General features: G+C 38.8%; 1 long non-coding RNA gene across 12 annotated transcripts; it reads right to left on the bottom strand.

Annotated features, from left to right (window-relative positions):
* Positions 1-38,921: 38,921 nt before the first annotated feature.
* Positions 38,922-70,034, bottom strand: LOC132513945 (uncharacterized). 12 transcript variants are annotated; one of them, XR_009538602.1, is made up of 9 exons: positions 69,412-70,034; positions 51,968-52,055; positions 49,711-49,807; positions 49,474-49,611; positions 48,228-48,437; positions 47,633-47,955; positions 47,111-47,242; positions 44,393-45,988; positions 38,922-39,284 (listed from the first exon to the last, which is right to left on the bottom strand). It is a non-coding gene; the product is annotated as an uncharacterized LOC132513945 (long non-coding RNA). The 12 variants fall into 12 exon arrangements; XR_009538601.1 differs by lacking the exon at positions 69,412-70,034 and adding an exon at positions 68,064-69,268; XR_009538599.1 differs by lacking the exon at positions 69,412-70,034 and adding an exon at positions 53,510-56,093.
* Between the last annotated feature and the right edge of the window lie 2,055 nt (positions 70,035-72,089).

Here is a 72,089-nt window from a genome sequence, read left to right as displayed (position 1 = left end):
CCTTAAATGTAAATGGGCTAAATGCTCCCAGCAAAAGATACAGATTGGCTGAATGGATACAAAAACAAGACCCATATATATTATGTCTACAAGGGGATGGAAAAAGATATTCCATGCAAATGGAAACCAAAAGAAAGCTGGAGTAGCAATTCTCATATCAGACAAAATAGACTTTAAAATAAAGACTATTACAAGAGACAAAGAAGGACACTAGATAATGATCAAGGGATCGATCCAAGAAGAAGATACAACAATTGTAAATATTTATGCACCCAACATAGGAGCACCTCAATACATAAGGCAAATACTAACAGCCATAAAAGGGGAAATTGACAGTAACACATTCAGAGTAGGGTACTTTAACACCCCACTTTCACCAATAGATAGATCATCCAAGATGAAAATAAATAAGGAAACACAAGCTTTAAATGATACATTAAACAAGATGGACTTAATTGATATTTATAGTACATTCCATCCAAAAACCACAGAATAAATATTTTTCTCAAGTGCTCATGGAACATTCTCTAGGATAGATCATATCTCGGGTCACAAATCAAGCCTTGGCAAATTTAAGAAAATTGAAATTGTATCAAGTATCATTTCCAACCCCAACGCCATAAGACTAGATATCAATTACAGGAAAAATCTGTACAAAATACAAACACATGGAGGCTAAACAATACACTACTTAATAATGAAGTGATCACTGAAGAAATCAAAGAGGAAATAAAAAAATACCTAGGAACAAATGACAATGGAGACACAACGACCCACAACCTATGGGATGCAGCAAAAGCAGTTTTAAGAGGGAAGTTTATAGCAATACAAGCCCACCTTAAGAAACAGGAAGCATCTCGAGTAAACAACCTAACCTTTCACCTAATGCAATTAGAGAAACAAGAACAAGAAAACTCTAAAGATAGCAGAAGGAAAGATTATCATAAAAATCAGATCAGAAAAAAATGAAAAAGAAATGAAGGAAACAATAATAAAGATCAATAAAACTAAAAACTGGTTCTTTGAGAAGATAAACAAAATTGATAAACCACTAGCCAGACTCATCAATAAAAAAAGGCAGAAGACTCAAATCAATAGAATTAGAAATGAAAAAAGAGAAGTAACAACTGACACTGCAGAAATACAAAGGATCATGAGAGATTACTATGAGCAACTCTATGCCAATAAAATGAGCAACTGGGTAGAAATGGACAAATTCTTAGAAATGCACAACCTGCCAAGACTGAATCAGGAAGAAATAGAAAATATGAGCAGACCAATCACAAGCACTGAAATTGAAACTGTGATTAAAAATCTTCCAAAAAGCAAAAGCCCAGGACCAGATGGCTTCACAGGTGAATTCTATCAAACATTTAGAGAAGAGCTACCACCTATCCTTCTCAAACACTTCCAAATTATAGCAGAGGGAGGAACACTCCCAAATTCATTCTACGAGGCCACCATCACCCTGATACCAAAACCAGACAAGGATGTCACAAAGAAAGAAAACTACAGGCCAATATCACTGATGAACATAGATGCAAAAATCCTCAACAAAATACTAGCAAACAGAATCCAACAGCACATTAAAAGGATCATACACCATGATCAAGTGGGGTTTATTCCAGGAATGCAAGGATTCTTCAATATACGCAAATCAATCAATGTGATAAACCATATTAACAAACTGAAGGAGAAAAACCATATGATCATCTCAATAGATGCAGAGAAAGCTTTTGACAAAATTCAACACCGATTTGTAATAAAAACCCTGCAGAAAGTAGGCATAGAGGGAACTTTCCTCAACATAATAAAGGCCATATATGACAAACCCACAGCCAACATCACCCTCAATGGTGAAGAACTGAAAGCATTTCCACTAAGATCAGCAAAAAGACAAGGTTGCCCACTCTCACCACTCTTATTGAATATATTTTTGGAAGTTTTAGCCACAGCAATCAGAGAAGAAAAGTAAATAAAAGGAATCCAAATCGGAAAAGAAGAAGTAAAGTTGTCACTGTTTGCAGATGACATGATACTATACATAGAGAATCCTAAAGATGCTACCAGAAAACTACTAGAGGTAATCAATGAATTTGGTAAAGTTGCAGGATACAAAATTAATGCACAGAAATCTCTTGCATTCCTATACACTAAAGATGAAAAATCTGAAAGTGAAATCAAGAAAACACTCCCATTTACCATTGCAACAAAAAGAATAAAATATCTAGGAAGAAATCTACCTAAGGAGACAAAAGACCTGTATGCAGAAAATTATAAGACACTGATGAAAGAAATTAAAGATGATACAAATAGATGGAGAGATATATCATGTTCTTGGATTGCAAGAATCAATATTGTAAAAATGACTCTACTACCCAAAGCAATCTACAAATTCAATGCAATCCCTATCAAACTACCACTGGCATTTTTCACAGAACTAGAACAAAAAATTTCACAACTTGTATGGAAACAAAAAAGATCCCGAATAGCCAAAGCAATCTTGAGAAAGAAACATGGAGCTGGAAGAATCAGGCTCCCTGACTTCAGACTATACTACAATGCTACAGTAATCAAGACAGTATGCTACTGGCAGAAAAAGAGAAAGATAGATCAATGGAACAGGATACAAAGCCCAGAGATAAACCCATGCACATATGGTCACTTTATCTTTGATAAAGGAGACAGGAATGTACAGTGGAGAAAGGACAGCCTCTTTAATAAGTGGTGCTGGGAAAACTGGACAGGTACATGTAAAAGTATGAGATTAGATCACTCCCTAACACCATACACAAAAATAAGCTCAAAATGGATTAAAGACCTAAATGAAGGCCAGAACCTATCAAACTCTTAGAGGAAAACATAGGCAGAACACTCTATGGCATAAATCACAGCAAGATTCTTTTTGACCCACCTTCTAGAGTAATGGAAATAAAAACAAAAGGGACCTAATGAAACTTCAAAGCTTTTGCACAGCAAAGGAAACCATAAACAAGACCAAAAGACAACCCTCAGAATGGGATAAAATATTTGCAAATGAAGCAACTGGCAAAGAATTAATTTCCAAAATTTACAAGCAGCTCATGTAGCTCAATAACAAAAAGCCAAACAACCCAATCCAAAAATGGGCAGAAGACCTAAATAGACATTTTTCCAAAGAAGATATACAGACTGCCAACAAGCACATGAAAGAATGCTCAACATCATTAATCATTAGGGAAATGCAAATCAAAACTACAATGAGATATCATCTCACACCAGTCAGAATGGCCATCATCAAAAAATCTAGAAACAATAAATGCTGGAGAGGGTGTGGAGAAAAGGGAACCCTCCTGCACTGCTGGTGGCAATGTGAATTGGTACAGCCACTCTGGAGAACAGTATGGAGGTTCCTTTAAAAACTACAAATAGAACTACCATATGACCAAGCAATCCCACTACTGGGCATATACCCTGAGAAAACCAAAATTCAAAAAGAGTCATGTACCAAAATGTTCATTGCAGCTCTATTTACAATAGCCCAGAGATGGAAACAACCTAAGTGCCCATCATCGGATGAATGGATAAAGAAGATTTGGTACATATATACAATGGAATATTACTCAGCCATAGAAAGAAATGAAACTGAGCTATTTGTAATGAGGTGGATGGACCTAGAGTCTGTCATACAGAGTGAAGTAAGTCAGAAAGGAAAAGACAAATACTGTATGCTAACACATATATATGGAATGTAAGAAAAAAAATGTCATGAAGAACCTAGGCGTAATACAGGAATAAAGACACAGACCTACTAGAGAATGGACTTGAGCATATGGGGAGGGGGAAGGGTAAGCTGTGACAAAGCGAGAGAGTGGCATGGACATATACACACTACCAAACGTAAAATAGATAGCTCGTGGGAAGCAGCCGCTTAGCACAGGGAGATCAGCTCGGTGCTTTTTGACCACCTAGAGGGGTGGCATATGGAGTGTGGGAGGGAGGGAGACGCAAGAGGGAAGAGATATGGGAACATATGTATATGTATAACTGATTCACTTTGTTATAAAGCAGAAACTAGCACACCATTTTAAAGCAATTATACTCCAATAAAGATGTAAAAAAAAAAAAGTTCAAAACCAATACTGGGTTAGGGAGATTTACACATGTAGGAAGGACATTAAGAAAAACAAAAGATTTTGTTTAAGACTGTGACCTTTATTGTAAACACCTTTGAATTCAGTGAGTGGAGTGTAGATTTGTGAAGTGGAGTGTAGAGTGGAGTGTAGTGGGGTGTAGTGGAGTGTAGTAGATTTGTGAGTGGAGTGTAGATTTGTGAAGTGGAGTGTAGAGTGGAGTGGAGTGGAGTGTAGTGTAGTGGAGTGGAATGTAGTAGATTTGTGAAGTGGAGTGTAGATTTTGTATCCTTCGTGTTTATTTCAAAAGCATGTGTTTTACTGATTGCTTGGTTTACAGTTGGGGTAAAATCACATAACATACAATGTACCATCTTAACCATTTTTTTTCAGTGTACCATTCCGTAATAAATATATCCACATTGTTGTTAAAAATAAAAAATAAAAACAACCCTGGAACTGACGTTTAACTGTACTTAAAACAATCAAGGGGTGGAGTCAAGATGGTGGAGTAGGAGGACGTGGAGTTCATGTCTCCTCACAGGTACAACAGGGGAGCGTCCGAGCAGTTCTCATGGAGCACCTGCTGGGCGCTAGTTGTGGACCTCAGACACTTAAGTGGACAGGAGGGGTCCCTGTGCCACTGGGTGGGACATGGGAAGGAAGGAGGGCGTGAAGAGGGGTAAAATGGCATAGGACTGGTGCCCCTGGAAAGGGGCTAAGGGAGAGGAGAGGCTCCTGTACTCGGGGGGGGCACTCGCAGCAGTGGGGGGATTGGCAGGGACAGAGGGGAACTTTCTGGGGATTGGAAGGGAATGCGGCTACTGGTCTGTAGGGGGCAGGATGGAGAGGGGCCCGTGGTCAATGCCGCAGCCCTGCACACCCCAGGCTAGGTCGTGTGTCTCCTGGTGGGGAGGAAGGCCTGAGGAAGCATGGCGGAAGGGCTCCACAGCCAGAAAGGGTGGCAGAGGAGGCTGGGGCCACCAGGGAAGTGGGGTGCCATTGTTCAGTGATGTGCAAAGGGCAGAGCCACTATTGTGGTCCCCTTCCCTGCCCTCCAGCCTGGCCTCCTTGTGCAGTGGGAGGGGCACGCACCTGAGCAGGTTCACCTGCCCCTCAAGCCCATTGAGCCTGCTAGGGTTCTGGGCCTGGGCTCTGCCCCCACCAAAACCTCCTAGAGCCACGCAGGTCTTGGAGGCCCACCTGCCACCCCTGACAAAGCCTCTTCCAGCCGCATGGGTCCTGGGCCTCAGCCCCACCCCTACCGAGGCCTCCTCTAGCTGCACAGGTCCAAGTGGACATGAGAACTGCATCCCCCAAAGCCTCTGTAGGCTGCACAGATCCTAGTGTCCTGCATGCCACCACTGACAAAGTCTCCTCTGCCCACATGGGTCCAGGCAGGCCAAGCACTGCCCCCCTCCAAAGCCTCCTCCACCTGTTCCAGCTGCTGTGGACACTCCTGTGGAAGCTTGTGCCCCAGCCAGCCTGCATGGGTATGTGTGCTTCAGGCCAGTTTCAGCAGCAGATGTTGGTGAAAGGAACACATGCAGAGGTGGGGATGACAAAGCAGGGCCAGAGACCTACCTACAGGTCTTGGAGGCCCTCCTGGGGAGGCAGAGGTTGTAAGTAGCTCACTTTGGGGTCAAGGACACTGATAGTGGATGCACCAAGGAATTGTTATTTTTTTAATTTCTTCATTTTTGTTTATTTATGTTTTTTCAATTTTTTTCTTTTTCTGTTGCTGTTGTTTTGTTCTGTTTTTGTTGTTTCAGTTTTATTTTTCTAATATATTTTTATTTTTCTAATTTTATTATTTTTTTTATTTGTTATTGTTCTGCTCTTTTGTTGTAGTTGTTGGGTTTTTGGTTTTGTTTGTTTGTTTCTTTGCCACACCATGCAGCTTGTGGGGTCTTGGTTCCCAGGCCCAGGGTTGGGCCTGAGCCCCTGTGGTGGGAGCACTGAGTCCAAGTTGCTGGACTAACAGAGAACGTCAGGTCCCAGGGAATATTAATTGTTGTGAGCTCTCCTGGGGTTCCTCATCTCAGCACCAAGGCCCAGCTGTACCCAACTGCCTGCAAATCCAGTGTTAGATTCCTCAGGCCAAACAACCAGCAACATAGGAACACAGCCCCACCCATCAATAAAATGAGATGACAGAGAAATATGGTATAGACAAAGGAGCAAGGTAAAACCCCACAAGACCAAATAAATGAAGAGGAAATAGGCAATCTACCTGAAAAAGAATTCACAGAAATGATACTAAAGATGATTCAAACTCTCAGAAATAGAATGGAGGCATGGATTGTGAAAATACAAGAAACGTTTAACACGGAGGTAGAAGAAGTAAAGAACAAACAAACAGTGATGAACAACACAATAATGGAATGAAAACTACACTAGAAGGAATCAATAGCAGAATAACTGATGCAGAAGAAAGTATAAGTGAGCTGGAAGATAGAATGGTGGAAATAATTGCAGAGGAGCAGAATAAAGAAAAAGAATGGAAAGAAATGAGAACAGTTTCAGAGAACTCTGGGACAACATCAAACACAACAATACTTGAATTATAGGGGTCCCAGAAAGAGAAAGAGAAAGGGTCTGAGAAAATATGTGAGTAGATTATAGTTGAAAACTTCCCTAACATGGGAAAGGAAATAGTCACCCAAGTCCAGGAAGTGCAGAGACTCCCATACAGGATAAACCCAAGGATAAACACACCGAGACACATATTAATCAAACTAACAAAAATAAAATTCAAAGAAAAGAATATTAAAAGCAGCAAGGGAAAAGCAACAAATAACATACAAGGGAATACCCATAAGGTTATCATGTGGTTTTTCAGCAGAAACTCTGCAGGCCAGAAGAAAGTGGCAGAATATAGTTGAAGTGATGAAAAGGGAAAACCTACAACCAAGTTCACTCTACCCAGCAAAGATATGATTCAGATGGAATGGAGAAATCAAAAGATTTACAGACAAGCAAAAGCTAAGAGAATTCAGCACCACCAAACCAGCTTTACAACAAATGCTAAAGGAACTTTTCTAAGGGGGAAACACAAGAGAAGAAAAAGACCTACCAAAACAAACACGAAACAATTAAGAAAATGGTGATAGGAACATACATATCAATAATTACCTTAAATGTAAATGGATTAAATGCTCCAACCAAAAGACACAGACTGGCTGAATGGATACAAAAACAAGACCCTCATATATGCTGTCTACAAGAGACCCACTTCAGACCTAGGGACACATATAGAATGAAAGTGAGGGGATGGAAAAAGATATTCCATACAAATAGAAATCAAAAGAAAGCTGGAGTAGCAATACTCATATCAGACAAACTAGACTTTAAAATAAAGACTGTTACAAGAGACAAGGAAGGACACTACATAATGATCAAGGAAGCTATCGAAGAAGAAGATATAACAATTATAACTATTTATGTACCCAACATAGGAGCACTTAAATACATAAGGCAAATGCTAACAGCAATAAAAGTGAAATCAACAGTAACACAATAATTGTGGAGAAATTAAACACATCACTTACACAAATGGACAGATCATCCAGACAGAAAATTAATAAGGAAACACAAGCCTTAAATGACACATTAGACCAGAAAGACTTAATTGATATTAATAGGACATTCCATCCAAAAACAGCAGAATACACTTTGTTCTCAAGTGCACATGGAACAGACTCCAGGATAGAGCACATCTTGGGTCACAAATCAAGCCTCAGTAAATTTAAGAAAATTGAAATTGTATCAAGCATCTTTTCCAACCACAGTGCTATAAAATTAGAAATCAATTACAAGAAAAACAAAACTGTGAAAACAAACACATGAAGGCTAAACAATATGCTACTAAATAACCAAGAGATAACTAAAGAAATAAAGAGGAAATCAAAAAATACCTAGAAACAAATGACAATGAAAACTCAATGACCCAAAACCTATGGATGCAGCAAAAACAGTTCTAAGAGGGAAGTTCGTAGCAATAAAATCCTATCTCAAGAAACAAGAAAAATCTCAAGTACACAACTTAACTTTACACCTAAAGCAACTAGAGAAAGAAAAACCAAAACAACCCAAAGTGAGTAGAAGGAAGGAAATCATAAATATCAGAGCAGAAATAAATGAAATAGAGCAGAAAAAAAACAATACAAAAGATCAATGAAACTACAAGCTGGTTCTTTCAGAAGATAAAATTGATAAACCTTTAGCCAGACTAATCAAGAAAAAAATGGAGAGGACTCAAATCACTAAAACTAAAAATGAAAAAGGAGGAGTTACAACTGACACCACAGAAATACAGAGGATCATAAGAGATTACTACTAGCAACTATATGCCAAAAAAATTGACATCCTAGCAGAAATGGACAAATTGTTAGAAAGGTATAACCTTTCAAGACTGAACAAGGAAGAAATAGAAAATATGAATAGACCAATCACAAGTAATGAAATTGAAACTGTGCTTATATATCTTCCAACAAACAAAAGTCCAGGACCAGATGGCTTCACAGGCCAATTCTATCAAAGAAGAGCTAACACCCGTCCTTCTCAAACTCTTCCAGAAACGTGCAGAGAAGGAACACCACAAACTCATTCTATGAGGCCACCATCACCCTGATACCAAAACCACAGATACCACAGAAAAAGAAAATTACAGGTCAATATCACTGATGAACATAGATGCAAAAATCCTCAACAAAATACTAGCAAACCTAATCCAACAACACATTAAAATTATCATATACCATGATCAAGTGGGATTTATCCCAGGGATGCAAGGATTCTTCAAAATATGCAAATCAATCAATGTAACACACCATATTAACAAACTGAAGAATAAAAAACATATGATCATCTCAATAGATGCAGAAAAGCTTTTGACAAAATTCAACACGCATTTATGATTACAACTCTCCAGAAAGTGAGAATAGAGGGAAACTACCTCAACATGATAAAGGCCATATCTGACAAACCCACAGGAAATATCATTCTCAATGGTGAAAAACTGAAAGCATTTCCCCTGAGATCAGGAAAAAGACAAGGATGTCCACTCTCACCACTATTATTCAATATAGTTTTGGAAGTCCTAGCCAAGGCAATCAGAGAAGGAAAAGAAATAAAAGGAATCCATATTGGAAAAGAAGTAAAACTGTCACTGTTTGCAGATGACATGATACTATATACATAGAAAATCCTAAAGATGGTATCAGAAAACTACTAGTGCTAATCAACTAATTTGGTAAATTTGCAGGATACAAAATTAATGCACAGAAATATCTTGCATTCCTATACACTAGCAATGAAAGATCAGAAAGAGAAATTAAGGAAACACTCCCATTTACCACTTCAACAAAAAGAATAAAACACCGAGGAATAAACCTACCTAGGGAGACAAAAGACCTGTATGCAGAAAACTATAAGACACTGATGAAAGAAATTAAAGATGATACAAACAGATGGAGAGACATGCCATGTTCTTGGATTGGAAGAATCAATACTGTGAAAACAACAATACTACCCAAGGCAATCTACCGATTCAATGCAATCCCTATCAAATTACCAATGGCATTTTTCACAGAATTAGAACAAAAAATATTTACAATATGTATGGAAACAGAAAAGACCCTGAATAGCCAAAACAATCTTGAGAAGAAGAACAGAGTTGAAGGAATCAGGCTCCCTGACTTCAGAGTGTACTACAAAGCTACAGTAATCAAGACAGTATGGTACTGGCACAAAGACAGAAATATAGATCAGTAGAACAGGATAGGAAGCCCAGATATAAACCCACGCACCTACGGTCACCTCATCTATGACAAAGGAGGCAAGAATATACAATGGAGAAAAGACAGTCTCTTCAATAAGTGGTGCTGGGAAAACTGGACAGTTACATGTAAAAGAATGAATTTAGAACACTCCCTAACATCATTCACAAAAATAAACTCAAAATAGACTAAAGACCTAAATGTAGGTCCAGACACTATAAAACTCTTAGAGGAAAACATAGGAAGAACAATCTTTGACATAAATCACAGCAAGATCTTTTTTGACCCACCTCCTAGAGTAAAGAAAATAAAAACATAAATAAACAAATGAGACCTAATTAAACTTAAAAGCTTTTACACAACAAAGGAAACCATAAACAACATGAAAAGACAACCCTCAGAATGGGAGAAAATGTTTGCAAACAATGCAACTGACAAGGGATTAATCTCCAAAATATACAAACAGTTCATGCAGCTCAATATCAAAAAAAAAACCCAATCAAAAAATGGGTGGAAGACCTAAATACACATTTCTCCAAAGGAGACATATAGATGGCCAAGAGGCACATGAAATGTTGCTCAACATCACTAATTACTAGAGAAATGCAATTCAAAATTACAATGAGGTATCACCTCAAACCAGTCAGAATAGCCTTCACCAGAAAATCTACAAACAATAAATGCTGGAGAGGGTGTGGAGAAAAGGGAACCCTCTTACACTCTTAACTGGAATGTAAATTGATACAGCCACTATGGAGAACAGTATGGAGGTTCCTTAAAAAACTAAAAATAGAACTACCATATTACCCAGGAATCCCACTCCTGGGCATACACCTGGAGAAAACCATAATTCCAATAGATATATGCACCCCAATGTTCATTGCAGCACCATTTATAATAGCCAGGATATAAAAGCAACCTAAATGTCCATCAACAGAGGAATGGATAAAGAACATGTGGTACATATGTACAATGGAATATTACTCAACTATAAAAAGGAATGAAACTGTGCCATTTGTAGAGACATGGATGGACCTAGAGACTGTCATACAGAGTGAAGTAAGTCAGAAAGAGAAAGCCAAATATCGTATATTAACACATGCATGTGGAATTTAGAAAAATGGTACAGATGAACCTATTTGCAAAGCAGAAGTAGAGACACAGGTGTAGAGAACAAATGTATGGACACCAGTGGGGGTGGGGGGTGGGATGGATTGGGAGATTGGCATTGACATATGTACACTACTATGTATGAATTAAATGGCTGGTGACAGCCTACTGTATAGCACAGGGGAAAAAACAGAAGGTACAATCTGTTTGCCGGACCTATATTAAGTTAACCTTAAAAATGTATTCCTATATACATTAGGTGCAGACAAATACTGCTTAATTCCACTTATATGAGGTACCTAAAATAGTCACATTCATAGAGTCAGAAAGTACATTGCTAGATGCCAGGGCCTGGGAGGTGGGGATGGTGGAGAGGGGGAATGGGGAGATAGTGTTTAATGGGCACAGCATTTCAGTTTAGGAAGTTGAAAAATTCGGGAAATGGATAGTGGTGAGAGTTACACAACAATGTGAATGTACTTAGTGCCACTGAATTGTACAGTTAAATATGGTTAAAATAGTATCTTTTATATTATGTGACTTTTACCACAATAAAAAAACATTAAAAAAAAACAATCAAGATGACACTGATCAGACCACTGATGACCAATTTCAAGATGACTGTCAGAGCTGACTGTGCTGTTTCTGCATCCAGCCCCCTCCTTTAGCCTATAAAAGCTCTCACCCGCCCTCCCCACATACCCCCAGTTGCCAGCATCCAAAATAAAGCAAACTTTCCTTTCCATCAACTTTGCCTCTTAATTGGCTTTTGAGCAGCAAGCAGCCAGACCCCACTTCTGGTAACAATAAGAATTCATTCTTTTTTATGGCTGAGTAATATATCATTTTATATATATATATATATATATATATATACCACATCTTCTGTATCCATATAGATGAACACTGAGGTTTCTGCCATATCTTGGCTATTGTAAATAATACTGCAATGAAAAAAAATAAAGGTGCTATGATGATCCATGTAAAAAAAATAATAATACTGCAATGAAAATAAGGGTACCTATATTTTTTCAAATTAGCATTTTCATTTTCTTTGGATAAGTATCCAGAAGAGGAATATATGGATCATATGGTGGTTCTATTCTCAACTTTTTTGAGGAACCTCTGTACTGTTTTAGATAGGGGGTTCACCAGTTTACATTCCCACCAACAGTGCATGAAAGTTCCTTTTTCACTGCATACTTGCCAACATTTTTTCTTTCTTGTCTTTGACAATAGCCATTCTGGCAAGTGTGAGGTGGTATCTCATTGTGGTTTTGATTTGCAGTATCCTGATGATTAGTGATGTTGAGCACCCTTCTTATGCCTGTGGGCCATCTGTATGTCTTCTTTGGAGAAATGTCTATTTAGGTCTTATGTTCATTTTTTGATTGGTATGTTTTTTTGATATTGAGTTGTGTGAGCTGTTTGCATATTTTGGATATTAACCCCTTGTTGGTTGCATTGTTTGCAAATATTTTCTCCGTTTCTGTAGGTTGTCTTTTCGCTTTGTTTATGGTTTCCTTTGCTGTGCAGAAGCTTTTATTTTGATGTAGTCTCATGTGTTTATTTTTGCTTTTTTTGCCCTTACCTGGGGAGACATATCCAAAAAATATTGATAAGACCAATGTTAGAAAGCTTACTGCCTATGTTTTCTTCTAGGAGTCTTCTGGTCTTATATTTAAATCTTTAGTTCATTTTCAGTTTATTTTTTTACATAGTGTAAGAAAGTCATTCAGTTTCATTCTTTTGTATGTAGCTGTCCAGTTTTCCCAACACCATATACCACAGAGGCTGTCTTTTTATCATTGTATATTCTTGCCTCCTTTGTTGTAGATTAATTGACCATATGAGTGTGGATTTATTTCTGGACTCTCTATTCTGTGCCATTGATCTCTGTGCCTGTCCTCATGCCAGTACCATACTGTTTTGATTACTATGGTACTGTAGTATAGTTTCAAATCTGGGAGCATGATACCTCCAGTTTTGTTCTTCTTTCCGCTTTGGCTATTCTGGGTCTTTTGTGGTTCCATACAAATTTTAGGATTATTTGTTCTAGTTTTGTGAAAATGCCATTGGTATTTTAATAGGGATTGCATTGAATCTGTAGATTGCTTTGGGTAGTTATGGACATTTTAATGATATTGATTATTCCAAACCATGAACATAATATATCTTTCCATTTATTTGTGGCTTCTTCAACTTCTTTCCTCAGTTTTTTATAGTTTTCAGAGTACAGGTCTTTCTCCTCCTCGTTAAATTTATTCCTGTGTATTTTATTCTTTTTGATGCATTTGTTAATGGGACTGTTTTCTTCTTTTCTCTTTATAATAGTTCATTGTTAGCATTTAGAAATGCAACAGATTTCTGTGATTAAGTTTCTATTCTACAACTTTACTGAATTCATTTTTATGTTCTAATAGTATTTTGGTCTTAGGGGTTTTCTATATATAATATCATGTCATCTGCAAATAGTGACAGTTTTACTTCTTCCTCTCCAACTTGGATTCCTTTACTTCTTTTTCTTCTCTGACTGCTGTGGCTAGGACTTCCAATACTATGTTGAATAAAAGTGGTGAGAGTGGGCATCCTTATCTTGTTCTTGATCTTAGAGGAAAAGCTTTCAGCTTTTCACCATTGAGTATGATGTTAGCTGTGAGTTTGTCATATTTGGCCTTTATTATATTATGTCTTCTGTACCCATTTTATTTAGAGATTTTGTCATAAATGGATGTTCAATTTTTTGTTGTTGTTGCACTGTGTGGCTTGTGGGATCTTACTTCCCAGACCAGGTATTGAACCCAGGGCCACAGAAGTGAAAGCACTGAGTCCTAATCACTGGACCTCCAGGGAAGTCCCAGATGTTCAATTTTGTCAAAAGCTTTTTCTGTACCTAGTAAGATGTTATATGTTTTTTTAAAAATTTTATTAATGTGGTGTATCATGTTGATTGGTTTGTGGATTTTGAACCATCCTTGCATCTCTGGGAAAAATCCCACTTGATCATGGTATATGATCCTTTAATGTGTTGTTGAATTTGGTTTGCTAATATTTTGTTGAGGATTGTTGCATCTATGTTCATCAGGGATACTGGCCTGTAATATTTTTTGTGTGTGGTGTCTTTGTCTAGTTTTGGTATCAGGATAATGTTAGCCTCATAAAGTGAGTATGGAACTTGCCTTCCTCTTCAATTTTTTGGAATAATTTGAGAAGAATAGATATTAATTCTTTCTTAAATCTTTGATAGAATTCACCTGTGAAGCCATTTGGACCTGGATTTTTGGTTTTTGGCAGTTTTAAAAATACTGATTTAGTTTTGTTACTAGTAATCAGTCTATTCTGGTTATCTATTTCTTCATGATTCATTCTTGGAATCATTGTATGTTTCTAGGAATTTATCATTTCTTTCTAGGTTGTCTAATTTGTGTCATATAACTGTTTGTAATATTCTCTTATGATTCTTTGTATTGCTGTCGTGCTGATTGTAACTTCTGCTCTTTCAGTTGTGATTTTATTTATTTCTGCCCTCTCTCTCTCACCTGGCTAAAGGTTTCTCAATTTTGTTAATCTTTTCAAAGAACCAACTCTTAGTTCTTTAATCCTTTCTATTGTTTTTACTTCCTAGTTCATTTATTTCAAATCTGATTTTTATTATTTCCCTCCTTCCACTAACTTTGGGTTTTGCTTGTTCTTCTTTTTCTAGTTCCTTTAAAAGTATATTTAGATTGTTTATTTAAGATTCTTCTTTCTTGAGGTAGGCCTGTATTACTATAAACTTACCTTTTAGAATTGCTTTTGCTGCATCCCATAGATTTTGGACAGTTGTATCTCCATTTTCAATTTTCTAAAGTTTTCTTTTCCACTTTGATTTCTTCATTCACCTACTGTTTGTACAGTAGCATGTTGTTTAGTCTACACTTATTTGTGTTTTTTCCTGTTTTTTCCTTGTAGTTGACGTCTAGTCTCATAGCATTGTGGTCAAGAAAGATGCTTGACATGCTTTCAATCTTCTTAAATTTATTGAGAATTCTTTTGTGGCCTAACATGTCATCTAACCTTTTAGTGTTATGTTCATATTCATTCATCTTTATTTTTCGTGTGTTCATTGTAGGTTTTGGTTTCTGGTTACCATGAAGTTCATATATACCATCCTGTAGATGTAGCCATCTATTTTAAGCTAACAGCCACTTAAATTTGAAGGCATTCTAACAGTACTGCATTTTTATTCCCCAACCCACGTTTTATGTTTTTGATGGCATATTTTACACCTTTTGATTTTGCCATGCCCTTAACTATTTTTAGTTATAGTTGATTGCACAACTTTTGTCTTTACCTTTATACTAGCTTTTTAAGTGGCTGATCAACTGCCTTTCCTATATATTTGCATTTTTCAGTGACATATTTTCTTTCATATATTTTATTTCTAGTAGTGTCCTTTTCTTTTACACTTAAAGTTGTCCCTTACATTTTCGTAAAAGTCCAGTTTAGTGGTGATGAACTCCTCTAATTTTTGTACATCTGAGAAAATATTTATCTGTCCTTCAATTATGAATGACAACCTTGCTGAATAGATTATTCCAGGTTGTAAGATTTTTCTTCCCTTTCAACATTTTAAATATATCCTTTCACCTCATTGTGGCCTGTGAAGTTTCTGCTGAAAATTAAGCTAATAGACTTATTGGGTTTCCTTTATATGTGATTAGTTGTTTTCCTTTTGCTGCCTTTAAGATTATCTCTTTATTTTTAACTTCTGCCATTTTAATTGTGATATGACTTGGTGTGGATCTCTTTGGGTTCATCTTACTGGGACTCTCAGTGCTTCTTATACCTGTATGTCTGTTTCCTTCCCCAGATTAGGGAAGTTTTAAACCATTATTTATTTTTTTCTTTTTTTTGAACATCTTTATTGGAGTATAATTGCTTTACAATGCGGTAATAGTCTCTGCTGTATAACAAAGTGAATCGGCTATATGCATACATATATCCCCATATCCCCTCCCTCTTGAGTCTCCCTCCCACCCTCCCTATCTCACCCGTCCAGGTGGTCACAAAGCACAGAGCTGATCTCCCTGAGATATGTGACTGCTTCCCATTAGCTATCTATTTTACATTTGGTAGTTTATATATGTCGATGCCACTCTCTCACTTCTTCCCAATTTACCCTTCCCACTCCACGTGTCCTCAAGTCCATTTTCTACGTCCGCATCTTTATTCCTGTCCTGCACCTAGGTTCATCAGAACCTATTTTTCTTTCTTAGATTTCATATATATGTGTTAGCATACAGTATTAGTTTTCTCTTTCTGACTTACTTCACTCTGTATGACACACTCTAGGTCCATCCACCTCAATACAAATAACTCAGTTTTGTTTCTTGTTATGGCTGACTAATATTCCATTGTATATATGGACCACATCTTCTTTATCCATTCACCTGTCCATGGACACTTAAGTTGCTTCCATGTCCTGGCTATTGTAAATAGTGCTGCAATGAACATTGTAGTACATGACTCTTATTGAATTATGGTTTTCTCAGGGTATATGCCCAGTAGTGGGATTGCTGGGTCATATGGTAGTTCTATTTGTAGTTTTTTAAGGAAGCTCCATACTTTCTCCATAGAGGCTCTATCAATTTACATTTCCACCAACAGTGCAAGAGGGTTGCCTTTTCTCCATACCCTCTCCAGCATTTATTGTTTCTAGATTTTTTGATGATGGCCATTCTGACTGGGGTGAAGTGATACCTCATTGTAGTTTTGATTTGCATTCCTCTAATGATTAGTGATATTGAGCATCTTTTCATGCATTGGTTGGCAATCTGTATATCTTCTTTGGAGAAATGTCTATTTAAGCCTTCTTCCCATTTTTGATTGGGTTCTTTGTTGTTTTGATATTGAGCTGCATGAGCTGCTTATATATTCTACAGATTAATCCTTTGTCAGTTGCTTCATTTGCAAATATTTTCTCCCATTCTGAGGGTTGTTTTTCATGTTGTTTATGGTTTCCTTTGTTGTGCAAAAGCCTTTAAGTTTAATTAGGTCTGATTTGTCTATATTTGTTTTTATTTTCCTTATGCTAAGAAGTGGATCAAAAAGGATCTTGCTGTGATTTATGTCATAGAGTGGTCTGCATATATTTTCCTCTGAGTTTTATAGTGTCTGGCCTTCATTTAAATCTTTAATCCATTTTGAGTTTATTGTTGTGTATGGTGTTAGCAAGTGTTCTAATTTCATTCTTTTACATGTAACTTTCCAGTTTCCCAGCACCACTTATTGAAGAGGCTATCTTTTTTCCATTGTATACTCTTGCCTCCTTTATCAAAGTTAAGATGACCATATGTGAGTGGGTTTATCTCTGGGCTTTCTATCCTGTTCCATTGATCTATCTTTCTCTTTTTGTGCCAGTACCATGCTCTCCTGATTACTGTAGCTTTGTAGTATAGTCTGAAGTCAGGGAGCCTGATTCCTCCAGCTCCATGTTTCTTTCTCAAGATTGCTTTGGCTATACGGGGTCTTTTCTGTTTTCATATAAATGGTGCAATTTTTTGTTCTAGTTCTGGAAAAAATGCCATTGGTAGTTTGATAGGGATTGCACTGAATCTGTAGGTTGCTTTGGGTAGTATAGTTATTGTCACAAGGTTGATTCTTCAAATCCAAGAACATGGTATATCTCTCCATCTGTTTGTATCATCTTTAATTTCTTTCATCAGTGCCTTACAGTTTTCTGCATACAGGTCTTTTGTCTCCCTAGATAGGTTTATTCCTAGATATTTTATTCTTTTTGTTGCAGTGGTAAATGAGAGTGTTTCCTTAATTTCTCTTTCAGATTTTTCATCATTAGTGTATAGGAATGCAGGAGATTTCTGTGCATTAGTTTTATATCCTGAAACTTTACCAAATTCATTGATTAGCTCTAGTAGTTTTCTGGTTGTTAACCAAGAGATCACTGAAGAAATCAAAGAGGAAATCAAAAAATACCTAGAGACGAACTACAACAAAAACACAATGATCCAAAATGTATGGGATGCAGCAAAAGCAGTTCTAAGAGGGGAGTTTATAGCAATACAAGCCTACTTCAAGAAACAAGATAAATCTCAAAAAAACAATATAACCTTACACCTAAAGGAACTAGAGAAGGAAGAACAAACAAAACCCAAAGTTAGTAGAATGAATGAAATCACAAAAATCAGAGCAGAAATAAATGAAATAGAAACAAAGAAAACAATAACAAAGATCAATAAAACTAAAAGCTGGTTCTTTGAGAAGATAAAATTGATAAACCTTTAGCCAGGCCCATCAAGAAAAAGAGGGAGATGACTCAAATCAGTAAAATTAGAATAGAGAAAGGAGAAGTTACAACAGACACCACAGAAATGCAAAGCATCCTAAGAGACTACTACAAGCAACACTATGCCAGTAAAATGGGCAACCTGGAAGAAATAAACAAATACTTAGCAAAGCACAACCTTCCAAGACTGAACAAGGAAGAAATAGAAAATATGAGCAGACCAATCACAAGTAATGAAATTGAAACAGCGATTAAAAATTTTCCAGCAAACAAAAGTGCAGGACCAGATGTCTTCACAGATGAATTCTACCAAACATTTAGAGAAGAGCTAACACCCATCCTTCTCAAACTTCCAAAAAATTACAGAGGAAGGAACACTCCCAAACTCATTCTATGAGGCCACCATCACCCTGATACCAAAACCAGACAAAGATACTACAATAAACGAAAATTGCAGACCAATATCACTGATGAATATAGATGCAAAAATCCTCAACAAAATGCTAGCAAACAGAATCCAAGAGCACATTAAAAGGATCTTACACCATAATCAAGTGGGATTTATCTCAGGGATACAAGGATTCTTCAATATGCACAAATCAATCAATGTGATATACCATATTAAAAAATTGAAGAATAAAAACCATATGATCATCTCAGTAGATGCAGAAAAATCTGTTGCCAAAATTCAACACCCATTTATGATAAAAACTCACCAGAGGGTGTGCATAGAGGGAACCTACCTCAACATAATAAAGGTGATATACGACAAACACACAGCTAACATCATTCTCAATGGTGAAAAACTGAAAGCATTTCTTCTAAGATCAGGAACAAGACAAGTATGTCCACTCTCACCACCATTATTCAACATAGTTTTGGAAGTCCTAGCCATTGCAATCAGAGAAGAAAAAGAAATAAAAGGAATACAAATTGGAAAAGAAGTAAAACTGTCACTGTTTGCAGATAACATGATGCTATACATAGAGAATCCAGCTTTCTTTTGATTTCCATTTGCATGGAATATCTTTTTCCACCCCCTCACTTTCAGTCTGTATGTGTCCCTAGGTCTGAAGTGGGTCTCTTGTAGACAGCATATATACAGGTCTTGTTTTTGTATCCATTCAACCAGTCTGTGACTTTTGGTGGGAGCATTTAATCCATTTACATTTAAGGTAATTATCAATACGTATGTTCCTATTACCATTTTCTTAATTGTTTTGTGTTTGGTTTTGTAGGTCCTTTCCTTCTCTTGTGCTTCCTGCCTAGAGTAGTTACTTTAGCATTTATTGTAAAGCTGGTTTGTTGGTGCTGAATTCTCTTAACTTTTGCTTATCTGTAAAGGTTTTAATTTCTCCTTCAAATCTGAATGAGATCCTTGCTGGGTAGAGTAATCTTGGTTGTAGGTTTTTCTCTTTCATCACTTTAAATATGTCCTGCCACTCCCTTCTGGCTTGCAGCATTTCTGCTGAAAAATCAGCTGTTAACCTTATGGTGATCCCCTTGTATGTTATTTGTTGCTTTTCCCTTGCTGTTTTTAATATTTTTCTTTGTATTTAATTTTTGATAGTTTGATTAATATGTGTCTCTGTGTTTCTCTTTGGGTTTATCTTGTATGGTACTCTCTGTGCTTCCTGGACCTGATTGACTATTTCCTTTCCCATGTTAGGGAACTTTTCAACTCTAATCTCTTCAGATATTTTCAGACCATTTATTTTTCTCTTCTTCTGGGACCCCTATAATATGAATGTTGTTGCATTCCTTGTTGTCCCATAGATCTCTGAGGCTGTCCTCAATGCTTTTCATTCTGTTTTCTTTATTCTGCTCCCTGGCAGTTATTTCCACCATTTTATCTTCCAGCTCAATTATCCATTCTTCTGCTTCAGTTTTTCTCCTATTGATTCCTTGTAGAGTATTTTTAATTTCAGTAATTGTGTTGTTCATCACTGTTTGTTTTCTCTTTAGTTCTTCTAGTTCCTTGTTAAATGTTTCTTGTATTTTCTCCATTCTGTTTCTGAGATTTTGGATCATCTTTACTATCATTACTCTGAATTCTTTTTCAGGTAGGTTGCCTATTTCATCTTCATGTATTTGTTCTTTAGGTTTTTACCTTGCTCCTTCATCTGTAACATATTTTTGTCATTTCATTTTTTTCTCCTTTTTTTTTTTTTGATGGGTTGTTCTGTATTCCTGTCTTACTGGTTGTTTTACCTGAACCTTCCAGCACCATAGTTTGCAGACAATTGGGTAGAACCCAGTCTTTGTGCTGAGATGAGGACCCCTGGGAGGACTCATTCTGATTGATATTCCCTGGGGTCTGAGGCTCTCTGTTAGTCCAGCAGTTTGAACTCGGAGCTCCCATCACAAGAGCTTGGGCCCAACCTCTGGCCTGGGAACCAAGGTCCCACAAGCTTCATGGTATGGTTAAAAAAAGAAAAGGAAGAAAGGAAAAAGGAGCAGTACAATATCAAATAATAAAATACAAAATAAAAGTAGAAAGATAGGGCTTCCCTGGTGGCACAGTGGTTGAGAGTCCACCTGCCGATGCAGGGGACACAGGTTCATGCCCCAGTCCAGGAAGATCCCATGTGCCACGGAGCAGCTAGGCCTGTGAGCCATGGCCACTGGACCTGCATGTCCAGAGCCTGTGCTCTGCAATGGGAGAGGCCACAACAGTGAGAGGCCTGCGTACCACACACAAAAAAATAAAACTATAACTGAACAACTGCAACAAGGTAAAATAAAACCACAACAGAAAGAAAAACAAAAACAAGTGTAGGTCACGGAACAAGCCAAAAGGAGAGAACAATAACAAAGTATAAAAAATAAAATAAAATTAGAAAATTAAAAGATTTATTGGGAAAAATAAAAATATAAAAGAATCAACAACAATGAATCAACAAGGTAAAAGAGAACCCCAATCTGAAAGAGGAAAAAGGAAAAAAAAAACAGCCTTGGCTATGGGGGTGGAGTTTAGGTGGGGTTTGAACTTAGACAGGGGCAGTGTTTTGGGTGGGGCAGGGCCTAGGCAGGGTGATGTTCAAGCTTGGGGCGGGGCCTCTGCTTAGGACCTGCACAGAAGGGGAAAGGCAGCAGGTCCAGAAGAGGGCCTCTGGAGTGTGGAATTCTGGAGTTTGGAGGTAAGGCACTGAGTGAGGCTGTGTAGGTGAGGTTTAGGCCCAGCACATTGTTTCGGGTCTCCGAGTGTAGAGATAGGGCCCTGGCTGTGGGTGTGTGGGTGGGGTTTAGGCCCAGCTCACTGTAGGGGGTCTCCAAGTGTAGAGGTAGGGTCCTGGATGGGGGTGTAGGGGCGGGGCTTGGGTTCTGTGCAGCAGGAAAGAGGCTTTGAGGGCAGAGATTTAGGCCCAGGAGCCCAACAGGCTCCCTGCTGCCTAAGTGGACAGGGAAAGCACTGGCTGCATTCCCTTCCCTTCCTTTGCACCCCTCCCACACCATCTCCCCCAGGGTCTCTCCCATCACTGCTGGACCCCCTAACCATGGGTGGGTCCCGCTGGGTGTAGGAACTCCTCCCCTCCCCCAGCCACCCCTCAGGGTGCCAGTCCCGGAGGTCTGGGCTTTACTTTTGCTCCCCTTCCCTCCCTCCCACTCCCTCAGGACCCACGTGACTGGAGGGGGCCTCAGTGGGCAGAGGATCTGGCCCGGGATCTCAGCAGGTTCCTGGGGCCCCAAGTGGCAGGGGAAACCTGGCCATGCCCACTTTTGATACTCTACCCTCCCAATGGTTCCTCAATTTCCCCCTTCGGGCATAGGATCCCTGCCCCTGTGATGCCAGTCACATCCTGCCTCCACTTCTCCTCCCCCTTCACTCCCCCCACCTCTTACCCAGTCACTGGGTGTTCCTCCCATCCTCTTAGGTGTCTGTGGTCCCCCACCAGTACTTGGTAGGTGCCTTAGTTGTGAGGAGACGCGAATTCCGCATCCTCCTAGTACACCATCTTGACTTTGCCCCAGCCGTTATTTCTTCAAATAAGTCTTCTGTCCCTTCCTTTCTGTCTTCTCCTTCCATGACCCCTATAATGTGAATGTTAGTATGCTTGATGTTGTCCCAGCGGTCCCTTAAACTCACCTCACTTTAAAAATTCTTTCTTTTTCTTTGCTTTTCTTTTTTTTTTTTTTCTGTTCTTATTGGGTGATTTCCACTATTGTATCTTCTTGATTGCTTATCCATTCTTCTGTATCATGTAATCTGCTGTTGATTGCCTCTAGAGTATATTTTATTTCAGTTACTAAATTCTTCAGTTCTGGTTGGTTCTTTCCTATATTTTTTAAGTCTTTGTTGAAGTTCTGAGTTCCTCCACTCTTCTGAGTTCATTGAGTATCTCTATGATTGTTTCTTTGAACTCTTTTTTTTTTTTTTTGCGGTACGTGGGCCTCTCACCATTGCGACCCCTCCCACTGCGGAGAACAGGCTCCGGAGGCGGGCCCAGCCGCTCCGCGGCATGTGGGATCCTCCCAGGCCGGGGCACGAACCCGTGTCCCTGCATCGGCAGGAGGACTCTCAACCACTGTGCCACCAAGGAAGCCCTGAACCCTTTATTTTTTAACATTTTTATTGGAGTATAATTGCTTTACAATGGTGTGTTAGTTTCTGCTTTATAACAAAGTGAATCAGTTATACATATACATATGTTCCCATATCTCTTCCCTCTTGCATCTCCCTCCCTCCCACCCTCCCTATCCCACCCCTCTAGGTGATCACAAAGCACTGAGCTGATCTCCCTGTGCTATGCGGCTGCTTCCCACGAGCTATCTATTTTACGTTTGGTAGTGTATATATGTCCATGCCTCTCTCTCGCTTTGTCACAGCTTACCTTTCCCCCTCCTCATATCCTCAAGTCCATTCTCTAGTAGGTCTGTGTCTTTATTTCCGTCTTACCTCTAGGTTCTTCATGACCATTTTTTTTCTTAGATTCCATGTATATGTGTTAGCATATGGTATTTGTTTTTCTCTTTCTGACTTTCTTCACTCTGTATGACAGACTCTAGGTCCATCCACCTCACTACAAATAACTCAATTTCGTTTCTTTTTATGGCTGAGTAATATTCCATTGTATATATGTGCCACATCTTCTTTAGCCATTCATCTGATGATGGACACTTAGGTTGCTTCCATCTCTTGGCTATTGTAAATAGATGCACAACCTGCCAAGACTGAACCAGGAAGAAATAGAAAATATGAAGAGACCAATCACAAGCACTGAAATTGAGACTGTGATTAAAAATCTTCCAACAAACCAAAGCCCAGGACCAGATGGCTTCACAGGCGAATTCTATCAAACATTTAGAGAAGAGCTAACACCTATCCTTCTCAAACTCTTCCAAAATATAGCAGAGGGAGGAACACTCCCAAACTCATTCTACGAGGCCACCATCACCCTGATACCAAAACCAGACAAAGATGTCTTTGAACTCTTTATCAGGTAAGTTACTTATCTCCATTTCATTAGGGATTTTTTTCTGGGATTTTTTTTTTGTTCCTCCATTTAGAACATATTCCTATGACACTCCTCATTTTGTGTGACTTTTGTCTTTGCTTCTATGAATTAGGTGAAACAGCTACCTTTCTTGGTCTTGAAGGAGTGGCCTTGTGTGGGAGCATCCCTCATGTAGACTTGTTGCACCTGGAAACTTTGGCCAACTGTTAGAACTGGAATGGGCATGAGCCAGGAGAAGTCCCTGGGGAGTGCTGAACTGAGGCAGCCTTGACAGGGTGGCTTGAACTGAAGTGGGCCTGGGCTGGTGGTGGTCCCCAGAGACTGCTGTTCCTGAGACCACCTTGGTGGGAAGGCTGGAGATGGAGTGGGCCTGGGCCAGGGTAATTCCCTGGGGAGTGCCACATTGGGGCCACCTTGGCAGGACAGCTAGGGCTGGGGTGGGCCTTGGCTGGGGACAGTCTCAGGAAATTTTGCACCAAGGCCTCCATGGCAGAACAGCTGGAGCTGGATCAGGCACAGACCTGGGAGTGTCTGGGGGCATACTTCACCTGAGGCTGCCTTGGTGGGATGGCTGGAGCTGGAGTGGGCATGGGCCTGGGGGAGTGCCTATGGAACTCAAACAATGCCATTCACTGATACCTCCAACCCTGGAGAGGGTTCCAACTGTTCCCTGCCCATTCAGCCAAAGTTCTAGGGTTAATGCATAGATTTCCTTCCCTTATAGTCTAGGTACCCTTTAAATTGCTGTTTTTTCACTGTGTCCCAAGGTGGGTGAGTCTGTGCCCAGGCCTCTCAGCAATATCCCTCCCTATTTCAGGTCTCTACATCAGGGATGGGTCCTCATGGATACTATATTCCCATCTCTCCTACCCATTTCTATGTGATCCTTCTCTATGCAGTAGCTGCTCAATCATTCAGTTGTTCTTCAGGAGGAATTGCTCTATATGTGAAGAAGCGACCTCAGGGTCTTCCTATGCTATCATCTTGGACCCCTCTTTCAGAAGTGTTGCACTTTTTTGTTAAATTGATTCCTAAGTATTTTATTCTTTTTTATGCCATTGTAAATAGAATTTTCTATCAGATTTTATTACTAGCGTATAGAAATAAAATTGATTTTTATATGTTGACTTTTGTATCTTGTAACTTTGCTGAAATTGTTTATTACTTCTAATATGTTTTTATTGGATTCCATATGATATTCTAAATATAAGATCATGTCATCTACAAATACAGTTTTACCCCTTCTTTTCTAATCTGGATACCTTTAAATTCTTTTTCTTACCTAACTGCCTTGCCTAGAACCTACAGTAAAAAGTTGAATAAAAGTAGCAATGGTATATATCCTTGTTCCTAGTTGTAGCTAGAACACATTCAGTCTTTCAGCAGTGAATATGATATAAGCTGTGGATTTTTCATTGACATCCTTTGTCAGGTCGAGGAAGTTCACCTCTCTATAGTTTGTTGAGTGTGTGTGTGTGTGTGTGTGTTTTAATCATGAAAGAATGCTAGATTTTATCAAATGCTTTTTCTGCATCAATTGAGATGATCATGTAGTTTTTTTTCCTTCATTCGATTAGTGTGTTGTATTACCTTGATTGCTTTTTCATACAATAAACCAACATTACATTCCTGGAATAAATCCCCATTGGTCATAGTTTATTATCTTTTTTAATGTTGTTGGATTCAGCTTGTTACTAGTGTTTCACAAATGTTTACCTTTGTATTCATATGGAATATTCGTCTACAGTTTTCCTTTGCTTGAGATCCCTTTGTTTTGTTTTGGTATCAGGGTAACAATGGCCTCATAGAATGAGTTTGGAAGTGTTAGCTCTTTTATATTTTTGAAGAGTTTGTAAAGATTGATACTAGTTCCACTTTAAAGGCTTGGTGGAATTCACCAGAGAAGTCATGGACATGGGCTTTTCTTTGTGGATAGTTTTCAATTTCTAATTTAATCTCTTTAGTTTTTATGAGTCTATTTCTACTTTCCCTTGAGTCAGTTTTGGTACATTCTTTCTAGTAATTTTTCCACTTCATATAAGTTATTAACTTGTTGAAATACAGTTTATAATATTCCCTTATAATCATTTTATTTCTGTAATATTGATAGTAACATTTTCCATTTTATTACTGATTTTGTTATCTCCTTTAATTGCTAAGTCTAGCTAAAAATTTGTCAATTAAGTTGATCTTTTCGAAGAACCAACTTTTGGTGTCATTGATGTTCCCTATTAATTTTCTACATTAATTTTCCCTAAAATCTTTATTATTTTCTTTCTTCTGCTTGCTTTAGGCTATTTTGCTCTTCTTTCCAGTGTCTTAAATTGGAAGGTTAGGTTACTGGCTTGAAATCTTTCTTCTTTTATAATACAGGTATTTTCAGTTACAAATTTTCCTCTAATTACTGCTTTCATTGAATTCCATTAGTTTTGTTACATTGTGTATTCATTTTCACTCATCTCAAAGTATCTTCTAATTTCCTTTCTGATTTCTTCTTTGGTCCATTGGTTATTTGGGAATGTGTTGTTTAGAACCCACATAGTTGTGGATTTCCAAATTTTCTGTTGTTGATTTCTAATTTCATACAATTGTGGTTGAAGAACATACATTGTATGATTTCAGTTCCTTAAAAATCACTGAGATTTATTTTATGCCCTACTTTGTGGTCTTGGAGAATGTTCCATGTGCACTTGAGAAGAAGGGTTTTTCTACCATTGTTGAGTAGAGTTCTGTTGTTCTGTAGATATCTGTTATGTCTAGTTGATTTACATTGTTGTTCAAGTCTTCTATTTCCTTGTTGATATTCTGCCTAATTGTTCTATCCATTTTTGAAAGTGTAGTATTGAAAACCCCAAATATTATCATTAAATTGTCCATTTTTTCCTTCATTTTTGTCACTGGTTTCTTCATGTATTTTGTAGCTCTCTTGTTAAGTGTATATAGGTTTATAATACCTTCCTGATGTATTGACCTGTTTATCATTATAGAATGTCCCTCTTTATCATAGTAGTAGTTTTTTTGTTTGTTTTAAAGCCACTCCAGGTTTCTTATGGTTGCTGTTTGCATGATATGGCTTTTTCTGTCCTTTATCTTCAACCTATTTGCATCCTTGAATCTATTGTGTCTACTGTAGACAGTGTATAGTAGGTTCTTGTTTTATTTTTATCAACCTGACAATCTCCTTTGATTGGATTGTTTAATCTACTTGCATTTAATGTTAAGTTTGATATAGTTGGATTCACTTCTGCCATTTTACTTTTTGTTTTCTATATGCCCCATGTCTTTTCTTGTTCCTCTTTCTGCTTTACTTCTTTACCTATTTTGTATTATGTAAATATTTTCTAGTGTAATATTTAAATTCCTTTAACATTTTATGCACTGTATTTTTGACTCATTTTCTCAGTGTTTGCTTTGGGGCTTATACATCTGAAATTATGGAAATCTATTTTATATTTATATTAACTTAATTCCAGTGAGATACACAAATGATACTCTTATGCAACTCAGCTCTTGTCTCTTTTTGTGTCCTATTATTGTTATACATATTGCATCTGTGTATTTTATAAAAAACAACAATATTTTGTTATAACTTGTATCATATACTTTTATGTCTTTTAAAAAGCTGAGGATAGACCGAAGTGTATATTGATACTTTCTTATATTAACTTTTTTATTTATCATTTCTTGTTCTCTTCATTTGTTCCTCTGGATTTGAGTTACAATCTGGTATCATTTAGCTACTCAAATGAAACTTTGTCCTTAATCACCTCCCTTACATTGTTATTGCCAAATATATTTCTATATAGAATCATCAATACAATTATATAACAATTATTTTATTCAATTGCTGTTTAAATCAGTTAAGAGAAGAACGGAGTGGAAATATTTACACTGTCTTTTGGAATTGCTAACATAATTACTTTTACTGCACTCTTTTTTTTAATGTGAATTTGAATTGTGTCTGTGTTTATGTGTTTTGTTAGTTTCCTATTGCTGCTGTAACAAATTACCACAAATTTAGTGACTTAAAACAACGCAAATTTGTTCTCATATTTCTGGAGATCAGAATTCTAAAATCAAGGTTCAGGGGGCTCTGTTCCTTCTGGAATTCAGGAGAGAATCCTTTATTTTATCTTCTAAAGGCTGCTTGTATCCTTGATTCTTTACTCCTTCCTCATATTACTGCAGCTTCTTGCTTCCACTGTCACATTTCTTATTATGTTTGACTTTCTTGACTTCCTTTTACAAGGACTCTTGTGATTATACCTGGCTTACCCATATATTCCTGAATAATCTCCCCAACTCAAGATCATTAACTTAATCACACAAAGTATCTTATCATGTAAGGTAACATATTAACAGATTCTGGGAATTAGGACATGGACATATTTGGGGAGCCCATTATTCAGCCTATCACACTTGCTCTCTCAGCTTGAAGAATTTCCTTTATTATTTCTTATAAGGAGGATCTGTTGTCAGTGAATTCTTTCAGTCTTTGTTTTCTAGGACTGTCTTTATTTCACCTTCACTTCTAAGAGATAGTTTTGAGAGATAAACATTACTGTTTGATGGGTTTTTTTCTTTCAGCACTTTGAGTATGTCATCCCACTGCCTCCTGGCCTCCATTGTTTCTGATTACTAGAGAGTTATGAATGTTACTGGGGTTACACATTGTACATGACAAGTTGTTTTTCTCTTGCTCTGTTCAAAATTTTCTCTTTGTTTTAGGATTTTGACATTTCTCTATGATGTGTCTGGATATATATTACTTTGTGTTTATCCTACTTAGGATGATGAATATAGAGTATCCTATATATTAATTTTTGATCTATAAGCTAAACAAAACCAAACTACTTTTCTGTTAATTGCAGGAATACTCAGTGCATTTGTTTATTTAAGTAAACTTTATATAACATAAATGTCACCATTTTTACCATTTTAAAGTCAACAAATCAGTGGTTTTTAGAACATTTACATTGTTGTACAATTATCACCACAGTCTAATTTCAGAGCATTTTCATCACTGCCCCCCCAAAATACCTCATACTCATTAAGCAGTCACTACCTATTTCCCCTTCCCCCCAGTCTCTGACAACCATTAATCTACTTTGTCTTTATTAATTTGACCTATTCTGAACATTTCATATATAAATGAAATCATATATGGACTTTTGTGTCTGGCTTCTTTCACTCACCATAAAGTATTTGAGGTTCATCTTTGTTGTACCATATATCAGTATTTCATTCCTTTTATGGGTGAATAATATTCCACTGTATGGATTTACATTTTGTTTATCCATTCATTAGTGGATGGACATATGGATTGTTTTCAATTTTTGCTAATGTGAATAGTGCTACTATGAACATATGTCTACAACTATTTCTTTGAACACCAGTTTTCAATTCCGGGTACATACATAGGAGTGGAATTGCTGAGTCATATGACCATGCTATGTTTAACTTTTTGAGGGACAGCTAAAAGGTTTTCCACAAGACCTACAGTATTTAACATACATACCAGCAATATATGAGTGTATCAGTTCTTCCATATCCTTGTCAACACTTGCTTTCTTCTGTTTTCTTTATTATAGCCATCCTACTGTGTGTGAAGTAGCATCTCATTGTGGTTTCGATTTGCATTTCCCTAATGACTAATGATGTGGAACATGTTTTCATGTGCTTATTTGCCATTTGTATATCTTCTTTAGAGAAATGTTTATTCAATTCCTTTGCTCATTTTTTTTTTTTTTTTTTTTTGCGGTACGCGGGCCTCTAGCTGTAGTGACCTCTCTCCCGTTGCGGAGCACAGGCTCCGGACGCGCAGGCTCAGCGGCCATGGCTCGCGGGCCCAGCCGCTCCACGGCATGTGGGATCTTCCCAGACCGGGGCACGAACCCATGTCCCCTCCATTGGCAGGCGGACTCTCATCCACTGTGCCACCAGGGAAGCCCCTTTGCTCACTTTTTAATTGGGTTGGTTGTCTTTTATTTTCTGAGTTGTAAGTGTTTATTATATATACCAAATACTAAACCCTTGTCAAATGTAGGGTTTGCAAATATTTCCACTCATTCTATAGGTCTTATTTTTTCTTGACAGCATCCTTTGATACAAAAACATTCTTTTTTCTTTTTTTACTGTTCATTTTTTATTTTTATATATTTTTAAAGATTACACCCCATTTACAATTATTACAAAATATTGACTATATTCCCTGTGTTGTACAATACATCATTGTAGCCTATCTTACCCCCAATAGTTTGTACCTCCCAATCCTCCACCCCTATATTGCCCCTCCCCCCTCCCCACTGGTGACCACTGGTTTGTTCTCTATATCTGTGAGTCTGCTTCTTTTTTTGTTGTATTCACTAGTTTGTTGTATTTTTTTAGATTCCACATATAAGTGATATCATACAGTATTTGTCTGTCTCTAATTTATTTCACTTAGCATAATGCCCTCCAAGTCTATCTATGTTGCTGCAAATGGGGAATCTTTCATCTTTTTATGGCTGAGTAGTATTCCATTGCATATATATACCACATCTTCTTTATCCATTCATCTGTCGGTGGACACTTGGGTTGCTTCTATATCTTGGCAATTATAAATTCTGCTACTATGAATATTGGGGTGCATGTATCGTTCTGAATTAGTGTTTTTGTTTTTTTCAGATATATACCCAGGAGTGGGTATATCATTTGCTATATGATATATCATATGGTAGATCTATTTTTAGTTTTTTGAGAAACTGTAGTGGCTGCACCAATTTACATTCCCAACCAACAGTGTACAAGGGTTCCCTTTTTTCCACATCCTCACCAACTTCTGTTATCTGGATATACAAACATTCTTAATTTTGCTGAACTCCAATTTATCTGTTTTTCTTTTGTTGCTTGTCCTTTTGGTGTCAGATCTAAGAATCCACTGCCAAATCCAAGTTCATTAAGATTTACCTGGACATCTTCTTCTAAATTTTGTTATACTTTTAGCTCTTTTATTTAAGTCTTTGGTCCATTTTGAGTTAATTTTGAATAGGGTGTGAAGTAAGAGTCCAGTTCCATCGTTTTCAAGGGTATATCCAGTTATCCCAACACCATTTGTTGATGGTTCGATGGTTTAATGGTCTTGGCACCCTGTCAAAACTCAATTGACCACAGACGCATGGGTTTTTTTCTGGATTCTCAATTCTATTCCATTGATCTACATGTCTATTCTTATGCCTATATCACCGAGATTTGATTACTGAGCTTTGTAGTAAGTTTTAAAATCAAGAATTATGGGTACTCTAACTACATTCTATTTCAGCATTCTGTTGACTGTTTGGGGTCCCTGATAATTCCATATGAATTTTAGGATCAGCTTGTCCTTTTTTGTAAAAATGACAGTAGAGATTTTTATACAGATTGCATTGAATCTGTAGATAACTTTGGGAAGTAGTACCATCTACAATGTTAACTCCTACAATCCATAATCATTGGATGTCCTTCCATTTATTTAGACCTTATTTAATTTCTTTCACTGTTATGTAGTATCCAATTTACAAGTCTTGCATATCCTTGATTAAATTTATTCCTAAATATTGTATTCTTTTTCATGCTATTATTAACGGACGAATTTCCTCAATTCAGTTTTGGATTAATCATTTCTAGTGTATAGAAATACAACTGAGTTTTATATGTAGATCTTGTATCCTGCAACATTGCTGAATGTGTTTATAATCTGAAATAATTTTTGTGGATTTTTAAAACTTTTCTCTGTATAAGAATATGTCATCTGTTGTACCCCAATGTTCATTGAAGCACTATTTACAATAGCCAAGACATGGAAGCAACCTAACTGTCCATTGACAGAGGAGTGAATAAAGAAGATGTGGTACATATATATAATGGAATATTACTCAGCCATAAAAAAGAATGAAATAATGTCATTTGCAGCAACATGGATGGACCTAGAAATTGTCATGCTGAGTGAAGTAAGTCAGACAGAGAAACACAAATATATGATATCGCTTATATGTGGAATTTAAAAAAGGTACAAAAGAACTTATTTACAAAACGGAAATAGAGTCACAGATGTAGAAGACAAATTTATGGTTACCGGGGGGGTGGGGGGGAAGAGGGGGAGGGATACATTGGGAGATTGGGATTGACAAATACACACTACTATATGTAAAATAGATAACTAATCAGGACTTATTGTATAGCACAGGGAACTCTTCTCAGTACTCTGTAATGACCTATACTGGAAGAGAATCTAAAAAAGAGTGGATATACATGTATGTATAATGGATTCACTTGGCTGTACAGCAGAAACTAACACAACACATTAAATGAACTATACTACAATAAAAATTCAAAAAATTAAAAATTAAAATGCAAAAACAGAATATGTCAACTGTGAATAAAGATAGTTTTACATTCTCCTTTTCAAATCTGGATGTTTTTTATTTCTTTTTTGGCTAATTTCTCTGGCTATATCTTATAGAACAATATTGAATAGAAGTGGTAAAAATGAACATCCTCATCTAATGGAATTAGGCTGTTAGTCTTTCACCATTGAGTGTGTTAGCTGTGGTAGATGTACTTTATCAGGTTGTGTAAGTTCCCTTCTGTTAAATTATGTAGTCCCCAAATTCATATGTCATAACCCTAACCCCCCAGTACATCAGAATGGGACTATATTTGATGATAAGACCTTTAAAGAGGTAGACAACTTAAAATGAGACCATTAGAGTGGATCTTAATCCAATCTGACTGGTGTCCTTATAAGAAGAGGAAATTTGTACACACAAAGACACACCAGGGTTGTGCGTGCACATGACCATATGTAGATACAGTGAGAAGTTCAACCAGCTACAAGCCAAGGAAAGGGCACATACCAAAAAAAAAACCTGCCGACATTTTAAATTGGGACTTCTAGCCCCCAGAACTGTGAGAATATAAATTTCTGTTCTTTAAGCCACTCAGTCTGTGACATTTTGTTGTAACAGCCCTGGCAAACTAATATACCTTCTATTCTTTGTTTGTTAAGTGACTGTTATCATGAAAGTGTGTTGAATATAGTGAAATGCTGTTTCTGCATCAATAGAGATGGGTTTTTCCCTTCATTCTGTTTATGTGGTATATTACTCATTGATTTTTGTATATTGAGCCACCTTGCATTCCTAGGATAAATTCTACTTGTTCATGGTGAATAATTCTTTCAACATACTGTTAGATTCCATTTACTGGAATTGCATTGAAGATTTTTGCATCTATATTCATAAAGGGTATTGGTCTATAGTTTTCTTGTGATGCCATTGTTTAGCTTTGGTATCAGATAAATACTGGCTTCATAGAACAAGTTAGTGTTCCAATCACTTCTGTTATTTGAAATTGAGAAGGATTGAGGTTAATTCTTTACTAAACAATTGATAAGCCAATATTGATTTGTGTTTTTTGATTTCTTACATTAGAGTTTTGTAGTTTTTCTCATAAAATTTTTCTCATAAGATTTTGTTAGATTTATACCTAAGTATTTCACTTTGTTGTTGCTAATGTAAATGACATTGTACTTATAGTTTAAAATTCCAGTTGTTCATAGCTGGTCTATAAGAAAGGAACTGACAGTTGTATATTAACCTTCTATCTGAAACCTTCCTGTGATGGCTTATTAGTTCCGGAAGATATTTTGTTATTAGTTCTGGAAGATTTTTGGTTCTGTGGGTTAGTGTATTTCATTCTTTAGGGAAAAAAAATTAACCATATGTTTAACGGTTTTACTTTGTTCCACAACTTTAGGGTGCATGTTTCTGTGGATTTTTTTGTTGTTGTTGTTACATTTTCTATTTCTGTTTCAGTTTTTGTCATTTTCTGCTTACTTATATTCAAGTTCCCTGAATGTTTCTTTTTCTTTTTGTCTTTGTCTAGTCTATTGATGAGCTCATAAAAAGCATTCTTAATCTCTGTTCCCATATTTGTTTCCAGCATTATTAGAAGCTTTCTGATAATTTCCAACTGTATCGTAAAATTCTCCTTTTGTTCACACTATCTTCCTTTTCCACCAGACCCTTTAACATATTAATTTTAGTACTTTTTAGATTCTGGGCAATCTCTGAGTCAGGTTCTGTTGAGAGATTTGTCTCTTGAGTTGTTTCTCTTGCTTTTTTATTTCCTGCATGTTGTAATTTAAATTGATTGCTGTACATAGTATATAGAACAATAGAGATAGAAGTAAAGATTATCTAGAAACTGAAATGACCCTTCTGTTAGGCCTTTAGTACGACATGTTGACTCAATTTAAATTGGGAGTTGAGTTAGTTTTGTTACTGTTTTAATCACTGTCAGTTCACCATCAGCTGCAAATTTCTCTAGCATCACATTGTACCTAGGGTGGTAATTGGTTTACCTGAAGATTTTTCTCAGTGCTCCTACTCCTTTAAAGCTTTAAGGCTTTAAGTCTTTCCCTAAGTATGCCTTTCCCTATGTGAGATCTCTTCTGTATACTTGCCCCTCCACCAGTATAGGTTGCAGTTTCTTGCTGCTCAATGTTTCCTATCCTGTTGAGGTTAGGGAATGAGAGATATTCCACTTTCCTGGTTCAGGCATAGTTTTAACATTAACAGATACTATAACCCTTTTTCACAAAGGTGGTACCTTCATGGTAATCTCCAGTGTTAGGAAAAACCTCTAGTGCTTTGGTCCCAGTAGCATTTCTTGGCCCTCTTCAAGAGTAGAAAATCTTTCTTCCTGCAGTTGCAGTGAGTGACCTAAGAGCAATAGTTTACTCTCCTTCCCCAGTGTCATAAAGACGTTTCTTTCTTATTGGAAAAGATTTTTGGTGGAGCTTCATACCTTTCTCATAAACATGTCTGCTACTCTCCTCCAATCCTTTACCCAAGGGTGATTATTTCCACTCTCTTGTCTATCCCCCAATTCTTCTCATAAGCTCTCAATGATGTCTACAGAGGAGAACTTGCAAGGGTATGAATTCGCCTTCTATCTGTGGTTCCCAGGGGCTCTATGTTTTCATACTAACCCACACTTGACCTTTAGAAATTTGTTGAAACTTGTAGTCAAATACTTATAACCTGCTTATTTGAAGGCCACATCTTCTTCCCATTGCCAGAGGTCAACCAGTGCTCATGTTTATTAAAAATATTTATTTATTTTTGGCTGTGTCGGGTCTTTGTTGCAGCAGGTGGGATCTTCCGTTGTGGCACGTGGGCTTCTCTCTAGTTGTGGCATGCAGGCTCCAGAGCACGTGGGCTCTGTAGTTGTGGCACGTGGGCTTACTTGCCCCACGGCATGTGGGATCTTAGTACCCCAACCAGGGATTGAACCCCCTGTTCCCTACATTGGAAGGCGGATTCTTAACCACTGGACCACTAGGGAAGTCCCTCATATTCTGTCTTGAAAGCACACATCTTTCCTCACAATTCAGGTTAGTTGGTTGCCCTGTAATCTCAGCTCTCTAATGGATTCAAGTTATGATTTTATAGTTTATCTGGCTTTTTCTTGTTGTTGTAGGAGTGATGCTTTTTCCAGCCTTCTATGTCTTATGTGGAATCTAGAAATTCCTGAATTCTGTTTGTATCTTATTTGTTTAGGTTTTTTCTATAGTTATTATAATGGGAATGATGATATTTCACTATCTTCTACATTATGATTTAAAATCAAGTGTCCTAATAATCTTCCTAAAATGTAGATTGGATCATGACACTCCTTTGCTTCCTATCTCTCTGTGGTTTCACATCGTATAGCAAATTTTTTAAAGTAATACATTTTAAACTAATTCATTCATCCTCTCTCTCTCTCTCTCTCTCTCTCTCTCTCTCTCTCTCTCTCATTTCTTTTTCCAATAAGATCTTGCATGATCTTGTTCTTTCCTATATTTACAACCTTATTTCATGCCATTATCCTTACTTTCTATAGTCTAGCCCAGGGGTTGGCAAACATTCTTTGTAAAAAGCCAGATAGTAATTATTTTAAACTTGGGCCGTATGGTTTCGGTTACAAGTATTCAACTATGCTGTTGTAATATCAAGCAGCTATAGACAACACTAATTAGTTTGGCTATATATATTCAAAAAAACTTTATATATGGACACTGATACTTGAATTTCATATAATTTTGATGTCATGAAATATTATTCATTTTTAGTTTTTTTACTTCTAACTAAAAGTGTACAAACCACTTTTAGGATTCAGGCCATACTATATATATATATATATCAGGTCAGATTTGGCCCATGAGCTGTAGTTTGCTGACCACAGTTTACTTACATTACACGGCAAGTACAATCCATTCCCTTTGGATTGACTTCTTTATCCTTAGGTTTGTCTTTAAATATGACCTTTGCACAGATTCCTTCTCTTAACCACACTTTCTAAAGTAAATATGTCTCTCTCCCTTGTCACTGCATCCTATTTCCTTTTAATGTTCTTATCAAATTTTATAACTATAAGTTCATGTTTCCTTGGTTATTGTCTGTCTCCTCTAATAGATTTTAAGTTATTTGGTCAAGGACAATGTCTGTTGGGGTTTTATTCACCAATACCTAAAACTATCATTTAGTAAGGATTAAATAAATATTTCTTAAATGTACTACTCAATCTCCTTCTGCCTTTTCGCTTTAATTGCTTATTTGAAGGTGTTGATCCATCTGACTGCTTTAATTATGGATTTACTGAAGACACTTGGAAGGCTTAATTATGTCAAGCAGTACCAAGTCTATGGCTTGATGAACCTAGATTCATTTGCTTCCTCTTTGCACATCATGGACGACAACTTGACGGTAGATCTATAACCTATAAGTTACCATAGCTGAGTTCTAAAATTCCCCTGATTTTGTTGGGAAACAAAGTAGAAAACTTAGCAGTTGGCCTCAACAGCACAGCTAAAATCTTGCATATCTTAAAGAAAGTAGGATGAGGAACAAAGGAAAGACTTTTTTATGAGGTCATAACTGAAAGTTTATTGATTAGTAGTAGCTATCTGAAATGCTGTATAAAGGATTGTGGGGCAGCATCCAGTTGTTTTTAGTTATGGGAAAAAGAATAGGCTACTGTAAGAATAAAATTCAGTGGTTTAAAGAAATATTATTTCTTCCTTACATGACAGTCTCAATGTAAAAAGTTCAGAGCAGAAGGGCATCTCTGTTTCTTAGAGTTGTTCAGGGACATGATTTCTTTCCAAGTCACTGTTCTTCCATCTCATAAGGAAGGGTCTGTCATCTGTAAGGTTGAAGGTGGATAGCCATTGTCTAGGTTGCAGCTGGTGGGAAGGGATAAGAGAGTGGAGAGGTGATCATACCCTAAGCCAGGCCCATAACTGGCACCCATCACTTCCCATTCACATTTTGTTGATTATAATCATCTAGCTATGCATAACTGCAAAGGAAGCTGAGAAATGTAGTCTAGCTGGACAGCCACATGTTAAACAAGGGAGAACATATTTTGGTGGGAAACTAGCAGTTTCTAGGGACTAGGCTTAGCAGGAATAAATGTTAGGACTGTTTAATACCATCTGCCATGGATTGAAAGAAACTGTGATGTATTAGCTGTTCTTGCCTTAGGTGTGGAATGTCATGTTTTCTCTCCTGGAGGGTCCTGAAGTTTAAGTATAATTCAACAGGTATTTGTTGAGCATCTCGTATGGGCAAGGCACTGTTGTTATAACGTTTCTGTGCAGGTACAAAAATAAACAGTCCTGCTTTATCACATATTGAAGAATCAGAGACTCAACTCCAGATAATGGAATATCAGACATCAGCTACGAAGAAGGGGAGACACAAACTTGAGAAATAAGGCCTTCTTGTACCTTGGAAATCACATCACACAGGTACTATACAGCTCTACCTATATATAAGTCTAGCTTTATAAAAGTGAGAATGTGGTTTCAGAGATATTAGGAAATGGGCAGAGAGCACTTGGCAGGATAATAGCTGCAAACACTAAGGTGAGAAAGGATCAGAATATAGGCAAGGGTTATAGAAGCTACTAAATGGCATTGTTACCTGGTTAATCAGCCTATCAAGTAAATGTGCAGACTGTCCTCCCCACTAAATTAACATGTTTTGGGACTCTAGGATATGAGAGCCCTTGCTTAATAATGGGTCCTTCTGTGCCTTGCTATCCTAAATCCTTCTGCCTCTTCTATGACTTCCCTTACAGGTTTATTTCCTCTAATACTAGCCATTACTCCAGCATGTCTTATTCCAAAGATGGACAGGTAAAAACAAAAACACAACTTTGTTGGGGAAAAAATGCATAGGGATTGGCATTGGAAAGAAGAAGTTGAGCACTGTCTCTGGCTCAATTAAGAATGGCATTGGGCTTCCCTGGTGGCGCAGTGGTTGAGAGTCTGCCTGCTGATGCAGGGGACACGGGTTCGTGCCCCAGTCCGGGAAGATCCCGCGTGCCACGGAGCGGCTGGGCCTGTGAGCCATGGCCGCTGAGCCTGCGCATCCGGAGCCTGTGCTCCGCAACGGGAGAGGCCACAACAGTGAGAGGCCCGCGTACCGCAAAAAAAAGGCATTTAAGAGGGACTTCCCTGCTGGTCCACTGGTCCAGGGGTTAAGAGTCCGCACTCCCAATGCAGGGGGCCCAGGTTCGATCTCTGGTCAGGGAACTAGATCCCACAAGCCACACCTAAAAGATCCCGCATGCCGTAACTAAAGATCCCACATGCGGCAACTAATACCCAGTGCAGCCAAATAAATAAATAGTAAAAAAAAAAAAAAAAAAAAAAAGAATGATGTAAGATGCCAACAAAGGAGTAGAAGCTCTTGCCTATAAACACTGGGGTCATGTGCCTGTGAAGTCACCAATCTAACATTCAGGTATTTAAGTAAAGGAACACCAAAGATCCCTTCACCTACTCAAGGATTGGACCTGTTACCTTCTTTAATTACAGTGATTACCTTCCTGAATACATTCTATTTCCCACAGGCTTAAAAATATTTTTATGCACTATTCCTATCCCAGCCCTCTTCTTCAATAATTTTTGCTTCTCACATTTTTAAAATTGGGTTTGTGCTTCTCAGTATTCCTGACCAAAGCAACTGAAGCTAGAAAAAAAAAAAATTAGACCTCAAAGACTTACCCAAACTGGGTGATTAAGATAATTTTTTTAAAAAATTGAGGTAACTAATGTGGTTAGGAAGGGACAGTGAGGTAGAACTTGTTACATTGAAATACAAAGTTTTCAAAACAGTACATTTTTATTTGGCATTAAACAACAAACTCCCCAATTTGTCTCAGTTGTGACATACAGACAGCTCTAGATTGCTTTTTTGCTGGTCACCCATGCTGAACAAGACTTTTCGATCTTCAAAACAACCATGGCTCAGAGATTCTGCGTTTCACTTCAGTTCACAAGTCCAAGTGTGCCTTCCATTCATCGGAGCATTCTGGCATAGATTCCCTTTGAGGTAGAAGGATAAAGATGAAGCCATTTCCTTTGTAAAAAAAGATTTTTTCACAACTTCATTTATGCCACAAAAATCAGATGATAACATGTTCTTATTCTTTTTTAGCAGTAGTGGTAGTCTTGGGATGCCAGAAACTGTGAAAGGAAGGCTCTTAGTTACTTTCTCCTTTCTACTTTCCAATAATGCACCCCCACCCCCATCTGAAGAAAGGGGAGTTACTGAATCCAGCTAATAGCACATATTAAACACCAAACATTATTAACATGTCAGATATACCTGAAGATTAAATTAAAATGTACAAAGCAAAAACTAGAAACATCACCTTCAAATCCTCTTCAAATTTGCTCCCTCCAGCAACTATCTTTTGCCATTCGTCTATTTCCTTCTCCATTTACTTATGTTATTGTTGGCTTGCCATGTAAACTAAAGTTTAGATGGTTTGAAAGTATGTACGAATTATAGTGAACAATAAAGTCCTGTTCCTCTGCAGTGAATTTTGACTTTAGCTTTAAGACTACCTTATGATGGAGAGGTAACATAGATTTAATTAATAAATTCCATAATTATCTAACCCAAGGTTTAATCAATAACCATTAAACAAAAAATTGTTTCTCAAAAACTTACAGAAATGAGTGGGGACAAAGGACTTTGTCCTCATCTCAACAGTGACCAGTTACTGGAATTGCATTAAACTAAAAACAGCAATCCCCAAGTTAGATTCGGAGGTAGTAATGCTTTTAAGACCAACCCTTTTTAGAATCAGGTTTGACCTTTTCTTTCACTCTTCCTCCTATCCCACCCTCTGTGAGTGATTTAAAAAATAGAAAAGGCCAAAACCCATTTGGGCCTAGATATAGAAGATTTTTTTTTGTTGTTGTAATTTTTCCCTCCAATTTTTGCCAATTCTTCCAATTTTTATCATTCTTAAAACTTAAGCATGGTAAATTGTTAAGCTATTTTCATTCACTGCATTATTTAATTATAATAAGTCTTTTCTTAAGCAGGTTTTGCTGGTAAAAAGGAAACGATTTCCAAGTTGTAAGTTGAGACGCTGTTGCAAAACAGAAATCATGTCTCCATCTCCAAACTTGCTAAGTACTACCAGAGGATTGTTTTTTAAAGAGATCTATTTAGGCAGTGTATATTTGTTAGAATGTAAAAGGTAAAGAATTGAAAATAGACGAAACCTGTGTTGTTTCAAAACCAATTGTGGCTTAAGTATGAGTGGTTCCCCAAGGCTGGTACCAATGAGACTGAGGTTTGTACCAATGAGACTGAGGTTTGTACCAATGAGACTGAGGTTTGGGAATCAGTTGTTTTTCATCCCTCTTTCTGCCCACCAACAGTCACAGCCATTTTTCATGAGGGATGGGTTAGGAAAACTGAAGTGTTTATTATAAGGAAGGTGCCTGCAACTTAAGGAGCAAGCTCAGTAGAAACCCTTGCTTATTGTAGTGGCCAGAGTGGTAGAAGAAATATGGAGTAGGAATTAAACCACACATTATTATTGAGGAAATAAGCCATACCCCTAACCAGAAAACAGACCAAAAGGCAAGTTTTAAAAGTTCTCTGGCAAGGTATTCATTTTTTCATGTCTCTGGGGCCAACTGAGAACCTAGCTAAGGAGCTTATGCACAATAGGCACTCAAACATACTTGTAGAGTGAATGAATAAATGAAAAAAATGAATGAACAGTAACCTCTCCTCTTATATTCCAATTTCCAAGCCAAGCAAGTGTCTTTCAGTCAAGATCTGAAATAGAATAGACACTTCTATTCAATGAAGAGTTTCACTCAATTTCTTGTTTTTTAAATTGCATCTCCAAGTGCATTTTGTACCAGATCAATTTCATTTAGCATCACCTTCTTCAATGTTTGTATGAATGAATAACTAAAAAGCTCTCTTATTCCTACTCTACAAAACATGCCAAAGAGAAGGTGATATAATTAATCATTCCATCTCAGTGTCTTACTATCACAGCTGCTCAATGAAGTTTTTTCAACTAATGAAAGAACTGCAGTCTCTTATTAAATTTGCTCTTGTGTTTCCTCCATAAGTTAGTTAGATTAAAGTGTATTTTGGTCTAGGTCTTTTAAATCTCTTCATTCTCCTCAGCAGAACAGTATTTCATTCAAGTGAATAATTTACAAAATATGGAAAATTTAGGAAGAATCTTTTTTGTTAAGTGGCTTCCTGACTCTATGCCAGGCCAATGAGCAAATACTTTTAAAACTAGTTGTTTCATCTTAATTCTCATCTTAATTTAACTATAATAAAAGCAGAATGTTAAAGAATTAAAGGACAAACCCTAAGGCCTTTTATCAGTCTTCTGGCTTCAAGCTAGGTCAATGAGCAAGTGACATTGGGACTTTCTAGAGCCAGGAAAAATGTCTTCATTTTATATTGAAAGAACCATATCTTTTTTTTTTTCCTATTTTTTCAATCTCCAAGACAAGTCAATAGGTTTTCTGGACCAGACTTAATCTACTAATTCATCCAGAGAACAGGAACTCAAGTATTTACTCAAAAATCAAAGGTGTTTCTGGATCTTCAGCTATGATCTGTGATCTATCTAATGCCCTTTAGACTAGGCCCATTTCAATTCTGTTATGTTCAGGACCTAGAATGATGTATTCCACATAAAAGATGCTCTGTTAATCAAATTAATCTAAAAGCCAACCTGAGCCATTTTTTACTCCTTTAATGTCTCTAAGCCAGGCCAGGGTGGATCTAATTCACCTCCATCTTCAGCATTTAAAAGACCAATGGAGAACCATAACACCTTGCTTTAAAAAAAAAATTCCCATTTCTTTGGTCAGGTCAGGGAGCAAGTAGCCTTCTGGTATAGATTTTATCTTTCCACCTAGCTCAGCATTCAGCATACTGCCTTGCACAATTCCATTTTGCCCATGTTTTTAAATTTCATCAAATAGGCTTGGCAGTGGTTAAGTAACTTTCAGTCTGGATTCCCACACCTGTTACCTCATTTCCTCCTGTGACCATCTGATAAGGATAACATCATTTTTATATCCTAGTGCATGTGCAGTTCTGAGCCTCATAGAAAGGAATCAGTAATCATTCATTAAGCCAACAGTTAATTCCTTATATCTGTATAGAACAGTAGGCTTTGTAAAATTTACACACAGATCTCTGTTGCAGGTTCAATAATAATGACAATGAATTTTTGCATCCCCAGTTGCTATCTCTGGGAATAAGAGAAAGTAATCAATGTCCATTCAGCAGATATGGCTTATATATTTATATATGCCAGTTTAAGACTTACAAATTGATTTTATACATTACCTTCTGCTGCCCAGAACACAATAAAGATGGACTATCTTCACATCCCTGATGCTTATCAAGGAGACCGGCACATAATAGATAATTATTATCCAGTCTTGCATTCATCAGATATCTAATCCTTTACATATAAAAATGTTCAATAGTTAACAATCCTTCCTCAAATTTTTTGACTTTTTTTCATGGTATAGTAACTGTGATATAATTTTGTAAACCTAGTACTAGGCACACCAAATGAAAAAATCAATAGTTACATTTATATGGTGCTTTAGAGTCCACAAAATGCTAACATTGCCTTATTCTCAGCTTTAGGCACAATAAAATGATAAATTTGTATATCTCTTTATGCCTATAACAGTGAGTTCACATAGTAGGCAACTGATATTAATAATCCATTCATTTAACAAGCATTTAAACCCTCAGTTTGTATAACTATTTATACTACCTTTCTCATATGGGTCAAGCACACAATGAGAATTTTGTAGAGACCATGCCTGTCTCACATAAGTTTGTTCACATAGAAAACATCTAATGTCTTATATTTATACAGCACGTTATAGTTAGAAAGCTCAATCTCATTCATTACATTTTCCTGCTACCAGGGAAAATATACTGGTAATAATTTAATTTGATATCACCAGTAAAGTCTTTATTGATTAAAATAAGCAAGATCTAATTCTTACATCCAAATAGTATAGGACATAAACCTCCCTCTTATTACTTGGGAGCATTATCTTGGATTTCATAGTACCTGAAACAATAGCTGGTACATATAAGGCACTTAATACTTATTCATTCATTATAAACATATAGCCCATTGGTATTTATACAGTGCTTTAGTACAAAGCACTTTAATATGTATTGCCTATCTAAAATTTTTAATTGTTCTATAATGAGAACATTTTTTTCCCTTTGACATCTGTAGTGCCTAGCATGGTATCTGGCACATTATAAGTGATCACAATAGCTTAAATCCCTTGTATTTCCAGTGTATTTTATGGTTTAAAAGCAGTTTTTATGTTTTCTCTTCTGCGACTTGGAATACTGTATTTTTACTCAAAATCACCATAGCCACAGAAACACAATGGCCAGAAATACATGAATTATTCATTTATCAAACACTTAATTCCTAATATCTGTACAGTATTACATACTTTTGACAAAGCACTTTATTCATGCTTCTTTTATTCCTTGTATCTACAGTGCCTAGAATGTATATACTATGTAATCAATGTTCATTCATCAACTCTGAAACTTGTAAGTCTTTAAAGTGCTTTATAGTTTACAACTCACATTCACTTATTTTTCTTCAGATCACCTAGATATAATCATAGTCATTGCATCTTTAGTGTCTAACACAGGGACAGGCACACAGAAGGAAATTAATATTGTTCAGCACACAGTCCCTGGCAATTACATCAGGGGTGATAAACTGTGGCCCACAGGCCAAATTCACTTGCTTTTTTTAAAAAAAGCAACAGAGACCAAATGGCCTGTAAAACCTACAATATTTACCATCCGACCCTTTCAGAAAGGGTGTGATGACCTCGACTTACATAATGCTTCACAACTGACAGTGCATTTTCAAATGTTAGCTGTGCATGGATGCCAATATACCATTAATGAGAATGCCTTGCTTTTTTTCTGTTTTACAGTGTTTTCATATATATTCTCAATCATTAAAATTATCTTTCCTCATGGTAAGAGGAAAAATATCAAGGAAGGGATTAATCCTCCTAAATATTCCCAACTTCTCTCATCTTTATGCCTAGAGGTAAGTATTAAACCCAGGGGCAGGATTGGTACAGTTTACCACATTATTAGGCCACTACTATGAGCAGGGAGTTCAGGCTGCCTCCTTGGGGCCTCACTCTTTCCCAGGCCCAATCCTCCTTTTTCATAACTATCAGTAGGAACCCCAAACCTCAGGAATCCTGCTCACCCAAGCTCAAAGAAGTAATATGTTGCTGGCTGGTGCTTCTCAGCAAGCTGGCACATCTGTGTATTTCTTGTCTAGTTCTTCTCATTGGCCTGGAGCATCTCTTCACATTTTCTCTAGATAGCCTGGCACTTATTTTCCACTCAGTAACCTGATGCTTTACTTCTCTCATCAGCCTAGAGCTTCTGAGGAAAGAAGGGACTGAAATATAAAGTCACCTATGTGTCCCTCTCAAGTGGAGAGGAGGTGAAGAGAAATGGAACTTTGCAAAACACCAAAACCTTAATAAATGGCTTAAAAGTGCGATAAAAACTGGCTTAAGACTGGCCCAGGCATAATATTACTGATCTAAAGGTGTGTTTCTTTAAAGTAGCAGCAACGTCAAAAATGACATCTCAAAAGAAGTGGGTTTAAATGGAGATATGAGAACAGGGAAGGGAGAACTGAAAATGTCCAAGAGTAGGGAGGAGAACAATAGAAAAGAGCTGCGGTTTAGGGTTCTCATCTTGGAATTTCCTTTGGTCTTGGGGCTTCTATCCTTCCTGGATTCTGGGTCATGGGCCTCCAGCTTCCCGCCTAATTTAGGCTGGAGATATCTGTCTCTCTTGGGCCTTCTGTCTATATAGACAGGCTTGAGTTCTGGGTCTTTATGTGTGCTTGGGCCCTTCCATTTTTGGGTCATAGGTCTTCAAGCGAAGGCTTTTCATCCCATCCTGGGTCTTTGGCCTTCTGTCTCACCGAGACTTGAGTCTTCCGTCCAACTCCAGTCTAGACCTTTGGGCCTTTTATTGGTCTTGGATCATCTCACAGGCGGCCTGGCATAAGGAACAGCTCTTCAATGCTTATATTTTGATAGCTGACACTCTGCACCTATTAGGAAGGGGTTAGGAGACCCCTTTGTTACAAACACACACACACACAAAAGCATGCACACACACATGCACAAAAAGTATGCAAGGAGAGAGGACTGCATGAAATCAAAGTGGGGGAGACATAGACTCAAGAAGAGACTGAAATACTCAAAGGTAAGTAGAAAGGCAAAAGCAGAGAAGAAATAAGAGAACACAGAGATGAATACTGACATGGAAAATCACAAAGAACAAAGAGACACTGGGGCACACAAAGCAGGAAGAAAAGAGAAAATGGCCCAAGAGAGGCAGAAAGAATATGTAGAAAAGAGCAATGCAAGATAAAGAGTAGAAACAGCAGAAGGGTGGCCAGTATCAGAAAAGGTGAAATGTCAAACCATCAAGGGGAGGGGGTGACAAACAGTTCACAAAGAGAAAAAGAAGAGAGGTAGGCATAGCAAGCAGTGAGCAAAAGGCACACAGCATGTGACTCAAGAGACGCAAAGAGACAAACAGTGAAAGAAGAGCCAGATCTAGGAGAGCAAGGAGAATCAGTAACAAAATGAAAACACTAGAGAGAGACATCTAAGACAAGACACAGACCACTCTTGGGTACAAGAAAGAAAATGAGACAAAGATATACAGAGAAGAAACTAGTAAGAGAATCATGGAAATGGGTAAGACACACTTTAGTTAGAGGAGAAAGACCAAAGACATTCAAGGAAGAAATAGATAAGCAAACAAAGACACACTTATGAGTTTAAAAGATAAGCAAAGGCAGACATTCAGTGGAAGAGGATAAGAAATAGAAGAGACAAAATACAGTGACGAGCATGGTAGGCACAAGAAGCATCACAAAGAGAAGACAACAAAAGAAAACAAAAAAGTGCATTAATAATTGCAATAATCTATTATAAGTGTCAATACTATTTATATTACCACTAACAATAATAATTATAATAACAGTATAAGAACAACAACAATCACCAACAACACAGATACTCTTCTACTTAAACTTTTAACTTAGGAATTTCTTACATAGGACCAAACCACACCAACTCTGTGCCACTAGATGGTATTAGTGGTCACTTGTATTGTGTCAAATGAACTTATGAAACTTCTTAGGTTACCTTTTACCTTTAACCTACTATGTGCTAGGCACTGTACTAAGCTCTTTATATACATGATTTCATTTAACCTTCACAGACAAGTCTAATCAGAATCTAAATTGCCAAAGGCTGTTCACCTAATGAGTGGCAGAGGATTTAAACACAGTATGTGCCTCTTAACATTCTGTTACAACTGTTTCCTAGGATTTCCAGGACAGCCAAATGAGGTGCCACAGGTGAGTGAATATTATAATAAAGGGCCCTTAGAGAGCACCTAGTTAACCCTCTCATTTTATATCTTCACCTTTCCCCATCCCTTATAAAACTGACTTGACTTTCACACCCTTCACAATTATAATGGCAGCTTCAGGGACTGGGTTTTCCTTAACACTAAACCTTAACTGCAGATTCTCTCACAAAAAGAGGTGAGAAAGGCCCACCCTTTCAGCAAAAAACAAAAACTTTTTTGGTTTAAGTTTCTATATGTTTAGGCCTCTAAGGGTGGCAAAGGATTTATGCAGTGAAGATAAAGAACAGACAAGGTAAAACTAAATTACCCTGTGACACAACTGGTAGACAGACTATATCATCTTTGAGTTGCTTCAGGGAAACCAATTAGTAAGTAGATTACTGGTCATCCTCCCATCTCACATTCAGCTCCCCTTGCACATTAGATCACCATACCCCATCCCATACAAACCTCCAACAAACAGCTATTAGCTCTAAATAGTGATCCTCACAGGATTACGCCACCACCAACTTACTTCATTCTGCTATTCTAAAATTCTAGAGTGCCAGGCATGTTGATCTTCCTTTGGTGTGTTCAAATGTCTTGCTCTTTGCACTGCTTCTGGGAAAGATAATGATTGGACAGATATGAAGGGAACAATCAGGAGCTACAAAAAACGAGAAGGAAACCATGTAAATGCCATAAAGAAGTATTAACTGAGTACTGTGCTAGAGTTATGGGAAGATTCAAATTAATGTGCTATAGAAAGTATCTCTACGGAGCTTAGAAAAGTATAAAGTTGAAGCTTTTATGTCTTTAGAGATAAAACTAACACAACTGCCTCATTCAACAGAATAGGAAACTATGGCATAAATAGGAAAATGTCTTGCCTAATAACACTTGGTGAGCCACTGGAAACAACACCATCAATCACAGCCTTATTCCTTTAGTTGGATAGTAATCTGTATAAAGCCTGTACAATCAGGACTTACTACACTGAACAGTTACCTCTATCTCCCAACCTACATCCCCCTAACCACCCTCTCTCATCACTGACCTAGAATACGCAGGGTGCTAGTTCTTTAGATCCAGCCTGACGATAGATAACTTTGTGCCACTTCTAGTCACATTCCCACTCATAGCTGTGAAGTTTCTGTCAATTAGCAGGCACAGCATAAAAAGACACAGCTCTGTTTTATCTTCTCAAACAGCTTGTTTTTTCTTTTGTCCAACAGCTATCCCAAGGCATCCTGAAGTACGTAAATGATTGGCAAAGTTCTCCAACAGGGCCTCAAGGGAGACTTTGGAGACCAGAGGGTCCAGAATGATGATCTGCCCATGATCAATGTCACAGATGTGGCAGTTGTTGTCCATGTTCTCCTAAAAGAAAAAAAATTTAGCTGAAAGGCTCTACCACATGCTACAGTCCCACCCTAAACACCCTAACTCATACAGCCTGCTATTCTCTTCACATCATCGTTTTCACCCATGTCACGCCCAGTTGCTTCCCAGGTTAATTAGAAGCAGTTTTTACCAAAGCAGACATAGTTGACAATGATGAAAATAATCTAAATGGAAAGCTAAGTGCAATGAATACTGAAAAACAAGAAATTAAAGACTATTTATTATGCTTTTAGGGACAGCTTACCCACCTCTGGATGTGTGGTGGTTGTCTTGAGATTTCATCCTCCTAACTGGGCCCAGGAAAGAATCTTGGTAGAACCTCCTGGCCTAGGGTTGTTGCTCAGTGATAGTGAGTTTTTCCCTTGGAGGATCCTCATGCCCCATCTCCACCTAGGGATCGTCAAAGGGAATGGGTCATTAACACTGTAAAGCAACAAGCCTATTCTTCTGAGGAAGATCTGGAGAAGAGATAAAAGAAAAATAAATTACTTAAATGCAGTACACTGGGAAAGTCTGTCCCAATGAGTAACTAGGGGTTAAATTAAACTATGTCTACCATTTTCTTCAGATGGATTGAGGACTGGAGATTTAGAACTATGTAGAACTCTATTTTCTAGCTACCAGCCTAACAACATGCAAATTCTTCTACTCATTCAAGCTCCATTCCTTGTACCTCCCCTCATCTCCAAGACAATTTAGAGCTGAATAATTACCAAATTCCTGTATTGTGTTTTAGTCGCCAGTCTCCACTGATGAACAGTCCTCTAGAGAGTGTGGATTTTTAATGTCCTGGTATTCTCATAAAATACAATGGAGGTCAAGAAATTAAGGGGCTGAAAATAATAAAAGGAGAAGCTAAAGCTTTCTCAACCAAGAGAGCCATCAAGACACTTTAGAAAAGCTCCAATGTGGTCTGACTGTATGAGTTCTGTAAGAATTCTTCACATTGCCTCAGGCTTCTTTTATAAAGTACTATCTATCTTAAGAACTGAGCAATCTATCTCAACCAAAGTGCCTCTCTCTCACCTAGTTTTGTAGCATTCCCCTCTTTTAATTTGTGTATTAAGTAGTGTAAACAGAACTGTTTTCTACTCAGTCTACATGGTACATTTCTTGAACAGCTTATAAAAATGAGGCACCACCAAAGTGCCAAGATATTCAGAAAAATCAAGAATGGCTACAGGTGTACAAAACCCCAGTTATTACAACAACTAAGCAAATCTATGCAAAAGGAAAAACAAGGTACAGAAGGCTAGGGGTCCAATAAGTAGCTTACACAGGCCCTTGGGTCTCTGTTATTCTACCCTTATGCCCAAAAAGAAAAAAAATAAAAAACTGTGTAGAAATTGATGAAAACTGGTCCATGTTCTGTTTTAAAAAGGAGAAGTGAAAAAAATAAAATAAAAATAAAAAAAATAAAAAGGAGAAGTGCAGGAAGTTAAAGCCCTTAAACCCATAGACAGAATTCACACAATAATAAGCTCCTTACACTACCTTTTTCTCCAGGGAGCCGGCAAGCCATCCTCTTAGATTGGTTGGAGCTTATCCAGATTCTTAAAAGGAAAGACTTGTTGAATGTAGAGCTTCTTAAAGCTGCTTGCAGTTCCTCAGGTCTCACATGCTCAGAATGTCCTTGAGAAGAAAGACAGGGCTCAGTAAGATACAAAACTGCTGAGGAAACCTCAACAACAATCAAACAAAACAAAACAAAAGCCATTAAGAAGCATTAACCTGAAGCATTAGATATAGGTGTCTCCTGTCTCTCCTCTCTAGCCTGTTGTCTCCTTAAGGTCCTGTAATGGCAAGCACTGGCAGTATCACAGAAGGACTAGGCAAGTATAGAAAAAGAACTAAATGAAAATATGGGTCAAACCAATAGCCACCTTAAGGGCTGACTAAATTTGTGGCCTAAAGATGCTGAAAATACTTCAAGATACAAGGTAGCAGAGCAATTTCTACTACTGCCTGGAAGTACAATTGCCTTGACCATTTTTAATAATTGGCTACCTGCCCTTACTATAGGATAGGAGCTCACTGAAACAGATCTAAGTCAGGTTTGCAATCTTGAAAGCACTTTTTATGTTATGGTATGGTGTGGAAAGCACAAGGTATGGCTTCCAGATCCCTGATCAAGAATTACCATATTATAAGGACATTTGTGTCAATATCAAACAAATCCTAGTCTGTGAAAGATCACTTATTCAACTCTATTCTCTAGATAAGATGTCCAATAAAGCTAAACTGGTATTCTATGATGTTCCCAATATGAGAACAAGCTTCAAAGTCTTTTGGTAACATCCTTCCCCATCCTTACTTAACCTAAGATTAGATACTTCATTGCTAAGTAAAACCTTCTAGTTAAACATGGCAGTTCATACATATTTATACATATCTACTCAGGCTCCTTCTTGAAACTCCATTAATGATAGTTGAGTGGACAATCCATATGCAATCAAATTTACCCAGAGAACCTTAAAATTAATGAATCCAAGCTCAAATTGATTTATACACTGCTTAGTTAAGGTACCTAAAAGGAAACAACTGCTCAGTCTCTCCAGGTCTTCTGAGCCACTCTGAAACATATTTACTGAGTATGGCTACTTTAGCATCAAAGCCCTCTAGTTTTGTTAAATTTAGCATGTCAGCTAAGTTTCATACAAATACTTGAGATCCAACTTGAGTTAGATTTTGAAAGACACCAGTGTTAAGTGCTAATTGTCTGTAGCCAAAAATATGTTAGCGGGAAAATAGTTTTCTTCCAAATGAGTCCTTAAGACTTGAGGCAGAAGAAGGCATTAACTCTGTTTAACCATACACAACTATACTCTTTGCCATCAGAGCTTATAAGGTTTGGTGGAACAGTTAGTTAAATTCAGATATCAGTTTCCTTCTCTTTAAGCTGCTAAAAAATTTCCCCAGGACGCTTTCACATATAATATTTTAGCAGCCACTACAGATCAACTTTTAATTCTTTACTTCAAGTCACAAACTCCCATCCAGGTGTACATTTGATTATCAGGGCCCAGCTACCCTGAAAAGAAATTATATCATAGCAGCCCTGGGTCTTAAGATCTTCTATAATTTAGGGAGGTGGTTAGAGAAATGTATAAATAAGCTACAGAAAGATAGTAGAAAAGCTCAAGGGGGTTATAGGAAAAGACACACAAAACCAAGGTCAGAAAACTCTCTCCAATCCTATATATTAAGGTTCTATAAGGAGGAAAATCAGAAATCACAATAACCATTTAGAGAAATGCCAAAAAAATTTTAGTGCTTCCTTTCTTGATCCTTTGAAAATGATAAAATGTAATTTTCAGGGGTTGAGGTATTTAATTCAAGTCCCTGTCTTAATTCATCAGCAGTCCTTGACACTGAAGTTGAGATGGATGGTGATTTGATCCAAAGTCAGAGCCAGGACCAAAAGCTGTGTTCTTATTCCCGGTTCAGAACTTTTTCATAATTTTGCCAGCATCTCACTCCTTCTACCCCCAAACCCATGAAAAAGAATAGTGATTCACTCCATCCAAGAAAACTAGTGCTTCATTAAAATGCATTTGTAAAAAGCAAGGAATACTGGAGTAGTGCCTGTAAGCCCTCAGTTTACACAGCTCCTGACCCAACTGATCAAGGTGCTCCCTAGGCACACCTTGCATTTTCCCCTTGCTATCACTTTGCTTAGTAAGAGTGTTTTTCCCCTACTCTTCTTCCTCTATGCCCCACAGAATTTCCCAAACTTTTTATGGTACTCGTCAAATTGCCCAACACCATAATAATTTGTCCATTTCTGCATCCTCCATGAGATAGCAAATTCCTGGACAGGAACTATGTCTTTGGTATTACTATTTATTCCAGTGCCTGGTCCAATAAATATTTGTTGCATAAGGATTATCGCAAGTTTGAAGATGCCCACATTCCCAGAGCATCCCTTTCTACAACTGCTAGAGATTTTATTTCAAGCAATGAACTGAAATACAACTCCAAGATTAACCTTTGGATGCTGTCTAGGGCAGGCTTCAATCCACCTAAAATCGATCCATCCTTCCTCTTGAGTGGGGGTACCAGCTCAGAATTCATCCCTTTAAAACAAATTCCAATAAATATAGTTGTATATTAATATTGAATGATAATTTGATTAGCAGCAATAACAGATTTCATAAGCATAGACCAGTGTTTCTCAAATTGGGGTGATAAGATCCCTGGGGGTTTATGGATATATTCTCATGGATCCCCAAGTTCTACATAAATTATTTTAAAAATTATATATCTTTGACAAAGATATCTTGAAATTGGAAAACATGTTTATATTGCAAATAACTTTAAGTCAGTGTTCCTCAAAACACATATTCTTTAGGATCTCAAAAAAAATTTGTTTCTTTAAAAGGTGTTGCATCCTGACAAGTTACTTCAGTTTGAGAAACAATGGCATAGACCACGTTTCCAAGAAGGCTCAGGACCATCCGTATATTACCTCCAATCGGTCAGACAAATAATGTTTTTAGGCATTGGTAGGGGGGAAAACAAGCTGTTAGGAAATACGGATATGAATTAAAATGGGCAGTAAGAAAAGCCCAACTCATTAGTATGATTCTTCTTGCTGCTGCTGGGATACATGTATATGCACAGAAAAGTGCTTCAAATTTGATGTTAATATTTTTCAGCTGGATCTTTGTGTTTGTTTAACATCAAAGAGGCTAAGTTTTTTCGCTTACCAAAGTATCTGTTGAAAAAGGTGAGGGGAAAGAACATATCAACTTCATCATAAAGTAGGTGAGGTCATGGTTTTCTTATAAAACATACTTCTCCATTGCCCTCTTGCCAAGCAGGTTCCACAAATATCTCAAACTAAAAAGACACTGCTACTCTCATCTGTTCTTGGGCAGAGATCTAACAAATCAGATTTATACCCCCAATCCCTAGAGCTTGAAAAGCATAAGCTTCAAACAATTAACAATCAACAATTTGTCAGCCTTGGCATATAGCCAAACACACTGGCTAGGCCTTATCTCTAATCACTTTCCATGGCTCCAAAAGAGGTAAAAACCAAATGACATTAAAATAAACCAATTGTACTACCCAGATGGCTGCAATATTAATCACGTCCTAGACCAAAGACAAAAAGTTAACCCACCTCCTTTAAGTTTATCCTATTAACTTCAAACCCTAGTGTGCTCCCTTTTTAAATCTCTATAACTTATAATTCACACAAGACAGCACTTGATTATCATATCCTAGAGTTATTTCAAGTGTGCTTATATTAGCGCCTTTAACAAGACAACCATCTTGGGGATGAGATTATATAGGACTATATCATTTCTACCCCTCACTTCAGTGTAACCGAGCATAGGGCCAGATACACAATACTAACTCTGTTATTTTGTTTGTTAACTCATATGGTGATATATAAATTGCAGATGAGGTAGAAACATGGAAGGAGACTTATAGGACCCTCTGACTTTTCTATGGGTAGCATCTAAAAGAAAGAAAACAGAACAGGGAAAAGATTACTTAATAACTGCAAAGTAGTACTTACAGTATTCTAAAGAGCCAGAGACTTCTTACAGCTGTCCAAGGAGCTAGTAGTGCAAACAGCACCCTGAGCTGGGCGAATCTTTTGACATCCTTCTCAGAGAAGAGTATCCTTTCTCAGTGATTACAAAGAACTGCTGTAGTGATAACTAGTTATTTGCTCCAGCAGTTCCATATTAAATACTTCTCTGCCACCAAACACCCTGTACACTAGAGCTGGAACACTATTCATTTTTACCAGGCAGCTACCTCACTGTTGAAATTTATATCCGAAAGAATGATTAGACCTTGGCTTATTTTTCTTTTCATATAAAATGGGGAAACTGGTTCCATCATTTCTAAGTCCTCACTTCAGTGTGGTGCTTTAGGCTACTTTAAATTAGCAGAATTAAACAGGGGGCATTTTATGTAATAGATTAATCAAATAAATTGATCTATGGTTTTCAAAAGCACCTCAGCATATGTTCTCTCATTTTTATCCTTTTACAGCAATCTTCTTGAAATAAGTAGGGGCTGGTTGGAGCTCCAGATGAAAAAATTTAAGGATTAGGAGGTTTAGGTAGTTTTTCTAAAAGTGAAAATTGTTAAAGCCCAAACAAGGAATGGTTTGAAAATGGTGGTAGAGCCCAAAGATACTGGTCTTAAGAGTTCCACTCTAGAACTCCTTTGATCATACTAAAATATCAAAGTCACAGTGGTCTATCCACAGACCCACCACCCTTAGTAAAATGAGAGACACTGGTCATCAGGTACATGGTATAAATAGGTTTTTAGACTTCAAAATTTCAATGACCAGGTTATCAATTCTAACTTGCAATCTTCCTTACAACATAAAAACTTAACAGCAACTTTTTGGTTGTATCTTGGCAGTTGACACTATACAATGGCAATATACAAGAAGAGAGGAGAGAGTCTTAGCCAGGCAATCTGCTTTGAAAGGAAGAATGCACAGATAGTGCTAAACTTCCTTCCTGGGGAGACAATTTTCAATTGATACTTATGTATAATGAAAACCCAAAATAAAGGATAGCAATCCAGTTCCCTTGGGTCTGACTTGCCTTGGGCATTTTGCCTAGTAAAGCAGTAAGAGGGGGGTAGGAATGGTTCCTGTCCCCAGAATGTGAAAAGAATTGGAACTGGGATCATTGACAAATGCAGGAAAAGGAGTGAAGGCCCAGCCACCTAGTTCAGGCTTGCTTTTGGTAGTCAATACTGCACAAACACAACATCAAAGTGGTAGGGAGATCTTGGGCTGATGGGCTAAAAAATGGGACAATTAATACTGTGTTAATAACACCGAAGGGGTTGTGGGAGGTCAGCACTACTCAGAAGTAATGCAAAGAAGGAAGTGGAAGGGTCCATGTCTAACGGGCCGGACCAAAGAAAGTGCAACCAAGGTATTACAGAAATTCAAAATGGGCAAAACAATGACATCTGAGATTGTTAACGTTTTAAGTCCAAGAGAAAAGCATTTTGCTCAGTCAACATTTCCCATCAACTATGCAAAAGGGGCAGGGCAGGAGCAGGAGGGGCAAGAGAGCACAATCTTATCTGGATACATGGACACCTGAAATTGTGAGCATTAATATTCCATAAGAAGGGTCCAAGGGCAGGCAAGTGGTCTGGAGAGGGAAGATAATGGCAAGACTATGACTACTTGGAATTTGATACACTGGAGCCAATGCAAAAGGAGTGGGAGTATGGGTCGTTGTTTGATGGACAAGTTCACAGCATACTGCAGTGTTTATACTTTATTATGCCATGGGAAGCTGGAGCTGGGAATGCTTGCCTAACAAAGCCAGGGAGGAAAAACCCATTGCTAAATGCCATTGTGCTCATCAGCAGTGCCAGTAGAAGTTTTGTGTCATTAGCAGCCCCTGCAGTAATGCAAAGGGGGTGCAAAGGGATGCTATCCGACTCTAAAAAGAAGAAAGAATAGATAATTGCAAATATTCACATTATCAGTCCAAAAAAGGGGCCTTAGTCAGTACCTCTGATGTATACAGTGAGGGTACAGGGGTCCTATCTAATGATCGTACTTTTGATATGTTATTGGTGCATATTAATTGTCCAAGAGCTGAGGTCATGATAGTTAGCTGAGGGGATATGACATTAGTCTACTGATAAAGACAACAATTTCAATTATGTATATTAACAGTCCACTAGAAGGGACCTTGGGGGAAAACAGTATCCCCTGCAGTATTACAAAGGAGATAAAATAGTCCTAGAAGTAACAGGGTTGTGAAAAACTGCAATTCTGCACATTAACTGTCCAAATAGAAAGGTCTTGGTGGTGGGCACAACCTACTGGAAGGCATAGGAAATGTGGGGGAGGAGGGGATCCTTGTCTACTGCCCAAGAACCAAATGCAATTATGCACATTAACAGGCCAAGGAATGGGCATATATGGGTCAGCAACCCTGATATACTGCAAATGGAGGGCAACAGGATAAGATGAACTAAGTTGCAGTTATGTACATTAATGTCGAAGGGACATGGTGTGGTCAATTAAAATCGTATACCTTGTACAAATATAAGGATCTTAAAGTAGCAGGCACTCCCTGCTAAAAGACAAAGGGAGTGGGGAGATAGGTGCCCCCATCAACTGTACAGGAACATGCACAAATGCAATTATGCACAATAACAAGCCATAAAAAGAGGCCTTAGTGATCATTACCCCTGCTGTACTACAAAAGGGGTCTGAGAGGATAGGATCTTATCCATATGGGATGAGCCATGTGCAGTTATGCACATTAATGTCCAAGGTGACTGGTTGTGGTCAGTTACAATTGTGCACCTTGACTGTCCAAATTTAACAGTCCTGTGGAGGGGGCACTTCCTGCTGGAAGGACAGGGAATGGAGAGGTGTCCTTGTCTAGTGCACAGGAACCCAGACAAATACAATAACAGGACAAGAAATGGGACTTAGGGGTCAAAATCTTTGTGGTACTTCTAAGGGGTTTGAAGGGGAAGGATCCTAATGTAATTGTCATTACACGTATTTGAGAAAGGGGCCTTAAGTGGACAGTATCCCATGCAGTAAAGCAAAGGGAGTGTGAAAAGAGTCAGGGACACAAGTTAACTCAAAGGACCATGGACAATTTTAATTACACATAGTCACAGTCCCAAAACAAGGGCTTTAAGGTAGTAAGTAACCTGTGCTTCAATAAGTGGAGTCCTGATCTAAAAAGCACAGTTGTGGACAACTGAGAATGTATACAAGACAACTAAGATTGTGCACATTAACTGCAGTAGTGTGTAAGATCTTGAGTAGTAGGCACCTCCTGTTGGAATATAAATAGAATGGGGAGGGTCCTTACCTGGTGTACAGGTACAGGAGCAAATGTAAGTATACACATTAACAGTCCAAGAAAACTTATCTTGGCTAGTCAGAAGCCCCCGCAGTAACGTAAATGGGGCAAGGAAATGGGATCCTAATCTAACATAAGGGAGCATGGGTTACTGAAATTATGCACGTTTAAACTCTAGAGGAAAAGCAGCCACAGTTGATCAGGACCCCTGATGCAAAGGAGGTGAAATGTGATGGGATCCTAGTGTAATTTTGCACATTAACTGTCCAAAAGAGAAACTAGTCAGTAGTCCCTCCTATAATACTAAGAACTCAAGATATTAGCTTGTCACGAGGGCACATGCACAATGAGTCCCAAGAGAAGGACTCTGAGTCACTAACATCCCCTGATATAATACAGAAAGGGAGGGATATTAAAGACAGGGGCCTTGAACACTGGAATTTTGCATGTAAATACTCCCAGAAAAAGTAACGGAGGTAATTAATACATCTTCTTATAAAACAAAGAGAGTACAAGGGACTTAAGTGAAAGATATATTTGTGGTCAATTACCATGGTTCACTTTATTCTAGTACAAAGGTCTTGAGTAAAGGGCATCCACCACTGAATACAAGGGAAGTTAGTGAGGTCTTTATATACTGCAGAGGAAGAAGGACAAATGCAATTGTGCATTAACAGTGAAAAGAAGGGGCCTTGGTGTTCAGGACCCTATGCTGTAATGCTGACAGGGTGTGAGAGGATGGGATGCACCACAACAGTCCCAAGTACCCTCTGTGGTAAGGGTACTGGAGTAGAAAGGGACTGGAAACTAGACTGACAGAAAGGACCATAGTTGCAGTTAAGCATCTTAAGAGTCCCAAAAACGCTCCCATGTAATGCAAAGGGAGTAGGAGGTAACGGGATTCTAGACCAACAGAAGGGAACACAGGTGCAATTACCATCATGACAGTCCCAAATGCCCTCCCAGGTAATGTAAAGGGGGTCATGGGATCCAAAACTAACAAAAGGGACCATATCTGCATTTAAACACATTCACAGATCCAAGTACCTTCTGTGGTAATGCAAACAAAGCTGGAGGGGATGGACCCCAGACTGAGAAGGGACCACAGCTGCAATTAAACACTTTAATAGTCCCAAGTGCCCTCTGCTGTAATGCAAAGGGAGTAAGAGGGCATGGGAAGTGAGACTAACAGAAGGGACCACAGATGCAATTAAGCACTTCAACAGTCCCAAATACACTCCTAGGTAATGTTAAGGGAGTTAGAGGGCATGGAATCCTAGATTAACAAAACAGATTACAGCTGCATTTAAGCACCTTTCTGTCCCAATACCAACAAGTAATACAAATGAGTAGAAAGGGATGAGATCCTAGAATTACAAAGGGACCACAGCCAAAAACGAGCACAGTGACAGTCCGAAATATGTTCCCAAGTTACGTGAGGGAATTGGAGTGCTTGAGAAAGTACACTTAACAGATGGGACTACAGCTGCCACTAACCACTTTAAAGGTCTCAAATACCTCTGCAGTCATGCAAAAGGAGATAGGTGGGAATGGGATCCTAGGTTAACATAAGGGATTGTACCTGCATTTAATAAGCACATTAACAGTCCCTTGTAGCCTCTGTGGAAACGCAAATCAAGTAGGACGGGATGGGATCCCAGACTAACAGAAGGGACAGGAGTCCAATTAAAATAGTCCCAAGTGCCCTCTGCAGAAATGCAAAGGGAGTTAGGTGGGAATGGGATCCTAGATTTAAAAAAAAAAGGACTGTACCTGCATTCAAGCACAGTAACAGTCCATTGTACACTGTGGTAATGCAAATCAAGGAGGGAAAGGGAATCTAGACCAACAGAAGGGACAGCAGCTTCAATGAAGCCCATTAAGAGTCCCAAGTACCCTTTGCAGTGATGTAAAGGGAGTTAGGTGGGAATATAGTTCAAGGTTAACATAAGAAACTGTACCTGCATTTAAGCACATTGAAAGTCCCTTGTAGCCTCTGGGATGATGCAAAGGGAGTTACGTGGGAATGGGATCCCACCTTACAAAGGGACTGTAACTGCATTTAAGCACATTAACAGTCCTTTGTACCCTCTTTTATAATGCAAATTTAGTAGGAGGGCATGGTAATCTAGACGGACAGATGAGACTGTATAGGCAGGTAAACGCATTAACAGTCCCAAGTACGCTCTGCAGTCATGCAAAGGGAATTAGGTGGGAATGGGATCATAGGTAACATAAGGGACTGTAGTGCCATTTAAGCACATTAAAAATCCCTTGTACACTCTGTGGTAATGTAAATCAAGTAGGAGGGAATGGGATTCTAGACTAAGAGGGAAACCGTAGCTGCATTAAAGCTTGTTAACAGTCCCAATTACCATCTGCAGTCATGAAAAGGGAGTTAGGTGGGATTTCGGGGTTAACTCAAGGCACTGTACCTGCATTTAAACACATTAGCAGTCCCTGGTAGCCTCTTTGGTAATGCAAATGGAGGCAGGTGGAAATGGGATCCTTGAACTCTACCTGCATTTAAGCACCATAACAGTCCCTTGTACCCTCCGTGGTAATGTAAATCCTGTAGGAGGGGATGGGATCCTAGACTAAGGGACTGTGGCTTCAGTAAAGCCCATTAATAGTCCCAAATACCCTCTGCAGTCATGCAAAGGGAGTTAGGTGGGAACAAGATCCTAGGTTAACATAAGGGACTGTAGCTGCATTTAAGCACTTCAACAGTACTTTGTAGCCTCTGTGGTAGTGCAAAAGGAGTTAGGTGGAAATGGGATCCTGGTTATCAAAAGGGACTGTAGATCCATTTAAGTATATTAACCATCCCTTCTACCCTCTCTGGTAATGCAAATCAAGAAGGAAGGGAACAGATCCTAGACTAACAGAAAGGACTGTAGCTGCAATCAATCGCATTTAAAGTCCCAAGTATTCTCTGCAGTCATACAAAGTGAGTTAGTTGGGGGTGGTATCCAAGATTACCATAAGGGACTATAATTGCATTTAAGCATGTTAACAGTCCCTTGTACAGTCAGTGGTAATGCAAAGGGGGTTAGTTGGGAATGGGATCCTAGGTGAAACAATAAAGGGGACTATACCTGCATTTAAGCACATTAACAGTCCCTTGTATCCTCTGCGGTAATGTAAATCTGTAGGAGGGGATGGGAATCTAGACTAAGAGAAGGGACTGTAGCTGTGATTAAGCCCGTTAACAGTCCCAAGTACCCTCTGCAATCATAAAAAGGGAGTTAGGTAGGAATGGGTTCCTAGGTTAAAAAAAAAAAGGGACTGTAGCTGCATTTAAGCACATTAACAGTCCATTATACCCCCTTTGGTAATGCAAATCGAGGACAGCCTGGGAATCTAGACTAATAGAAGGGAGGGCAGTGCAATTAAGCCCATTAACAAGTCCCATGTAGGCTCTGCATTAATGAAAAGGGAGTTAGGTGGGAATGGGATCCTAGGTTAACATAAGGGACTGTAGTTGCATTTAAGCACATTAATAGTTATACAGTTTGTGGTAATGCAAACCGTGTAAGAGAGGATGGGAATGTACACTAACAGAAGGGAACGCAGCTACAGTAAGCTCGGTAACAGTCCCAAGTACCCTCTGCAGTCAGGAAAGGGAGTTAGGTGGAAATGGAATCTTAGGTTACAAAAGGGACTGTAGCTCCATTTAAGCACATAAACAATCCATTGTACTCTCTTTGGTAATGCAGATTGAGTAGGAGGGCATGGGAATCTGGACTAACAGAAGGGGCTATAGCTCTAATTGAGTCCATTAACAGTCCCAAGTACCCTCTGCAGTTGTGAAAAGAGAGGTTAGGTGGGGATGGGATCCTAGGTTAACATAAGGAGCTGTAGCTGTTTTTAAGCCCATTAACAGTCCCTTGTAGAGCCTGTGGTAACGCAAATCATGTAGGAGTGGATGGGAATCTAGGGTAACAGAAGGGACTGTAGCTGCAATAAAGCCCAATAACAATCCCAAGCACCCTCTGCAGTCATGAAAAGAGAGTGAGGTGGGAATGGAATCCTAGGTTAAAAGGGGGGGGGGGAGATTGCACTTGCATTTAAAAGCACATTAACAGTCCCTTGTCTCCTCTCTGGTAATCTAAAGGGAATTAGGAGGTAATTAGCTCTAATGGGATCCTAGGCTAAGATAAGGGACAGCAGTACAATTAAGCCCATTAGCAAGTTCTATGTAGGCTCTGCAGTAATGAAGAGGGAGATAGTTGGGGATGGGATCCTAGGTTAATATAAGTGACTGTAGCTGCTTTTAAGCACAGTAACAGTCCCTTGTACCCTCTGTGGTAATGCAAAGGGAGTTAGGTGAAAATAGGATCCTACCTAAAAAAAGCGATTGTTTCTACATTTAAGCATATTAACAGTCCCTTGTATCCTCTTTGGTAACCTAAAAGGAATTAGGTAGAGATGGGATCCTAGACTAACGGAAGGGACAGTAGTGCAACTAAGGCCATTAACAAGTCCTATGTAGGCTCTGCAGTAATGGAAGGGAGATAATTAGGGATGGGATCCTAGGTTAAGACAGGGGACTATAGCTGCATTTAAGCCCATTAAAAGTCCCAAGTACCTTCTGCAGTCATTAAAAGGGAGTTAAGTGGGAATAGGGTCCTAGATAAACATAAGGGACTGTAGCTGCTTTTAAGCACAGTAACAGTCCCTTGTACCCTCTGTGGTAGTGCAAGGGAGTTAGGTGGGAATGGGATCACAGGTAAACATAAGAGACTGTAGATGCATTTAACCACAGTAACAGTCTCTCGTGTACTCTGGGGTAATGCAAACTGAGTACAGGGATGGGATTCTAGACGAACAGAAGGGACAGCAGTGTAATAAAGCCCATTAACAAGTCCATGTAGGCTCTGCAGTAATGAAAAGGGAGTTAGGTGGCAATGGGATCCTAGAGTAACATAAAGGACTGTAGCTCTATTTCAGCACATTAGCAGTCCCTGTACTCTCTGTGTTAATGCAAATGGAGTAGGATGGAACGGATTCTAGATAACAGAAGGGACTGTGCCTGCAACAAAGCCCGTTAACAGTCCCAAGTACTCTCTGCAATCATGAAAAGGGAGTTAGGTGGAGAGGGGATCCTAGGTAATTGCATTTAAGCACATTAACATTCCCTTGTATCCCCTTTGGTAATGCAAATGGAGTAGGAGGGCATGGGAATCTAGACTAACAGAAGGGATTGTGGCTCTAATTGAGCCCATTAACTCCCCCAAGTACCCTCTGCAGTCATTCAAAGAGCTTTAAATGGGAATGGGATCATAGGTAAACATGAGAGAGTGTAGATGCATTTAAGGATATTAGTCTCTACACTCTAGGGTAATGCAAATCAAGTAAGAGGAATGGGCTCCTAGACTAATAGGAGGGACAGCAGTGCAATTAAGCCCATTAACAAGTCCCACATAGGCTCTGCATTAATGAAAAGGAAGTTAGGTGGGGATGGGATCCTAGGTTAACATAAGAGACTATAGCTCCATTTAAGCACATTAACAGTCCCAGTTACCCTATGTGGTAATGCAAATCCAGTAAGAAGGAAACTGATTCTAGATTTACAGAAGGGACTGTAGCTGCAGTAAAGCCCATTAACAGTCCCAAGTACCCTCTGCAGTCATTAAAAGGAAGTCAGGCGGGAATAGGGTTCTAGATAAACATAAGGGACTGTAGCTGCTTTTAAGCACAGTAACAGTCCATTGTACCCTCTGTGGTAGTGCAAGGGGGTTAGGTGGGAATGGGGTCATAGGTAAACATAAGAGACTGTAGATGCATTTAAGCACAGTAACAGTCTCTTGTACATTCTGGGATAATGCAAATTGAGTAGGTGGGATGGACTCCTAGATTAACAGAAGGGACAGCAGTGCCATTAAGCCCATTAACAAGTCCATGTAGGCTCTGCAGTAATGAAAAGGGAGTTAGATGGCAATGGGATCCTAGATTAACATAAAGGACTGTAGCTCTATTTAAGCACATTAGCAGTCCTTTGTGCCTTCTATGTTAATGTAAATCGTGTAGGAGTGAATGGGAGTCTAGACTAACAGAAGGGACTGTAGCTGCAATAAACCCATTAACAGTCCCAAGTAACCTCTGCAGTCATTCAAACAGGTTTAAATGGGAATGGGATCATAGGTAAACATGAGAGACTGTAGATGCATTTAAGGATGTTAACAGTCTCTACACTCTGGGGTAATGCAAATCAAGTTAAGAGGGATGGGCTCCTAGACTAATAGGAGGGACAGCAGTGCAATTAAGCCCATTAACAAGTCCCATATAGGCTCTGCATTAATGAAAAGGAAGTTAGGTGGGAATGGGATCCTAGGTTAACATAAGGGACTATAGCTCCATTTAAGCACATTAACAGTCCCTTGTGCCCTTTGTGGTAATGCAAATCCAGTAAGAAGGAAACTGATTCTAGATTAACAGAGGGACTGTAGCTGCAGTAAAGCCTATTAACAGTCCCAAGGACCCTCTGCAGTCATTAAAAGGGAGTCAGGCGGGAATAGGGTCCTAGATAAACATAAGGGACTGTAGCTGCTTTTAAGCACAGTAACAGTCCATTGTACCCTCTGTGGTAGTGCAAGGGAGTTAGGTGGGAATGGGGTCATAGGTAAACATGAGACTGTAGATGCATTTAAGCACAGTAACAGTCTCTTGTACACTCTGGGATAATGCAAATTGAGTAGGTGGGATGGACTCCTAGATTAACAGAAGGGACAGCAGTGCCATTAAGCCCATTAACAAGTCCATGTAGGCTCTGCAGTAATGAAAAGGGAGTTAGGTGGCAATGGGATCCTAGATTAACATAAAGGACTGTAGCTCTAAGCACATTAGCAGTCCTTTGTGCCTTCTGCGTTAATGTAAATCGTGTAGGAGTGAATGGGAATCTAGACTAACAGAAGGGACTGTAGCTGCAATAAAACCTATTAACAGTCCCAAGTACCCTCTGCAGTCATGAAAAGAGATTTAAATGGGAATGGGATCATAGGTAAACATGAGAGACTGTAGATGCATTTAAGGATGTTAACAGTCTCTACACTCTGGGGTAATGCAAATCAAGTAAGAGGGATGGGCTCCTAGACTAATAGGAGGGACAGCAGTGCAATTAAGCCCGTTAACAAGTCCCATATAGGCTCTGCATTAATGAAAAGGAAGTTAGGTGGGAATGGGATCCTAGGTTAACATAAGGGACTATAGCTCCATTTAAGCACATTAACAGTCCCAGTTACCCTATGTGGTAATGCAAATCCAGTAAGAAGGAAACTGATTCTAGATTTACAGAAGGGACTGTAGCTGCAGTAAAGCCCATTAACAGTCCCAAGTACCCTCTGCAGTCATTAAAAGGGAGTCAGGCGGGAATAGGGTCCTAGATAAACATAAGGGACTGTAGCTGCTTTTAAGCACAGTAACAGTCCATTGTACCCTCTGTGGTAGTGCAAGGGAGTTAGGTGGGAATGGGGTCATAGGTAAACATAAGAGACTGTAGATGCATTTAAGCACAGTAACAGTCTCTTGTACACTCTGGGATAATGCAAATTGAGTAGGTGGGATGGACTCCTAGATTAACAGAAGGGACAGCAGTGCCATTAAGCCCATTAACAAGTCCATGTAGGCTCTGCAGTAATGAAAAGGGAGTTAGGTGGCAATGGGATCCTAGATTAACATAAAGGACTGTAGCTCTATTTAAGCACATTAGCAGTCCTTTGTGCCTTCTGTGTTAATGTAAATCGTGTAGGAGTGAATGGGAATCTAGCCTAACAGAAGGGACTGTAGCTGCAATAAAACCCATTAACAGTCCCAAGTACCCTCTGCAGTCATGAAAAGAGAGTGAGGTGGGAATGGAATCCTAGGTTAAAAAACGGGGGGAGGGGGATTGTACATGCATTTAAAAGCACATTAACAGTCCCTTGTGTCCTCTTTGGTAATCTAAAGGGAATTAGGAGGGGATGGGATCGTAGGCTAAGATAAGGGACAGTAGTACAATTAAGCCCATTAGCAAGTTCTATGTAGGCTCTGCAGTAATGAAAAGGGAGATAGTTGGGGATGGGATCCTAGGTTAACATAAGGGACTACAGCTGCATTTAAGGACATTAACAGTCCCTTGTACCCTCTGTGGTAATGCAAATCCAACAAGAAGGAAACTGATTCTAGATTAACAGAAGGGACTGTATCTGCAATAAAGCCCATTAACAGTCCGTTGTCCCCCTTTTGGTAATACAAATAGAGTAGGAGGGCATGGGACTCTGCTAACAGAAGGGACTGTAGCTCTAATTGAGCCTATTAACAGTCCCAAGTACCCTCTGCAGTCATGCAAAGAGATTTAGACAGGAATGGGATCATAGGTAAACGTAAGAGACTATAGATGCATTTAAGCACAGTAACAGCCTCTCATACATTCTGGGGTAACACAAATTGAGTAGGAGGGATGGGATTCTAGACTAACAGAAGGGACAGCAGTACAATTAAGCCCATTAACAAGTCCATGCAGGCTCTGCATTAATGCAAAAGGAGTTGGGGGGGATGGGTTCCTAGGTTAACATAAGGGACTGTAGCTCCACTTAAGCACATTAACAGTCCCTTGTGCCCTTTGTGGTAATGCAAATCGAGTAGGAAGGAATGGATTCTAGAGTGACAAAAGGAACTGTAGCTGCAATAAAGCTCATTAACAGTTCCAAGTACCCTCCGCAGTACCCTCCTCACTCAAAGGGAGTTAGGTGGGGATGGGTTCCTAGGTTAACATAAGGGACTGTAGCTGTCTAAGTCCATTATCAGTCCCTTGTACTGCCTGTAGTAATGCAAATCATCTAGGAGGGGAATGGGTGCTAGACTAACAGAGGGGTCTGTAGCTGCAATCAAGCCCATTAACTGCCGGAAGTATCCTCTGCTGTAATGCAAAGGCAGTTAGTTGGGGATGGGATTCTAGTTTAAAGAAAGGAGTCATTGGGACTGCAATTTTGCACATGAACAGTGTCAGGAAATGGCCTTAGATAATTAGCACCTTTCAGAAGTAAAGATGGTGCAGGGTTCCTGATACAAAAGGCTCAGGCGTTATCAATTAGGTTTGTGCACATAAAATGTCCTAGTGCAGAGTTCTTAAGTAGTAAGGGTCCTCTGCCAGAATACAAAGTGGGTGGGTGTGACTAATTCACAGGACATTGACAAATGCAACTATGAACATTATCAATTCAAGAGAAGGTTCCTTGAGAGTCTGACCCATATAGCATGCAAATGGGATACAGTGGCCCATTAAATGGACAGGACTCTGGACAACTGCAACTGTCCAAATTAACTGTCCAAAAGCTGAGTTCTTGAATAATCTGCATGACCTAGCAGTATTCCACCGAGTGTGGGATTTCATTTTTTATTGCATGGGACCATAGATATATGTAATTATGCACATCAATTGTTTAATAAGAGAAGGGACTTTGGGTAATCAGAACTCCTCAGAAGAAATGGCACAGAGGTAAGGGATATCCTAGACTAATGGATGGGACCATGGGAAATGAGGATTTTACATATTAATGCAAAGTGATAGGTAGTCTGAACTGCCTAGGATCAATGAAGAGCATGGGCGGGTCTTACCTGTTAAGCAGGACCATGACTAACAGTAATTGTACCCATTAATATACCAAAGTAAAGGACTTTGAGGATGAGCACTTCTGCTGTAGTGCAAAAAAGTTGCAGAGGACTTGTGTAATGAACAATTGGGATTCTTCTCATTAATAATTCAAGGAAGATGGTCTCAGGTAGTCAGCAGTGCCTAATAGCAATGCGAATGGGATGGAGGGTCATTGATTAATGGGGAAGACGATGTACAGTTTGGTACTTTAATTGTCCAAGAACAGCAGGACTCCCGAAAAGCAGAGCAAAATTGGTAGGATGGCTTTGTAGGACTGAGCACATTAACTGTGGAACAAAAAATCTGGGTTTTCTGTGCCCCCTGCTGAATGCAAAAGGGTTTTTGACTGGGATCTAATCCAATGGGCAGGATTATGAACAATTAGAATTTCACTCAGTGCAAAGAGTTTAGGTGGTCAGCACAGTATATATGCACTGTCCAGAAAACTGGGATTGTGACTACTGCATCAATGACAGAGGAATGGTTTCTCCTTCCTTAAGGACAGGGGATTGAGAAGATTGAGTAACTAGACTTATGAAAGCTCTCAATTAATTAACATTTCCTAACATTAATGCAAAGGGTGTGTGGATTCTTTGTTCTAACATGGGACAATGGACAAAAGGGATTCTGTACATTAATTGAAAATGGTGACTCAGGTAGTCAGCATTCAATATCTGCAATGCTAGAGGCAGACAGGGTATTCCAGTCTACTGGGTGAGCAACGTGGACAACTTATTTTTAGCACTGAATCAATGCAAATTTCACGGGCTTTAGGGAGAAACAGGACTGAGGCTGGGCTGGGGCTGGGGCTGGGGTTGGGGCAGGGGCTGGGGCAGGGGCCGGGGCAGGGGCTGGGGCAGGGCCAGGGGCTGGGGCTGGGGCTGGGGCTGGGGCTGGGGCTGGGGCTGGGGCTGGGGCCGGGGCCGGGGCTGGGGCCGGGACTGGGGCCAGAGCTGGGGCCGGGGCTGGGGCTAGGGCCGGGGCTGGGGCCATTAAGGGGGTTGCTGGGAAAAGGGCTGGGGTGGAGCTAGAGGCTGTGGAGTCAAGGAACCACAGAAAACTGAAATTATGAGCAATAATACTCCAATATAATAAGTTCGAATAGAAGAAGCAAGTCCACAGCAATTCAAGTTTCCTGCAGATAGGTGGGTCATTAGTCAATTAGTGCAGCATTAAGGGTGAGAACAAAGCAAGGCCTGGACCGGAGTGGACCTTCAAATATTCCTTTTTACATTCAGTCATAAAGTTAAATTTTTAATTAACTACTTCTGTGCTATAAGACTCTTCAAAAATCCAAAGGGAAGTAGTTTATTAAGTCAGCCCCAAAGTAAAAAATAGTAAAAACTTTAAAATGGCTTATTATTTTACTTTGAACATCTAAAGACAAAAAAAGTTTAAGCAATTTGTAGAAAAAGAAACTGAAAACTTTAAGGAATTTTAAAGGAACCCAAACATGAAAACCAATTAAATGTAACTGAAATGAAGTCTACAAATAAAGCCCCTAAATACATTTCCATAGTAGTCCCTTAAGGCTTAAATCGAACACTAGCAAACCACATAATCAAACTATGTATGACTAACATCCAAGAAACAAATAGAAATCAAAATCCGACCCCAGCATTAGCCATGGGGTAGGTGTTCCTCTTGAGGAAGGCAGGGATTCCTCTTCTGCCACCTGTCGGCCAACGATCATCTGCGATCCATTCTGGTCCTTGCCACGACTCACCGCCATTTTCACACTTGGCAGGCATGGAGCACTGCCCCTGGCCAAAGTGCAGAAGAGCAGAGGCGGGGTTGGCGGGGGCGGGTAGTACACTAGCCTTAGGCCACGGCACCAATGCAGAGGAATGGCGTGAAGTTCAGCCCGCACAGCCTAATATCCTGCACTGCAAGTGGCAATGCCGGAGGGGAGGGAGCAAGTGAAAGGGGAGGGAGGTGGAAAGGCCAAATGTCCTTGGAAAGACCTTGGTACCACCCACTGGGAGTAGTACAAACGTGGCCCGTCCTGACTGGCTGAATAGAGACGGTAGCGAGGTGCTATTCTAACTCGGTCTAATTCCATCCTCCACTAACTGGCTGCGACCAATTCCACCATCCTTTCTGATTGGGTGGGTCATGCGGCAATCCAACATTGCCAATCCCTCCTTTCACTTTTTCGCGGCAAAGCCCGCCATCTTTAACAATGCGGCAGGCCCTCCTGGTGCAAAGCCCGCCAAGAATGTAACGGTCGCTCACCCCTGCCATGACATCCACGTGACAAACTGCCATGATATCCACATGACAAGGTCAGCCATATTGTCCCTGCAGCAAAACCTGTCAGGAAATGCACACGGCAAAGACAAAGGCCCGCCATGTTTTAGACTGCGGCAAGTACTTAAGCCGCCATCTTTTACTATGTAACAGAATATTTCCACCGCCATGCTGCACACTAGAACAAAGACACCCATGATGTGGCTTCCCGCCACTGGAACACTGCGGCAAAATGGATCCGCCATTTTGAACACTCTAACAAAGCAGAGAGCCATGCTAAGCAATGCTGCAAAGTCAAAATCGCCATTTTGAACCCTGCGCCTAGGTCCTCTCCCTCTCATTTTCGATTAGCCTTTTGTAATGTGACACAGGATGATCCTGTTTTTCCACCTCATGATACCACAATTCATGCAAAACTCCTAACATGACCCAAATCAGCTCATTCAAAACACTTAACTCATGCAATGCATATCATTTCCTCTGCCTGTCCCACTATTCATCTTACCTTCCTGGTTTATATTTAGCACAAACAACTAGCTCTCAGCCAAGCTGGGCGGCAATTCTAAAGTGGCCGCCATCTTTCCTCCCCAGCCTAACCAACCCCCTAGCCTAACTGCAAAGTCATCTCCCAGCCAAAGCCGTAGGTCCACTCACACAACACCAAACGATTAGCAGCAACATTTTGTAGACATTCCAGATAGTACAACGAACCACAAAACCCAACACTTTTCCATCCATAAAAAGCCCCGATGGGCGATGAAAAAAAAAAATCTAAGCAGGTATCCGCGGCCCCGATGGGCAAGGAAAAAAAAAATTAAAGCAGGTATCCGAGGCCCCGATGGGCAAAGGAAAAAAAGAAAAATCAAAGCAGGTATCCAAGGCCCCGATGGGCCAAAAAATAAATTAAAAAAAAAAAAAAGGCAGGTATCCATTGCCCCGTTGGGCCAGAGGGTTGGGGAGAGAGGGGGTACACAGCAGGTATCCGAGGCCCCGATGGGCTAAGGGAAAAAAAAATTAAAAGCAGGTATCCGCGGCCCCGATGGGCAAAAAAATAACAATATTAAAACCAGGTATCCACAGCCCCGATGGGCAAAATATAGAAAAGGGGGAGAAAAAGAAAACTAAACCACAAAAAACCAGAGGAGTCAACCAAAAATCATTCCAAAGAAAAATTCCTTTAAAATTGAAAACTGCCTAAAAATATCCCAAATATCTGTAAAATAGCGAGGTGTCAAGAAAATACTAGGAGAAATTTCAGATTTTTAAAAATATTTTATGAATTTTTGGTGAATTTTTTAAAAGAAATACGCCATAAGGCATGGTTGGGGGCTGGAAAATGTTCCAGAAAGAACCACAAGGGCAAAGAGATCCAATATGAGCAAGCTTCTACCCCGGGAAAAGAAGAAATATGGCGGTCGCAGCAAAGTGCAGCGCTTTAAGAAGTGAGAGGGAGGGGACTGAGGGCGGAGGGAGTAGAAGAGGAGTGGCCTAGAAGATTGAAAGCCAGACATATTTGTAGTTTAGCCAGCTCAAAAATTTACCCAGTAACAAGAAAAAGAGAGATTTCAAAAAAACACAGCAACATACTAAAAAGAACATTAGACTGGAGGTAGGCTTCATTTCTAGTCTAGGAGCCACGACTTCAAAGGGTTTTCAATGGGTTCGCATCTGTAAAATAGGGACGTTGAGTAAATCAAATTAGATAACTGATGTTAAAATTCTCCACAAACAGTATAGCAAATGAAAAGGTTTTAGTTTAATTTGGTTTTGAAATAGGAGGAAAGGGGAAGTAGAGCTTTGATATGTTAATAAATTATCCAAATACCTCATTTAGCCAGAATGTATAACTGCCCCACCAAACGTTTGAACCAAAGAAGCTAGGAAGGGGCAATACATTAAGGTTAGAACCCTCTTCAAGGGACTTTCCCTTCCGTTATCTAATGTGATAGTGAAGGTTTACTAGAAAAAGAGACCCATAAAGGTTACACGATGTGCTCAAAGTCACACACCATGATTCTGATTCAGTGTATTTTCTACTCCAGCACTCTGCCTGTGTGGCCCCTGATAATAGAAGACTGGAAGTGCTTCTAAGTGAACAAGAGAGGAAGGAAAAGACATTTCACAGAATGCCGATTTAGCCCCTAAATAATCTATATTATTTTTAATTTTTAAACTGTGAAACCTTAATCTTTAGTATTTTCTACTTCCTCCGTGAATCTGATGACCCCAACAATGAAGCAGTCATAAGTGTAGAGTAGCGAAGTTCACCCGCTGCCAGTAACTGGTAGGAAAATGTTCATATAAAAGCCAAAGCTTCCCCCAGAAAGCTGGCTATTTAGGTGAGAAGCAATTAATCTCCTAAACCATCCTATACGGTTTATCAGAGAAACAATAGAGAAACTGAGGGAGACGATGGAAACTAAGTATTACACACAACTCCTAGGAAATCAAAGGATACATTGCCTTCCCAGTGGCTGAACTGGAAAGTGTAACTATTAACCCAAATAGTATCAGGTAAGGATGCCCTCCAGTCTCCAAATAAGTAATAAGGTATGCAAAATTTTCTTCCTTAAAGGACACACTCCATCTTCTAAGTGCTCTTGGTTCACACAAAAAGGTAATCTGACTTATACCAAATGAAGGATATTGCATTGTAAAAGTAGTATAATTTTCCATAGGACCTTTCCTCAACACTCAAAACTTAAACTATGAAGCAAATGCCTACAAACAAATTTGTTATGCTTTCCAGATTTGGGGAAGGAAATGGGATTCATATATATATATATATATATATATATTTCTGAAAGTCTTTAAAATTTCAGCCTAATTTAGTCTTTCACAAGTTTCTAATGAGACAAATAGAGGAAAAGGAGTCTTTCGTTGCATAGAGTGGTAAACTGAGATTGAGGGATGTTGTTTTCTTTGCTTTTGGTTTAAAAACTAGTGGCGGCAAGAGGATCCCACAGTAGAGGTCCTTGGACTCAGATAATTTTGGTTGCACTTTAGTGAAATATCTCTCTTGAGAAGACTGCCTTGCATGTCAAATCTCTCTAGTGAGAATTGTGGAATTTAAATGGAGTTTAAAATTACTGTAGTGATCACGGTATATTTGAAAAATAACCATACCTGTAAAAGGCAGTAAATAGTGACAAACATTTTGATATCGTTTCAGTCAGCAGAAAAAAAATGATTATATAAGTGGTTGTTATGTAACAACTACTGTGATCTCAGCCTAGACTAACCAGCAAGACCTAAAAAGCAAGTCAACTATCACCAGTAGCAACACTATCAGGTCCTAAGCTCCTTCTCTATAGGCCACAAACTAATAGTATCACCAGGAATCTGATCCCATTATAGAATTTAACCTGTTTCAGCTTATTTTGTCTTCA

Source organism: Lagenorhynchus albirostris, chromosome X (assembly GCF_949774975.1).
Source record: "Lagenorhynchus albirostris chromosome X, mLagAlb1.1, whole genome shotgun sequence".
Classification (NCBI taxonomy): domain Eukaryota; kingdom Metazoa; phylum Chordata; class Mammalia; order Artiodactyla; family Delphinidae; genus Lagenorhynchus; species Lagenorhynchus albirostris.
The sequence above is the reverse complement of the archived record's forward strand: the minus strand, read 5'-3'. Positions and strand labels throughout refer to the sequence as shown.